Source organism: Rhipicephalus sanguineus, chromosome 1 (genome assembly GCF_013339695.2).
Source record: "Rhipicephalus sanguineus isolate Rsan-2018 chromosome 1, BIME_Rsan_1.4, whole genome shotgun sequence".
Lineage (NCBI taxonomy): Eukaryota > Metazoa > Arthropoda > Arachnida > Ixodida > Ixodidae > Rhipicephalus > Rhipicephalus sanguineus.
The window spans coordinates 177077825-177139221 of NC_051176.1; the positions used below are offsets into that span (position 1 = coordinate 177077825).

The following is a 61397-nucleotide window of genomic DNA, read 5'->3' on the forward strand; positions in this document are numbered from 1 at the left end:
AGAGCTTGTTCCTCGATGTGTTTCATTGTTATATTTGCTATGGCGACAGACATGGGCACAGGGTTCCAACTAGTGAAACGTTTATGAGAAAGTTTGCATATTTAGCAAAATTAATGCATTGTGATAAGGCAGAAAAAGAAGATTCGCACCATATGTCTCTGGAAGGGCCCAAGTGCTTCAAATGCTTTTCTCCTTTTTTTTTCGTTTTGGAGGATCGATAGTTACCTTGGTTCGGTCCTGCCAATTAGAATTACGTTAGAGCTCGTCTGCACGTAAAAAGTGGCGCTAATTGGTAACACCGTGAATATAAAGGGCATTTTAGCGGTGACACGTGGCTATATACTTTAGAGCTTGCCGTTGAATGAGTGCCTTCATTTTCATTTTGTGTTTTGTCACGGCCGCCAGATGAAAAAGCTTCATCCAGAGGGCGTGGTTTTGTAGAGCCCATCTATATGATGAAAAAAGAATGTTTGTCGGGAAGGAGAGCGTACATTATTGACTATTTAAAGGAAAACAAAGGTGCTCCGTGACGGACACAATTCGTGTTCACTATAATATCAAGCATTTAAGAAAAAGTAACGAGAATGCCACCGGCATCGCAACAGGAAATGTTCATCACGCTTAAGCGAGTTTCGTTTCCATAGCGAGTAAGGCATTGAATGTACATGAAAGCGCTTGTTATTTCTATAAAATGAGTTTTATGACGTAGAATTTGAAAGAAGTTGCACATTCAAGACAAAACCAGCATATATTCATTGCGCAATTTCGTCGTCGCGCCATTAGTGCCAATAAATCAAGCCATGTGACACCGACAATTTAATGGTATTTAGGCACTTGATATCTTAATCTCTAATTACATTAGAAGCGTCCCAGTGAACCAGGTATAATTTGCATGTGCGCAGGTAAGTGCATTAGATTTGCCCGTGTGAACCGGATAATAACGTTACAAACGGTAAACAACACTGCGAACTCTTGTTCTGGACAAACATGTATGTAGCACTGCGTACACAGCTGGATGAGCTGCTATACGTAATATTTTTCATGTCACATGCACTCTGCACCGACGTCTGTGGTCAAGTCACGCGGCGCATTGTCATTGTACACAGCCCCTTTTAGACTTCCCCCGAGAATCAAACAAATAAAAAAAAACAATAGCTTGTTTTGAAGATTCTGAAATATCTCCTTGCTCTATTGCAATAATCAGAGGGGGCAAGAAAAGAAGAGGGGTCAAACTGACGACCCGTGAAAGCATCTTTTCTTTCGTCCAAAGCCGCTTCACTGGAAGTGAACGCAGAGCCACAGAGCACGCGGTTTGTGCTCTTTCAGTTTAGGAGTAGATGGGTGAATACCACGTATTTCTGGAGTAAATGAGAGAAAATCGACCTCAGACCACCTCTTGAATTGAAATAACAACGTCTGAAAGGCCCGTGAACGTGTACGCTGGATTCTCGGCGACAATGACCGTGAAGCAGTTACGGGGGGGGGGGAGGTCAGGTCGGCCTCAGGGGGGGGGGGGGTTATAACCCCCAAACCCCCCCCCCCCCCCGTCGGTGCGCCACTGGTACTGTTCATCCGCCGCATTGTGTGTGTCGTCAAAACCTCTTTCTGACTTATCCATCCCTTGCGCAGCAGGAAATGTTTTGCTGTTCACAAGATTTCCGTGACGTTAAACTTTTGCAAACGGCATGCGGCCAGTCGCCGTCCCGCGGACGCGCTTCTAACCTGCTTCACGGCGACAGTTTCATATTCATACAAGTTTAATGAATCAGTGTGATCGAAGTCCTGTTTTGACAACAAAGTGTATACATTTGAAGTGTTGCTTGGACAAAAAAGAAGCGCGAAAAGCTTCCTTATTTTTTCCTCCCATAGGTTTTTTTTTTTTTCGTCTTCGTAGTCGCGGAGTGCTCTACGCAGTTTGGGAAAGTTATTTTCTGCATACTGCAACTTGTATCGCTCGCGTGCTGCCGTCAGCTAAAGAAGTTTTTTGCTCTCATGACGACAGGAACGTGATTTCTCGTTTTATTTATTACTAATATGTATTCAGCGAAGCGACGCAAGCGCATCAACATGCCGAGACGACGTGGCCACATGTAAGCACTGTCGACTGTTCTTTTTTTCTTATATGCAGTGCAACCTGAAATAAAATGGCAGGCGTTGGAGGTCCGTACACAGTTTTCCACCGCTTTCCATCGTCTTATGTGCCGAGCATTCGTGCCAAACGCCAATATACCTGAATCTTAGCAACGTAGCGTTTTGGGTGTGTTGGCATGTCATACTAAAGCTTATAGCGCACGAAAAAACACGGTGCACGAAAGAACACTTTTTCCGTGTTTTTTTCTTACGTTATAAACTTCAATACCTGAAGCACGCAGCAAGCAGCCGCACTAGCAGCGCTCAGAGTACTCCAACTAAGATGGCGGCAGCGCCGCCGTCGGAAACCCGCGCATGCGCAGATCATCTGGTGAGATCGGTCTATTGTGCTTATGCCCTAACAAGTGCATTACAAATGACGTCTCATCACTCATCTTGTGAGAGCATACTAGAGGCAAAGAAAGAAAGAAAGAAAGAAGAAAGAAGGAAGGAAGAAAGAAAGAGGAAGGAGAAAGGAAGGAAGGAAGAAAGGAAGAAGGAAGTAAGGAAGGAAGGAAGGAAGGAGGTAAGGAAGGAAGGAAGGAATGAAGTAAAGGAGGAAGGAAGAAGGAAGGAATGAAGGAAGGAAAGGAAAGGAATATAATAATAATATCTGGCGTTAGCGTCCCAGAACCACGATATGATACGAGAGACGCCGTATGGAGTCTCCGGAAATTTCGACAACCTGGGGTTCTTTAACGCGCACCTAAACCTAAGTACAAACATTTTCGCCTCCATCGAAAATGCAGCCGCCGCGGCCGGGATTCGATCCCACGACCTGTGGGAAAAGAAGAAAGAACGAAAGAAGAAAGAAGAAAGAAAGAAAGAAAGAAAGAAAGAAAGAAAGAAAGAAAGAAAGAAAGAAAGAAAGAAAGAAAGAAAGATGAGGTAAAGTAATGTGAAGTAAAGTGAAAGGAAAGTAAAGGAAGTAAGTAATTAAGTAGAGTAAGAAATGAAGAGACTATGTTCCATAGGAGACAATTATCCGAAGGTTTGATGGCGTATCGGTCCACGAAAGAGCAGGTATATTCTGCATTTACGTTAGCATTATCCAACAGAGTTGCTTTTACCCTTTACTCGCGCATATTTGAACAAAAGAGACCCGCCAATGTAATGCGCCACATTGTGATCTGTCATCCCCCCCCCCCCGTGAAAGGTGTCTAGGCTACGCCGCTCCAGCGCAGTCTGCCTGTGGTGAGCCTCGTATCGCGCAATCAATGAATTTCGGCGTTTATGACTAACCAGCTTCCGATGACGTTCACTTTTTTTCGCTGCTTCCGTGAACGAGGGCCGTGAGAGTGGAACGTGATCGTTGCACCCCATAGACTACAACTTTGTCTGTACGGAACCTTTCACACAGATCCGTTCGAAGCTCAGACAGGCCCTCCGAAACAATTAGCTCTAAAAGAATTAGGGAAATGTGCACAAGTACGAAACATTGCGCAGTACACAATACGATTCGTTACGTGTATATGGGCATCTTCGTAAACGTCTGTGTGTAAGTGGCTAAGTGAGCGAAGCAGGGCTAGGATGCCCAAAGGTTAATAACGTCACAGTATGGTCTCTTCGAGGCACTCCTCTTGCACCCCCACCTTTTGGCACCCTTTGGCAGTCACCTAATCTTAGAAACAAACTACAAAAACAAGATTAGGATGAAAGGAACCGCCTTGTTCATCTCGAGATATCAGCCATGATATTTAGCGGCTTCTCAAAACACAAAAGGGTGTTCGTTATCCACCTTGTCCGCTGCATACTTGATGCGGCATACCATGGCAATTGCTGCACACGGCTTAAACTGGTCTACGAAAACAACGCAACGTTCCGTTTGTCGAAGACAGAACAATGCTCACTAATTAAGCAAAGGGTCCGCCATGCAGACACGAAATTGGGAGAGGCTCATTCACGGCTACGGGCACCGATGACCCCAATAACGCAATTCGACGATGCGACTGATACGCGACGCGGCCGCCTGGCGTTCCAAGAGGCGCCGATGAACAGCATCGTAATCCTTCTCGGCGACATGATCAGAAAACCAAAGGACCCCGCCGCCAGCAAAAACATTCGTGGCGGGCTCTGTCGCAGAAACTAAGTATAGCACCGCCGCGCCTCCCTTTTCGGGATAATAGAAAGACAGCCGCGCATAATGCCGCATTCATTCGAAAGCGGCTTTCGGCCTGTCGGCACACTTTGCGCGGAATCGCTCGTAAACGCGCCGCGTTCATATCGATGAAATGCGGCGCTGGCGTTAAGCGACCGAATTTCGTCATTTGCTCGCGTAAACTTAAGGGAGTGTGGCGGCACGCAGTAAGTTTGGGCGATCAGCCTCTCTTTGAACAGCTTCTGTAGTGATTCCTGAGCTCTGAAAGCCGCAATTTCAATGCGCCATTCAAGGCACGCTAATTTGCACTGCGGGATATATTTTCACCGATGCTGCCTCCGTTCACGATTACCACACGCCTGACTGTGGAGTGAACGATCACTTATACTGACTTTTTAACACACCCGTTGAGAATGTAATGACCTTTAATTAAATGCTACGTTATATCTGCCCAAACGAGATGATCCATCCGTGTAATTCTGCACAGGAGTCCTGGGATGGGGAACCCACCCTTGACATTCCCTCAACTAAAGATAATTGAATTCTATAAACGTTCATCCATCCATCCATCCATACAAAACTATCACAACAGTATTTTTTTTTTTTTTGCTGATATAAATAGCATCAGGGAAAAATCGCGTCAGGTTCGCGTCAAGTATCTGCAGGGAAGCGAACTTCTTCTAGCATGTCTAATTAACCACGACAAATTTGCTTCTCTGCAATAAGTTCTCGTATGCAGCTCTCGCACACGCGCAATTCGTGTTTATTTCTATACATACGATTAGCTAGTTCTTTCACGAGCGTGCTGAAGTGGTGCCAGTTAGGCTTTCTCGTAGCGAGTGTACAGCTTGTCTTGATGCGAAAATAAAAAGAAAAAAGTGCTTGTAGCATCTGTTCGTCATCAGGTTGGGAAAGGCAACGAGAACGTTAGCAGTGGTTTAGAAGCATTCCGTCTGTGATGAAAAGATGAAATCAAATCTGTAGGTTTCACGTGCTAAAGCTTTAGATATGAAAATGAGGCACGCCGCACAAGGGAACTCCGAGTTAATTTTGACCACCTGGAGTTACTTAGCGGTCACCAAAGTGTAAGCACACGGATGTGTTGGCACGCCAGACGCCTTTCACCTCAACCGAAATGCGTCTGGCGTGGCAGGGAATCGAAACCACGGTTGAGCTTAGCAGCTCAACACGTTCCCCGCTAAGCTACCAAAGTTGGTTGCGTTCGATAAGCTAATCGGCATGCAAACGTGCAATTCACACAACAAACGACTTTGGCAGTAGATATTGCGTCATCGTTACAAGCGATTGTACGACAATTCCAAGCTTATCCGGGGACAGCTAAGCGCTCGTAATTTCCTGCTTAATTGCATTTTCTTGGCGTCCAAACAAAAATTATTTTCCATTCCATACTATAATACCATAAATAAAGTACTAATCTGAACTATTGTTCAAGAAATACGGCACATTCAGGAAACGGAGCAAAAATACAATGATATCATTTTGAAGTTTAGAGGAGTGAGGAGAAAGTCGCTCCACTAAATAAATCACGTTACGTTACACTACGTAGCCAACCGTTGCTGAATATAACTTCAGCTGCAATCAAATCATGAAATATGTCTGTTGCTACAGCGAGTCATTAGACTTGGGTCTCTGTGTCTGCCTCATTATGCTTAGGCTATAGCACTCACTCTCTCTCTCTTTCTCTTTCTCTTTCTGTCTCTCTCAATTGCGATCGCATTAATTCAGATAACAAAACATACATAACGTACCAATTTACACAGTAATAATGACAGTTCTAATGCCGAAATATTACCAAATCTACCAGGTTTTCCGCACGAGGAGACGTTGCGCAGAGACCCTCGAGAAGACAAAGCGAAAACATATGTTGACGTACATTTCGTTTGGCATATGCGGTATGCTATTTCAGTGCGGTGTATCGATGGAAAGGAAGAGAATGGGCACACATCATCAGTTTTGGTATGCCAGCCTGACCTGAACGGCGCGGATTGGATCCCGGCCGCGGCAGCCGCGTTTCCAACGGAGGAGAAAATGCTCGAGGCCCGTGTGCTTAGATTTAGGCGCACGTTAAAGAACCCCAGGTGGTCGAAATTTCCGGAGACCTCCACTACGGCGTGCCTCATAAACATATCGTAGTTTTGGCATGTAAAACCCCAGCAATTAGTATTATTAGGTCTACGAGCAATGGTCATATTCTGTTCATTCAGTTTTCTAGTATTTGATAAATCAGCGATAGTGCGAAATTCAATCAACACGTCTTGGTCAACACGTCAAAACATCGCAACTGATACCCGATGCAAGGACGATCAAAGAATGTGACACTCCGACATGGCAATGGGTGGACGAAATAACGGAGAGAGCTTCGAGGGAAATGGGGTCACGTAAAAAAAAGTTATATTTCATAAGAGTTAAAGATGCCTCAATAGGCTCTACAAATGGGGCACTGCATGATGGTTAGTGCGACAGCAAAAACGTTTTGAAAATGTTAATAAAAAGAAAAGTTGGTTGCGGGTAGGCTTACGCGCCTTGTAATAGCGTGTACACGAAGTGAACGACTTTGGGGAACCAATATTCTTCAAGACAATTTGTGCTTAATAACACTAGTTCCGCCTGCAGGGCAGCTTCTTCTTCGTTTGTTTTAACGGGAACTTTGTGATTCGGAAAACACGTTCTCCCAAGAAGTACGGATGCACCTCATGGCCAGAGTGGCACGTCGTGAGCGCGGTGAAATTGAATGCGAGACATCGTAGCCACGTGATGATATGACCTGTAGTTCTTCGTGCGTATGTGCATAGTCTGTGTGATTAAGCTTATAGATTAATCGTGCCGCTCGCTGGCGTTGCGGCGTGAGCACTGCTCCTCGGCAAGAGCAAACCCGGTGGGCGGACCTGATCTTCACCGCGGGCGTCTGTCAATCAAACTGATTGACGCGCGAACTCGGGCACAGACTCGTTGGCTCTGAAAAGGCCCCAGTTCAACTCGTGATTGCCATAGTGCCGGTGTGACTGTCAAGCGTTTAATGCGGTGGACGCTGAGCAGCAGCTTCTTTGCATATAAAATAATTTGGTCAGCTTGCTCTACTTGTGCAAGGCTGGGGCCATTGGAGGAGCTTGTGATCACCTAGCTTCTTCCAGCTTTTTACGTGGCTCGTCTACTCAGTCTGCTCGGTCTGCTTCGGAGTGAAGACCGCGCGTCAGTTCGGTCTCAATTTTTATGGCATTAATTCGCGAGCTCTTAATTGGTAATGTTTAACTAACACGACCTTAATTACCCAGGTGTTAGTTAGCACGTCCTTAATTATCATAACGCTAATTAGCATAATCATAACTAGCACGACCCTGATTAGCACGATCTTCGTGACTGAGGTCCTATTAGCCCGCCATTAATTTGCGCGCTCCTTATTAGTATCGTGTTAATTAGCATGGCTCGGTCTTGGCTTTACACGGCCTCATTAGCATGGTCTTAGTAAGATGTGGCTTAATTAGCCCGGCCTTAACATGACCTAGTTTAATTAGCTTGATCATAGCATGTCCTGACTTAGGTAAGTATACCGCCCAGCCAATCAGCTAATCAGCCGGGCGCACGTTCTCGGGGAGCGAGCAGACGATGATGAAGAGGACGCGCGCCGGCCGCGCAACGCGCTAGCGTATACAGGCCGACCATGATGATTTATACACATGACCTCGGCGATTAGCTCCGACCGCGGTGTTGTAAGGCGCTCGGCCAGAGCTAATCTCAGAGGCCACGGTGTTGAATATTCTAAATATTTAGTGCAGACATTAAACGCTTTAAAACGAATTCAAAAATATCGTTAGTAAAGGTTTCTGACACTTTTCTTACATGGGTGCACGTCTGTACTCGGTGGAACGACAAACAAATGAAAGAAGATGCTTCTGGTTAGAAGACATCACCCAACATTGTCGACAGCCCTTGACGTGCCTCCGCGTTCCATCCTAACCAATAGATAGCAGCGCGCGCTGAGGGATGGATTTGACCTTTTCGTACTGTTTAGCTCGTTCAAAGGGGGGTGTCGCCAGAGCTCGGAAAGATTCCGAGTTTCGCCAAACTCGGGCCGCCCTCCATAGCACCCTCTGTCTTGTATTGAAGGTTAGTGAATGTTGTTATCAAATGGGTGGCCCATTAATGGCAATCACGTAGTGGAAGAGCGTCACTGATCTGCTCTTTGACATGAAAAAGGAACGAATGGAAGCCGACTGGTGGTTTAGCGTCAGTAAAGTCACAGTACCATGCGAATGGCCAGCACTTTTAATGAATGCGCTTAAGTTGCATCAGTTAGAAACTAACATAAATAAAAGCTCCTGATTAACATTTCATAAATGACAATCTCTTCAACATGCAGATTTGCCTCGGCTTCGGTTTCCAACGAGCGACGGCTATCGCCTCCGGCGTGTAATGCGGGAGATGTAAATGACCCAGGCCGGTTCCTCTCTGCGTTTCTATCAGCACCATCGATAGGAAACCGGCAGCGCCTCGGACTAATGCCAAACGTCGTCGCCTTTACCAACAAGAGCCGCCGCTGCGCCTGTGCTGCTTATCGCACTAACGGCGCTGATTTGCCTCCGCTGTCCAAAATACGCGTACGACAGCAGCGAAACGCAGCGCAAGAGCGAACGAGACGGGCGAGCAGCGATAGAGCCGCCGATCAGTCCGGTCGTCGCGCAACCCCCTTGCTCAGATTAGAGCGTCTCGGGTTCTCGTCTCCGCTAGACAGCTTGGCACCGCGACACGATAAAGAACGAATAAATATTCCCGCGCAAGAAAAAGGCCGCCTCGGGTGTGCTCTCGCGTCGAAGGACGCGAAACAGCGGCGGCTCTGGCCGATGATCGCGGCGGAGATAAAGGCCCCGGCCAACGCGGCGACGAGCGCGATTGCCGCGGCCGTTCCTGGCCCGCGGTGAGATGGAACTTCGCTCGGCCGCCACCGCAACTTGTCGAGCAGCGGCGATTCGCTCGGGGCGAGCCGCTGTCGCCGCTGCCGCACGCTCCAGATCTGCGCTCCTCGCGAACGTGAGAGGGAAAAGGCGCTTGTGTATTGCGCGCGCTTTCGAACGCGGTTACGCGAAATTGTGGCTTTTGAATACACTGAAGCCAGCCTTCGGGGCGGAGCGTTGTTTCGCGCGGAAACGGTGTCTTATCGACGATTTCTATCGGTCGAAGGAGAAAAGTCAAGTGGTCTCCGCTGAAACCGAAAGTGCGCAACCGGAAGACATACACTTGCCGCGGAGCGGGAAAAAGAGAAATGGCGCACAGTTTTCGAAGGAAAGCGTATAAAACAGTAAAGCGCCCACCTTAAACAGTGAGCCAGCACAGTTCGCCTGCTGTGGCACAGCAAGTGACATCGAAACAATTATATAGTGCCTCGGGACAAGTCGATTTTACGAGGAAGTCCAGCTTTTCTGAAAAAGGTCAACAGATATCGAATCTTTCTTGGTTTTTTTTATTTGTGGGGGAAGAGCGCCCTGTGTCGACTTCCTTTCCCTACCAATCTACTATCTCGCATGCCCGCTACTTAGGGCTTATTCTCGTTCTTTCTTGTTTTTTTTTTCGGGTAAATTGACTACATTCTACCGCAAGGTGCCAAATCCAAGGTAGCCACTTGTCATCTTCCTTTTTGTATTCTGACTACAACTCGTGATCTATGCATATTGCCCATGTCTCCCGTTATTTGGCTATTTCCTTCCTCTTTATGTAATTCCCTTTTTCATATCTTCTGTTTCTATTCCCTTCACACTAAAAAGTGGGTAGGCGTTGCGCCCCTCTCGCTCGCAGTTGCCAGCTTGCTCCATCCCTAATTACTCTTTCTCCTTTGTTTCCGTGCATATGTTTCCATACTAAATAATAATGATAATCATACATTGAAATGCCTTTTGACAAATGTGCGATAGTGTTTAGAAATGACTGAAGCAAAATATGTGTGACGTACGGACATATTGGAGAATAAATTTCTGTTGAAAATCATCTGATAAGAACTGCTGTTTATCTTTGAAAACAAAGTTATACAGTCACCAGCGTTCTAAAGCTTCTAACTCCTAAGTTGGAAATTCGGACAATTTATGGAATCTTGGCAAGAAGCGGTGGGCATGTTGCTAAGAAAGTAATGAAACGGCGGCGTATTTTATAGAGCGCGAACGCATGTAGTTGATTTTGTAGCAGAAATCAAGAGAGAGGGGAGGAGTCAGCCCAGTCGTAATAACCGGACATCTGTAACCGCGACAAAGTACTTGCAGAGAAACGCGGTCGGAAGGTGGTATGAGGATTAAATAACGTGGGAAAAACGCATTTGAAAAAAATAAGATTGAGTCACCTGGCGCTTGGCTGGGAATCCCTTTAAGGGTCCTTCGTCGTGCAGGGGTCAAGAAATAGTACGCAGTATGGAAAGAAAGATCCCGGGAAATTGTGCTTGGCATAGGGAGGAGGCATTTCCGACTCGTTTATGCGGAAACCCCAACATATGTCGCATAAGTTGTGTGAGGTGCCTCTCCAACGCCATTTTTATTTCAAAAGCCATTCCCCGTGTCATTCGTATATACTTCACGTATTGCCTCAGGGGTAAAAGTACTGAAGTCATCGTATAGCAGCAACCAAACACCACGACCTTGTTGTTGCACGGTCCTGTTTCCTGTTACAGTTGTGCCCGAAACTTTCCGTCCCGCTCGACAAGGAAGTAACGAGATCACCGATCGAAATGACAATTTTCAAGTTTTCAAGTCTGTCTAGAGCGATTGAAAATTATCTTCTGGGCCCATTGAGGATACATTGACAATGAAGACAGGCGAATCCTCGCCGCTACAACTATAGCATCTTGCGTTGTTGTCCATTCTGATCCGAAGTGAGTATACGCATTCGTAACGGACACGCCAAGCCATAGGCGGCATAGAAGTGTCTCCTCAGCTCGACATATTCCAAGCGGAAGTAAGAGCTGAATACTACGATTCGCGCTATCAAGACGAGGGTCGTAGAATTCTGTCAAGTTCAATTGTGCAAGAGTAACCTCACTCGCTAGCGAACGGAGCCTTGTAGCCGAGTCGGTTCTGTGTGATGGTATAGCTACTTATTTATCTATTTTAAAATACCTTGCAAACCTCAGACGAGCCATTGAGCAAATGGGGCAGCACATAAAGTGAGTGTCTAATATACACTGAGTATACGGCATACATATGTGAAACAGTGTACATCATATACTGTAACGACAACTGAAATGCGAAAGAATTATTTAGTTCAGCAGCCCTAGTCAGGATTCAGCACTGGTAGAGATAAAACATATAATAGGGTATTAGTCACACCAAGTATATTGAGCTCGCGGAATCAAACAAGGCCGGAGTGTTATACAATATTAAGGTTTACAGAAGAAAAAAAAAAGACACGAAGATACGGTGCCAACACGACAATACAGTGCAAAGCATGGTGCAAATAACACGGAAAGCACGGCGTAGTAATGGTAAAACTTCACGGTTTATTAGCCAGATTATAGGCCAATGTGTCAGATAATGTAACATAGTTCGAAAGGTATGCGATGCTATCGGGGAGAGAATTCTGAAACCGGAGAACACGTGGAAGCGCCGAGTAATATAATGCATGCGTACGTACATCCGTAAATGTGGGCTCTAATCATTAAGCTGTAATCATTATGAAGCCTGCGAATGAGCAGATCGGGCGGCCTCAGCCAGGACGTTCCTGCAAAAACCACCACCGTAGAGATTAGGCTATTTCACCAGACGACATCGACAGCCGCGGAACTTGCTGCTCTGCGTAGCGCACTTCGCGTAGTGTAATATGAGCCGCCCAAGAAATGGAGCGTGTTCTTGTGCTTCAAGGTAGCCCTTCAGTGTTTCATGTTTGCCTTATGCCATGGACTCCTCGAAAAACTAGTCCTCTAAATTAGGGGGCTTCTCCATCACCTCGTCGAGCAAGGAAACGAAATCATGTGTCAGTGACTATCAAGCACTGCATTCCATCCCATACAACATTCCATCCCATACTCAAGAACAGATGCTGCAATGAAAATTCGCGAGCTTGCAAATGAAGACATAAAATCCTAACCAAGTTTACAGCGCACACGACTGCACCGACTGGACCCGTTTCGTCGACTTCGGCCCCCTTCCGGACACTCTCGACTCGAGACAACGGTAATGTGCAGACTGTGGCTCAATTGTCGCTTCCACAAAGTCTTTTTGCCTTCCGAATCGGTACGGATGGCAGTGCTGTTTGCAATCACTGCGGCAGCGAGCAAACTGTCGAACATGTTCTCTGCCGCTGCCCTCACAACCACGCGCACAGGCTGTTTCTAGCGGCCGTGTTGGCCCGCCTTGACGACAGACCCCTGTCGAAACAGACCGTCTTACAATGGCGACCCAAACCGGTCGTCGCACTGGAAGTCTACTGTTATGACTGGGGTAGGGCCCTTCGGGTGCGCGGCGTAGGATCCGAGGTCGTTGCATCCCACCGCTGCCACCACTGTTAGGAATGAGGTTGCGTGGCCCATCGCTATCGTGCTCGGAGTAGTCAGTAATGGCAAGGTGAAGAAGGAAAAGATTTTATGTACAACTATTTACATATTTTTGCTACCAGGCAACATGACTGCCAGCCCGACCACGTCGGCTGGTTCGACTCCGTTCGAGTCGTTCTCCTTCTCCGATCTCCCTCTCGTTCCACGGACCGGCACGGCCTTAAATCGTCTAGCCGTCCATTGTCCTGTTGACTGTCCACCGGTCGCAGGTGTTGGCTCCTATTCAAGTTCTCCAAATTGCGGCGCGCTGCTAGAAGTCTCAATTGCGACGCGCTGCCAGAAGCCGCACGCAGGTGTTGGCTCCTATTCAAGTTCTCTAAATTGCGGCGCGCTGCTAGAAGTCTCAATTGCGACGCGCTGCCAGAAGCCGCACGCAGGTGTTGGCTCCTATTCAAGTTCTCTAAATTGCGGCGCGCTGCTAGAAGTCTCAATTGCGACGCGCTGCCAGAAGCCGCACGCAGGTGTTGGCTCCTATTCAAGTTCTCTAAATTGCGGCGCGCTGCTAGAAGTCTCAATTGCGACGCGCTGCCAGAAGCCGCACGCAGGTGTTGGCTCCTATTCAAGTTCTCTAAATTGCGGCGCGCTGCTAGAAGTCTCAATTGCGACGCGCTGCCAGAAGCCGCACGCAGGTGTTGGCTCCTATTCAAGTTCTCTAAATTGCGGCGCGCTGCTAGAAGTCTCAATTGCGACGCGCTGCCAGAAGCCGCACGCAGGTGTTGGCTCCTATTCAAGTTCTCTAAATTGCGGCGCGCTGCTAGAAGTCTCAATTGCGACGCGCTGCCAGAAGCCGCACGCAGGTGTTGGCTCCTATTCAAGTTCTCCAAATTGCGGCGCGCTGCTAGAAGTCTCAATTGCGACGCGCTGCCAGAAGCCGCACGCAGGTGTTGGCTCCTATTCAAGTTCTCTAAATTGCGGCGCGCTGCTAGAAGTCTCAATTGCGACGCGCTGCCAGAAGCCGCACGCAGGTGTTGGCTCCTATTCAAGTTCTCTAAATTGCGGCGCGCTGCTAGAAGTCTCAATTGCGACGCGCTGCCAGAAGCCGCACGCAGGTGTTGGCGTCCTCTTCGTATTTTGACCGTCCGCCGGCCGCAGGTGTTGAACCTCCTTTACCCCGCAGGAGTTGAGCAGCCTTTCCATAGCTGGGCTGCTTTGAAGAACGACTGGCGTCAGTTGACGGGGCCGGCCGGGTGAAGACGCCGTTTTCCCCGGATTGCAGACAAAGCAAGCAGGGGTTGATCCCTGCTTCGACGTTCGGTCACCTGCTCTGGCACAACAGCACCCCCGCCGCCAAACAATGCATCAGGAGGACGAGCTGCTCCACGTAGCTCGGCTGAATTGATGCGGCCGGACACCAGGCTCATCCACGGCTCGAGGCGAAGCTCCCAAGATCACCGCTCTCGTGACATTCCACACGAACACTCGGCTGGCACGGACTCGATGCTCCTGTGGATAAGACGAACTCGACAGGGCAACCATTGTCAAACTACACCCAACGCTGCAAGTGCCCTCCGCACTCCCTCCAATTGCCAGACATGAATGAAACAAATCTTACTGACAACTAACGTTCCCGCTTTAAATAAAACGAGGAGAAGTGCGTATCGCATGACGACGAGTTCAACAACAGACCTCCATTTCAGGTGTTGTTAAAGAAACAACTCCGAGGAAATACAAGAATTGTAATTGTACTAAAGCTGCTTAGGCATGGAAGATAAACAACCAAGGAAGCCAACGGAAGCTCAAAGGCTTCGTTAAATTCTCACTAAACGCTCTCGGCGTAAGCGTAACAGAGTAAGAACACAACATGGTTCTACTCACTAGGATCTGAAATTGAAAATAAAGCTTACACGCTTCACATAAAACAATGTTTAACTACCTTTCGCTCCAAATGCTCATGCTAACTAGTACAAAACCAAACAAAAACTCAACCTACAGCTAGCTCTGTTGAAACAATTTTCAACTACAACGCTAGAAGATTACCCTCCAAAATATAGACACTACATAGGTCAAAATTACAGCCTCTACAGTAAACACAAACAAGTAAAATTCGGTTACGCTCGATCAACGCTACCACTCTTTCACAATTAGCGGTCACATAAATCTTTACTCACGGCTAACGTGCCTCTTTTTACGCCGTCAGCTCACTCCCATGCGGGTCACTGCTTCCGCATGTTATTCTTAATATTGTGCCACTAAAGCTAGACATGTTCCCGTGAGCACTCTGTCACGCTGCACGCACATCAGGAACTGAATTCGCAAACGACATCCGTAATTGCACGTACTAGTGCCACTGCGAGCTTCTACTCCGCGGATGTACCACTAACCTAGCTCTACTCTTGCGGTCACAATTTTTACAAACAACCGAGCGACTCGCTATAACCTCTACTCATTCGCTCCTACACAGAACGCACGCGAAATGAACAACAAACAAACAAAAATAAATTTTTGCGTGGCTCTACCAAAACTCGCACAAAGCCTAGCCTTGCCTATCCTTCTCGCAAGCTCTCAGCTTAACGCCTAAGGTTCCGCTAACAACTCGTGGGACACCTTGACTTACTAGGGAGCTCCCGAACGGCACACGCAAAGCCCTGCGCCGGCCTTTCGTGCAACTGCGCACGTGTCATACACCAACCGCTTGCGGGCTCCCGCTAAGTGACGGAAACAGCAGGCCTCAAACGCCAACGCTAACTCAGCGCACGCCACCCGAAAACTGCCCAATGTTTCCTTGCGTCCACGCATGACACGCAACGGAAACGCCACAAACTCTTTTCGTAGTCAGCTGTCGTAACACTATTCAAGGCGCTCATCTCTTAAAGCGCTCGACTCGCTCTGATGCGTGTCACTTAACCTTCCGACAGCTAACTACACAACGCATATCGGCTAACAAACAAAACCAAAGAGCGGCAAAGGAAACAAGGTTCAATAACAGCTAACTCAGCTATCAACACTTGCGCAAATAACAAGGAATACCAAATACTAACTAAAATTAACCGTCAAAATTCCTTTCAACAAATCCTGAATCGATATTCCGTAACAAGCTAACAGCCGTCTTCAACAACTTTTCAGGCGCACTCGCGGTGGTCGCGCCCAGAAGGCTTTTCTCGTCAAGCGGGGTGTACGATACGCATGAAAGTTAATCACCCCCTCGTCGAGCCTCACTACTTTCCCTGTAGCGGACTTTTCTTTGTCGCCTCCTCACTCTAAGAAAAAAAAGAGTATGCGTGACTCTTTTCGGAGAGTTCTGACTTGCCACGTATACGACTCTCTTTAAATAGTCACGGTGACTCTCTTCGTGGGTCAGGGTCGGCTCGCTCTAGGAGAGTCTCCTGACCCTCTAGGAAGAGTGCAAAGACTCTTATCGGGAGGATCACGTTACCACTTATAGGGAGTCAGACGACGCTTGCCGGTAACGCTTCTAGGGTGGTCAAGGGACCCACACCGAAGCATCAAGCGACTCCACAAGTATTTTAAGCTACTCATTTGATCCTTGCTCTACTTTTGCGCGACTACTATTGAAAATAGTGGAGTATTCATTTTAAGCAAGTCCAATAATACTTGCCGTTCTGCCCAGCGACTGTAAAAAAAGAATAGTTCAGTTTTAGCATTATTTTATTCAAACTCGTCAAAACAACACATATTTTCCAGCAAAGTTATATAGAAAGCGCGAAATGATGGTCTGTGATTTCCAATTAAGAAGTTTGGGTATTCCTCATTTACATGCTTCTATGAGTATAGCCAACCAAAATGTGTGACTGTGATGTGTACAGTGTCATATGGTGATAAATGAACAGCAGAAATCGCCATCATGTTTCCATATTTATTCCTTCTGATTAAAAATAAATCAAAAAGTGGTGGCGGCTTGAGGCATCAGACTTGTGGCTTGCTAGTTTGTCGCTCCTGTCCAGCGTGAGCACCATGAAAAACGGTATCTGAAAAGCAGAACGTGATATTATGATGAGAAAATGAAATTGCAGTAAAGGTTTGCAAAACCTACACAATAAGTGTTTAACACAGACATAATAAAGGCTAACAACAAAACAACAAATGCAAACAGGCATGCTCAGGAACCAAGTTTTTTGACGTCGAGATCAGATATGTCACATTTTAGAATTACCGCACATAGCTCCCACAATCACGCACACTCACTCGATTCTGTAATAACGCCCAACGTCATCGCAGTGTATGCAAATCACGAAAACAGCAAACAGAAACGAGGGAAGAGTGCACGGCCGCGGCTGCACCAACGCGCGCCGTCGAAAGTCTAGAGCTTTTTCACTTTACCGGTGAAGCGTGTCCAACTTGAATGACTACCGCGTACGTTCTGGAAGCACCGTACTATATCTGCACCTCAAACTACCGTCTTTAAGCCAACAAAAACCATTATATATAGTGCGTCTGAGCGTTCTGTACAGAGGCATTTTTTTTTCACGTTCCCACGCGCCGAAGCACGCTACACACTCAAGGTCGATGGAAATGTTATGAAGTAGACTAAAGTGCATCTCAAACGACATCTTGCACATTCAGTAGCGCAGACACAACGTGCGATCAGCAAAAAATGACCCTTGATAATTTTTTGCATCGCTCACTATAAGGGAGCTTGCACAGCAACGCGCATGCGGTGGCAACTCGTTAACTGACAGCTTTAGTTGGGCATCCGCAACAGCCCTGCGGACACAGGCTGCTGTTGGAAATGGCTGGCAGATAACTTCCGCAGAGCTGCTGCAGACGCCCAGCTAAAGCTGTATAATTAGTACCTACGAAGCAGTACACTCACCGTTAACTGGCGCCCGTTGTTCCTGTCCGCAGCTCCAGGAATATTCCGTCCTCCAAGCGTCACCGCGTCACTTCGTGCACGGAGCCGGCGTCAACACCAACACCACCGAAGACGCGCATGAACAGACACACAACCCGCGCAACCAACACGCAACGCATTCCAATAGACGAGGAGACAGAGAGGAAAACAGAAGCGGCACGCCGCCCCGGCGCCGTTGTGGCGCGTTGCCTCGCCTCCGTCGTCGAGCCAACGCGCCACAACGGCGCCAAAGGGCAAGCGCGCGATATGTATGGCGTATACGGCGCCGCCGCCAATCGAAACGCGCTTCAGGAGAGTCCCGTGACTCCAGCCGAATTGCGAACTCTCTTTCTCTGCCTGTACCTTCCAAAAGGGGTCAAATGGACACCCGAAGAGAGTCACGCGGCCGTGACCCTCTTTTGACTCTTTTTTTTCTTAGAGTGCTGCCACCTCGCGAAGGTCACCGACCTCGCGGTGTCGCACCTGTTTCAACGTTCCTCGAAAGGAACAACGGGGAGTTCTTTTACCCACTGACCCTTTCCGCGAATCATGCGCTTCTCTTTTCTTTTTCTTTCGGCTGCTTGGACGCCTGCGATCTCGCACCTGATCCGACGCTCTTCGAAAAGAACAACAGGAAGTTCCTTTGCCCGCCGACTCTTTCCGCGAATCATGCGCTTCTCTTTTCTTTTTCTTTCTGCGGTACGGGCACATGCGGTAGAAACCTGTCCCTGACGGCAATCGCACTTGTCTTGCAATTTCGCGCCGACTTTTGAACTTCTTTCTCAACCGCGTCGCGACCTTTGTCGCATTTCTATCTTTCGGACGCTTTCTCCCTTTCGCACGCTTCTTGGTGCAGACTTTGGAGCATTCCGTCCGCCTCCGATGCTCATCAGCATCAACATGCTCCTCAGCTGTCTCGCGCTTACTGTCTTGATGATTGCGCATCAATTCATCCTCTGACCGATTCCGCGAACCATGCGCTACTCTCCTGTTCTCTTGGTGGTTCAGACGCATGCTGTAGAAACCAGTCAATAATGACAATCGCGCCCCTCTCGCAATTTCGCGCCGACGTCCGAACTTCTTCCTCAAACGCGTCGCGACCTTTGCCGCATTTCTGTCTTGCGGACGCTTTCTTTTTGCACGACTCTTTGTGCATACTTTGGGGCCTTTGTCACGATACCTATGTGCGCGACACCTCATTGCGCTCCTGCCTCTACACGGCAGTGAAAAAGATGAGAACAGACGGAAACCTCGGCGCCTGAATCTCATCGACATTCGATTCCTCGCGATGCGCTTAGCGCACAATCTAGATACCCGCGGGACTCTCAACTTGGGGCGTTTCCTAGCACGCCTTTTTGGAAATTCTGGCCAAGACTTGGCGTCTCGAGAGATGCGGTCCTCGCGTTCTGCTAGCTCATTAGCACGCTTACCGCTACTAGTCTCTTTTGCGTTCCCCTTTTTCTTTCGCCGGCGCCTTTTCCTCACTGAACGGCTCGGAATGCTGGCAGCTTCGACGCACGCGCGCGCAAGTACGCTGCCTTCGATATTCATCGCCAAAACCTCAGGCGGCTCAACTAGCCTATCCTCGGTGTCGTCGCTAGGTGTCTGTACTTCTGACATAGCGACAGTCTCGACACTCTCTAACTCAGTTAGCTCGCCCTGAGATGTCTCTCTAGCTTCGGGTTTTCTATCACTATCCTGGATAGCCCCTTTTCTCAGGCCTTCGAAGTCGACCTCTGCGTCCTGCGCTTCGCGACGTATCTTGACCTCTTGGTCTCCGCGGCGCGCCTCGTCTTGCGCCTTACAAAGTGCTTCATCCTCACGCGCCTCAGCTTCTCGCGCTATGTGAAGTGCCTCTTGTTCTCGCGCCTCTTTCGCTTTTCGAAGCGCCTCGTCCGCTCTCGCCCATCGAAGCGCCTCAGCCTCTCGTTCTCTCTGATGCGCCTCCTCTTCTAGGGCCTTGTGACGCGCCTCTCCTTCCTGAAGCGCCTCGCGACGGGCCTCAGCCTCCTGTGCCTCGCGACGCTTCTCGACCTCTTGGTCTCTGCGGCGCGCCTCATCCTTTTGCGCCTCGGAGCGGCTCACAATACTAGACGCCTCGTCCCTCGTACTCGCATGTACGGAACTCTGTGGAGTCAAAGCTCCAAACGGCTGAACTGAGCTACTCTCGCGGTCTTCGTCAGTTATGTCCTGTGACTGAACGACAGCCGCGACGCTCTCTAAGCTAGTCAGCTTGCTCTGAGGAGTCTCTTCCATTACTGGGGCTTTATCACTGCCCTGCAAAGACCTCTCTCTTGGGCCTTTGCATTCGGCCGAACCTACATTACCCCACTGGCTGAACAACGTATCCTTAACCTCAGTTACTTCCTGCAGGCCGTCTGACACTAAGGCTAAAACTGAGCCTTTCCCACGTCCGAGGCACTCTGCGTGCCTGTTGGCCATCTTTCCTCTTCCCCCATGCGTGCCCTCGTCCGATGTCCTAGCTTTGCGCGCGTGACTCAAACGCTGTCTGAATGCTTTTGCTGACAAGCGACATTTTCGCAACAGCGCCTCTTTGACCTTGTCATACGTTACAGCGTCCTTCCTATTGAGTCTAGCTATAACATCGGCGGCCTCGCACGGAAGAAGAGTTAGCAACTCTTGCGGCCAACTTTCGAGGGAGAATCCTGCCTTCTCGCACGTTCGCTCAAAATTAACAAGAAAGAGTGCGATGTCCTGGCCCATTTTGAACGGCTGCAAAAGGTCTTCCATTTTTACCGCCTCCCTCACTATGGGAACCTGTCTTGCGGCGGATATACGAAGTTCTAGCTCCCTTAGGTTCAACTCATGTTCCTGCTCGGCAGCTTTCTCTTTATCCTTTTCCTCCTTTCTAGCTCGAATCTCCTCATGAGCTTCCTGGGCCTCCTCGACAGACACCTTCTCTGCCTCCATAATCGGGAGGATCTGTCGTTTCCGCTTGGCCGAGCAAACGGAAATGCCCAATTCCTTGCAGATTTCAAGGAGGTCCTGCACAGTGGACTTGTCCATACTGATACTTCACTCCGCCTCGTTTACCCTCGACTGAAACTAAGCGGTCAGACCATCCAATTCTTGGCTGACCAAACAAAGTTACAAGTCTACACAAAATGTCAAAACCTGCTAACAATGACTTAGGCTAGCTAGGTCTGGCTATAAGAGAGGTAAACTTCAGGCACTCACCACACCAGGGTAGCTGACGCTGGCCGATCCCACCGAGCTGCCATCCACTGTTATGATTGAGGTTGCGTGGCCCATCGCTATCGTGCTCGGAGTAGTCAGTAATGGCAAGGTGAAGAAGGAAAAGATTTTATGTACAACTATTTACATATTTTTGCTACCAGGCAACATGACTGCCAGCCCGACCACGTCGGCTGGTACCGTTGTCAGATGGGAGGAGACGCGGCACCCGGAGGCGCTTTGTCCCAGAGTTCTACGACACTCATCAACCCATCATCATCCGTACGTCTATCCCGGTACCGCCTCCCCCCCGGGTTGAGGAGGGGAAGATTTGTTTCGGAAAGACGGTCCCTGCCCGGACAAGGGGGCTACCGCTCGGCGCAAAGCGCCAAACAGACGTAGCCAGTCTCACGGCCCCACGCCAGAGAGACTCGGCCATGGGGCTACAGTTTGGTGCTGCAACTTCAGTCGCCGCACACAAAACAGACGTGCCCGAGAAATACCGCACGGCCGGACGGGGGGGCCGCAGTTCGGCTCGACGAGTCCAATCGTCGCGCACTGAACTGCGACCGCATAGGGGCTACCGTTTGGCGCGGCAACCTTAGTCGCCGCACACAGACTAGACATACCCAGGGAGTACCGCGTGGCCGAAAGCCAGCGGTGTCCTACTCGGACAAGGGGGCCGCCGTTCGTCGCAGCGAACAGAGTCGCCGAGCACAGAACGGAAACGACCGACATGGACCTCGTGGGCGGAGCCCAGCAAGGCGACTGGATTACCCAGGCGCATGCAGAGTCCGGGTAAGCAACAGCGGAAACCTCGACCGTCATCACCGCGGTGTAGCAACAGAAGCCGCATGCACCCAGACCGGCTCGTTCTCCTTCTCCGATCTCCCTCTCGTTCCACGGACCGGCACGGCCTTAAATCGTCTAGCCGTCCATTGTCCTGTTGACTGTCCGCTGGTCGCAGGTGTTGGCTCCTATTCAAGTTCTCCAAATTGCGGCGCGCTGCTAGAAGTCTCAATTGCGACGCGCTGCCAGAAGCCGCACGCAGGTGTTGGCTCCTATTCAAGTTCTCTAAATTGCGGCGCGCTGCTAGAAGTCTCACTTGCGACGCGCTGCCAGAAGCCGCACGCAGGTGTTGGCTCCTATTCAAGTTCTCTAAATTGCGGCGCGCTGCTAGAAGTCTCAATTGCGACGCGCTGCCAGAAGCCGCACGCAGGTGTTGGCGTCCTCTTCGTATTTTGACCGTCCGCCGGCCGCAGGTGTTGAACCTCCTTTACCCCGCAGGAGTTGAGCAGCCTTTCCATAGCTGGGCAGCTTTGAAGAACGACTGGCGTCAGTTGACGGGGCCGGCCGGGTGAAGACGCCGTTTTCCCCGGATTGCAGACAAAGCAAGCAGGGGTTGATCCCTGCTTCGACGTTCGGTCACCTGCTCTGGCACAACACTACCTAGGTTTTATTAAGCTTTTAAGAGTGGAGTTCTTTAAGCTTTTCGTTGCACGGGGTAGTGCGAACAGTAATTATCATCCTCATGAACCGGTACGCGCTCGCTTCGTGCTCTTCACCTTCTGCTTCGCGCCCAAAACACGTGCGCCGATTTCTTGTGCGTGACCTGTAATAACCCTGATGGATGAGAGGAGAGAACGAGTACAGAGAGAGAGAGATAGAAATAGAGATAGAGAGAAACAGAGAGACAAAAAGAAAGATATAAAGAAATAGAAAATCGTGGCGAAAAAAATGTCTGATGAGGCGGTGGGATTCAAACCTTCGTACCCACGATCTGAAGGCGAACGTCCTAAGCACTCGGCTATCCAGGCACGCTAGCAGAGCACAGCATAAACTTTAGCAATGCTTCAATTTGGTCTAGTTGGTACGGCATTGTAATGTAGATGCGCTGAGCGAACAGTTGAAAGTCTGTGCACCACTAATCCTGTGCTCTTGTTACGTTACTCGTTTGTGCATTTCGCTCAGCGCATCTACATTACAAGGCACAGACTTGTGTAGTGTAGTTGGTGGCGGGAAAGGAGAGTGATGGTGAGTAGGAGAAAAAGGAGGAGAGAGAGAGAGTAAAGCATGGCGTAGAGAGAAAGAGGGAAATAGAGAAAAAGAGGGGGAAAAAGACAGAAAGTAAGACAGGCACAGATATAAAGAGCGAGAAAGAAAAAGGAAGCAACAAATAGCGAGAGAGAGAGCAAGAAGGAGAAAGATAGAAAGAGCGAGAAAGACAAAGAAATACATAGAAAGAGAAAGAAATAGAAATAAACGGAGACAAAAGAGACATAGAATATACAGAGCGATGACAGAAAAAGAAAGAACGATAGGGAGAAAGAAATAGAAAAATAAAGAGAAACAAAAGAAGGCCGCCCAGCTCCGCACTCCCTTCAGGCTTGGCACCACTAGTGCGAAGTATCACGTAACAACTGGTCACGTGACGAAAATCACGTAACATCACGCAACATCCAGTCACGTGACTAAAAACCACGTAACACACACGTGACTAAAATTACGTAACGTGACGTAACTAGCCACGTGACTAAAATCATCTAACATCATGTAACTACTCGCGTGACTAAAACTCACGTAACATACTAGCAAAACTTAGCTAGGTCGAACACTAGCTCCGCTCATGGTTCCAGCCTTGCGCCAGTAGTGCAAGCTGCGCATTTGTTTTTTAAGCGGCAATAGCCTATTACTCCTCTTCCTCAACTTTTTCGTTTCTAGGCGCCAGCTTTTTCTCTCCCCTCTTCTTTCAAGCTTTGTTTACCTTTCACCTAGTGCATGGTGGAAAATCAGATGTTTCAATTCCCGTTAACCTCCTTGCTATTTCCCAATTGGTATATCTTCCTCTTTCTCAGAGTTTGGGCTTGGAGGACTGTAGAACATGGATGTTCATTTTATGGATCCTGCCAAGCACAGGCAAGATGTAGAGCAAGAATCCGAGGAGCAGTACTGTGCAAAGAAAGTTGAGAGAGAGAGAATGAGGCATGGAGGTTAACCAGAAGGTAGTATCCGGCATGCTATCCTGCACTGGAGTTGGGGAATAGGGGGTTGAAAGAGACAGAGATAAAAAATAAATAATAAGGAAAAAACCACACACGCACACACACACACACACACACACACACACACACACACACACACACACACACACACACACACACACACACACACACACACACACACACACACACACACCTCGTATACGAGGTTGATAAATAAACTTATGCTCTAAAACTAACACTCTTATCTTTACTTAATTGAACTTAATTGGCTATGTAATTGTACTGCAATAAAGTCTGACTTACTGAGGGCATTACCTTAGATTGCCTAAGATGTACTACTCTGTTTTCAAAGTCTCATTGAAGTCAGGTGACGATAATAGTTTCTGGGGGTTTACGTGCCAAAACTACGATATGATTATGAGGCACGTCGTTAGGGGAGGGGGGGGGGGGGCTCAGGGGGTTCTTTAACGTGAGCCTAAATCTAAGTACACGGGGTGTGTTTGCCCCCACCGAAATGTGGACGCCGTGGCCGGGAATCGAAGTTATAGAGTGAGCGCAGAGACACCCAGCGAGGTTATTTTTTATGACGTTATCTTTCAGGCGGTTATTTATTGTGGGCTTTGAAGAAAGTCCCCGAAATACAAAAAAAAAAAAATACGACGTCGCTGCATGATGATTGCGCGCCTTATTTTCTGCGCGCTCAAGTATGGTCCTAAATTAAGGCAACATGTTGTGCATGTACAAAGGCCCTGACGTCCAGGAAATCCCGTCAGCACGGTCCAAGAAGATAAGCGATATGGCTAGGATGGCGCTGAAATCAGATCAATCGTCGGTTGTTTTTACGACTACAGCACCCAGGTTTCGTTTTGAAGGCACAGTTAAGAGCGCTACAAAACCGCACACTCAGGCGCGCAGTGACGGTTTTTTTTTTCTTTTCGCATTTCCAGTTTTCCCTTTATGGCCCGGAGGAAACGCGCAGGACAAAATAACACAAACAACTTCATAGAGTTTTCTTCAGCACGCTCAGAAATTTAAAAATCATACGTGTAGCCCATTAATGTAGCCAGGGAAAAGGGGGGGGGGGGTTCAACCCCTTCCCCCCAGAAATATTTAAGTTTTTCATGTGCATATATACCCGCACACATACAAACCCAAGCACGAATACGTAAAGGGTGGTTGAACCCCCACCCACCCACCTCGAAAAAAATTTTGGCTACTCCTATACTTCTAGCTTTAATCTCAACTTAAAATTTTGCATGAATGAATTAAGACAATTTGCGAGCTGATCGCTCTTCAAACATTTTGTAAAATGAACTAAAAATTTTCGCGTTTTGCGTCCCAAAACCCCGATATGATCATCAGGCAAGCCATAGTAGGGGACTCTGGAATAATTTAGACCATCTGAGATTATAATAATATCTGGGGTTTAACGCCCCAAAACCACGATATGATTATGAGAGACGCCGTAATTTCGGCCACCTGGGGTTCTTTAACGTGCACCTAAATCTAAGTACACGGGCCTCAAACATTTTCGCCTCCATCGAAAATGCAGCCGCCGCGGCCGGGATTCGATCCCGCGACCTTCGGGTCAGCAGTCGAGTGTCATAACCACTTGACCACCGTGGCGGGGCGACCATCTGAGATTCTCTAACGTGAACTTAAATCTATGCACTCGGGTGTTTTCGAATTTTGCCCCTATCGAAATGCCGTCGCTGCGGTCAGGGATCGTACCCGCATATTCGAGCTTAGGAGCGTAGCCCTTTATAGCTGCTATTCTAGCACAGCTGGCGGAAGGGAAAAAAAAGGAAGTTTGAGCAGCTCAAATTGACTGTGGACGACACGCCGTGATCTGAATCGACTAATATGTATCACCTTGTTTTAAAGCTTGGTTGAAATTACGTGAAGCTCTTGGTATGTTGCATTTTTCTTGTTTTCTTCGTAAAGAAGATTTAATAGTCTGAAGTTCAACGTAAATAAACTTCATCCTTCGGTAACGGGGCTGCGTAAGTTTTCTAACAAAACGGTGAGAATTTTGTTCTAGAATGTTAAAACTTGACATGTTGTCACAAACATAGGCGTGCGCAAGGGGGGGGGGGAGCGCAAAGTCTGCCCCATGCATTGACTTAATAGGGGGGGGGGGGGGGCACTGCGATGACCTTCACCCCCTCCCCCCGCCCCCACTGATGAGGAACCCTGCGCACGCCTATGGTCATAAATGCGCCACAGGTATACTAAGAAGATATCATCTCACAAAGGTCACGCACTTCGACGGGCTTAAAATTTTCTACAAAGCGTTCACTTTCGTGGAAGTGGAGTTGATAACTCGAAATCAACGGGCAGCACGAGTCGCAAGACATACAAATTGACCTCGGCCACAATGATGCCCTTGGTATGCACCGTACGATCTCAGCAAACCAACTTCACGCCACTAGTTTCATGGAAATATGGCGCACGCAGCCTGTAGAAGTAGCTTAATATTTGTTTATTTATTTATTCATATTGCCCTACAGTCCCCAGAGGAGCATTCAGTATGTGCTGTCACAGTAAAGACTTGGAGGACGCCCGAGCTTCGCCTTCAAGAATAGAACGCAATATCGTAATCGGGCCCCGTGCGCATCGCCTACAACCATGCTGCAAGCAAAGGAACGTTTGTGCGCGTAACATTGGCCGTTTCAAACTACCATAGAATGCCTACTGCAAGTACAGTTGTGAATTGCCCACTACGTCATAATTCATCCTTTTGCAAATTGGCGATGTACCCACTACGCGTCCGTGAGGTGCCACGCGCACGTGCGCGCACCTGCACACTTTGTTATGGTGGATAGCTTTAAACCACTCACTCTTTGCGCATTTAACATGTTTTGACGCCTGGTGTGATTCTACAATTCTGCCACGCAATATTACATGCGTTAAGGAGACTCCTCACTACATGGCATACTTTTAGCGTCTTTTAACGAAACAGTTTCAGGCATTGGCGTTGCTGTGTGATAGAACACTTGCTTGCCACGCAGAATGCCTGGGTTCGATTTTCACTCGGACCGAGTATTATTTATTTAATTGCATCCATCTCGAATTTTCGCTCACGGACAACGCCGATTTTTCGCTCACAACCAACGACGCCGACGCCTGAATTTCTACGAAACGACCTCTTTAACGCTATTGCGTTAAAAATGTCAATCGATAAGTCACAAAGGGAACTACATAGAAGGCGAATATGAACAGGTTCAGTCGAAAAAGGTTGAAAAAAGGATTACAGGCATAAAAGCGTATGCCTAAGCATTATCTCAGTTTATTAGGGCGCGTTGCTATAACGTCCTACCGCAGGTTTTGCGGCTACAACGTTAGCATTCAGCAGCTCAGAGGAGCCGTTGGCGGAAAGCCGTATCAACCATGGCTGGTAGTCGCGGCATACCCCGTACAAATGCGGGGGCCCTTCACACTCAAACAGGGTCTCATTGAGCTGCGGCACATAAACCTGCGATACTCACAGCATTCGCTTCTCGTTGTCAAGGCAATCAAACGTGGAAAATGATTTGCAAAATAGAACAGCACGAAGGAGGAGAGGAAAGACACACTAACCACATGACGAGTGCAGCACTCGTCCTGTGATTATAATGTGTCTTTCGTCTCGTCCTTCGTGCTGTTCTATTCTGCAAATGTCGCACCAACTCGCCCAGACAAAGCCTCTGGAAAATGATATTTCGCATTTTGGTTTTGGTTTCTTTCTGCTATCATATACACCAAAGAAACGGCTCATGAAGGTAGTTAATTCTAAACTGTGTCAATAATGCGTGAGCTTAAGTATAGCCATCCTATTTTTAAATACGGTATAGTGAGCGTATTGCTGAGGAAGGAGACGTATGCGTCACGCCTGAAGAAACAAGCAACTTTCCTTCACGTACGGGGTCGTAGAGTATGGTCTACCCTTGGCCGGCCATCGGCTGACGCGCAGTGACCCCCGCCCCAGTTTACAGTGTTAGAAGAGCGCTCTACTCGAAACACAGTGGCGCCACCCACCGATCACTAGCGGAAGTATAAAAAAAAGTGGGGCATCTGCGACGGACGAGAGGTAAGCCGCAAGGGTCAAACGCTCGCCTTTTTTACAAGGCGGAGGCAGATATGTAGGGCACCACCGTTAGAATCTTCTGTGAAGTCGCAGCAACTTCACTAGAGGTCCTTTTTTTTCGCATACAGGCGAGTGCTCAGAAACATCATAAGTGGTTTCAGCAATGTTAAAGGAGTACTGACACGAATTTTAAATATTTTCGGATTGTTGCCCTAAATAAAAACACTGGTGTCGAGAACCCTAAAAAGGCTATTGTGGTGCCTGGGAATGTTTCGAATACGTTTTTAATACCGCTACCTTAGAAAAACGCTTTTGGTTTCGATATCGAGGGGGCAGCTTCTCAGTGACGTGTCATCGCAGTGTGATGTCACGGGGAGACAGCAACTCGCGACGTACAAGCTACAGATAGGTCATCTGCTCGTGGTGCACGTAAACGATGGATGAATTGTCGTCCAGCGACCGCGACAGCGATTTCGGCGATTTAGGCTTTATGCATGACGCAGAGTTCGCAAACTCGGGGGAACTGTCTTGACTCGTCGGGATAATGTCCATTGCGGCGGGGCTGGCTTGCAGTTCTTCAGTGACAAAAACTTTAAAATCAAAGTAATATATTTTATAGGTGTTGTCTGACTCCGGTGTGTGGAGAGGGTTGACACTGCATACGAAGGAAACAAAAAATGTCCCTGCTGCGATGTCTCAAAATCGTGTCAGTATACTCCTTTAAGCAAATATATCTAACAATGTCTATGCATTACCAGTCAGAGCACAAACAACATTACTGCCGTGCATTGGTCGCGGTCAACTGATCGATTTGTTTATTACGATACCGAAACATGTTGGCAACCAATGTCAGGGACGCGTCTCTCCGCAACGATGAATTTTTCAATTATTGGGTGCGAGCGTATGCCAAAGTATATAAACCTAAGGACAACACAGGCAATTTTGTTTTCTTACGACACGATGTCAGGCAATGATTTTTCGTATATGTTCTCCTGTCACATTTACGAATGGTCGGTTTGCTTAGAAACTCTGAAATTATATTAAATGAGAAAAACTAAGAAGCAAATACGTGAACACGAAGATCGTCACCACAGCGTCCTCCTTCAAGTGTATTCCGTAGTTTTACTTTGCGAGGCCAAAAACTTTTCTCGGTATGACAAAGCAAAAAATAAATAAGCAGTTTGACATCGCGTGCTATTTTATTAAAAGGTATACAGGTTGAAGAATGGCTCCTGGAAAAGGCAACCATTTGTATAGATCGGCTGCTTGGCAAAGACCCATGCATCGGTCACCATCGCCTGCTACCTTACGACAGCTTACGTATATCGCTGTCGCTTACGTCAGCAAACAGATTTAGGTGCACGTTAAAGAACCCCAGGTGGTCGAAATTTCCGGAGCCCTCCACTACGGCGTCTCTCATAACCATATCGTGGTTTTTGGGACGTTAAACCCCAGATATTATTATTATTACGTCAGCAAACAGAGGGTGGTCAGTAAATATGTATTCGTAGGGTTGTATATTCGTGGGGTCATATATTCGGTTGATTAAGGCTAGGATAGTCGGACGTAGATAGGTTTAGCATGTACACAGAGCACAGTTTCGAAGCTTGCACTCACATTTCTCCCTCTCCCCCTCCCTCCTCTCTCTATGTCTGTCTCTCTCGCTTTTTTTTTTTCCTACGGCGGAGATCGACAGTGTACTAAGGCTACTACGCTTTCGCTGTGTTATTGAGCCCCATGGTGCAACTGTGTGAAGAAATTTTTCGATAGCTGGCCTCATCGACATCTGCCAACTCTCCCCATCAAATTTGCTTGTAAACTGACTTGCAATTCGTTATAATCAAGCTCTTTCAGCATCATATGTGACGGGTAAGTACACGTATTTTGTCTTTGCCTTCTCTGGTACTGCGGCTCCAAGAGCCTGACGAACTTGTCTTAACTACTTAAACTTTGCTCCAACAGCAATAATATTTATTATTTTCGAAAAAGTTGCGCTTATTAAACAATTTAGTTGCCTGCAAAAGCTTGCTCGTTCCTTATTAACACATGACTTATGGGTCTTCTACGGAGATTGGCAAGGCCTGAAAAAAAAAGGGGGCGGGGGACCGAAGGGCTTTTGTTCGCTTATTTGTTTGTTTGTTTGTTCGTTCGTTCGTTCGTTCGTTCGTTCGTTCGTTCGTTCGTTCGTTCGTTCGTTCGTTCGTTCGTTCGTTCGTTCGTTTGTTTCGGAGTTCATACAATCAGACAAGCACATATCTATGATCCGTAGGAAAGTCTGACGTCTAGTAATTTTACAACATGAATTTCCGGCAGCTGTCAAAATATTTCCAATGGATACTCTTTAATTAAAAGCGACTGAACTATATCGGTCAAGTTCCTCTCGCGTTTTCTCGGCTACGAAATAATAATCAACACAGAAAGAAAAAAATCAGCATTAGAGTTCTACGGACGAGTTTCACCATTTCTTTGTTTATATATCCGTTTTCATAAGGAAGTATTTTTAGGAATTTATGTCAGCAAACGTAGACCGCAGGTAGAACGAGGGAACCACAAGGACTCCAACACAGACTCAGCACCCTATCCTGGAAATCAATGACTTCTCTCAAACCTTGCACGTAATTCATCGTGCGGTAGAAAGTAATACAGCTACCCCACATCAAACGCAAGAACTTCAAATGTTCTGCCGTAATACAAACTGCAAAAATGAAAGACCTTATCAGAATGTTCGGTTTTACGGGTGATAATCAGTTTGCAGTAAGTTCAATATGTCTGGATGAAATTGCATCAGAAATTTATTTCTGGTACCATGACCAGGTTTATGAATGGCCTGTCAGGTTTTTTTTTTTTTTTAACTATAACAATCTTTCAAAACTGCACGCTTTGATGTTGCTTTGTTGGACAGCCGTACCGCTGCTGTTGAAGTGTGGGCTTCCAAGTAATTCGACGCTGTGGTCTATGAGCGCAGGGGTTTCGCACCACACCTTCCCCTTGGACTTCAGAGAAAGACGCTCGTTCGCAATAGCACTAGCTCGCCTTGATCAATGGCCACTATCAGAGGAAACCACTTTAGGACGTCGCAATCATAAGTAACTGCAGCTGATGGCAATGAAAACACTGCTGCAGTTTTATGTTTCGGTTTGTTTGTTTGTTTGTTTGTTTGTTTGTTTTGTTTGTTTGTTTGTTTGTTTGTTTGTTTGTTTGTTTGTTTGTTTGCTTGTTTGTTTGTTTGTTTGTTTGTTTGTTTGTTTGTTTGTTTGTTTGTTTGTTTGTTTGTTTGTTTGTTTGTTTGTTTGTTTGTTTGTTTGTCTTTTAACGACGACAGACCTGCACATGCATTTGTAGCCTGAATTTGTGTTCTTTGTGATAGACTAATGAAATCGCGCAGTGGCAGTCAGCGGCAACAGTGATATTCTGCGAAACTGCTTCTGTGGTCCCTGTTTCTCTTTCTACCTACGCCTACGCCACCCCGGTTTCTCAGTGTAGGTTGGCGTACAGGGTTGTTTGTTTTTTTTTTTATTGTTAGCATCCCTGCATTTCTCCTCTCCTCGGTTTCTCTTTCTTTCTCTCTCTTGGATTTTTTCTTGAAGCTGCACTTCGGCTTACTCACTGTCCTTGTAGAGGCGAGCTGGCCTCTGTAATCTCAACCTTACAATATTGAGCTATCTTCGGCTGTGTGCGACAGAGGATTCGATCACCTTGAAGAGACATTGCCCGTCAGGCAACAATTGGCTGTTTCTTAGTTCCCCACTCCAAACAATCCCATATTACGCGGAGCATATCTCATTCCTCGACATCCATTAGGTTAGTATAACAATAAGACCGTCGATTATCTGCCGTGCTCACAGTACGGCTTACGAGAACATATCATCCACCTGCAGTTGTTTTCTAATCAATATGTGCCACTGTATTCTTTTGTCTTAACTTTACGCCACTATTATTCTTGTTTCTTCGCATGTTGCTCTCTTTCTATCACTTGCTATCTGCCAAGCGTGGCAGAAAGCGCTTATTATATAACTTTTCTTTTTCCGATTGTACCGGCAATGTATATAGAATAGCCTCTAACTGAAATGTCCGTCATACTACCGTACTCGTTCTTTACTTTTTGTGTGCCAGATTTTATCGTCGAAGGGGTCCCGAGGTGTTGGACCAACTGATTCGGCATCTTCGCAGCCACCTTCTCCGTTATTTCAAACATATCACGCTTTACTTGTAGATATTTCATTAGAGAATGTATGCTCATTGACTATGCCTGCAGTTGCTAATCGTAACGTAGAGATAAAATAAAAGGAGGTGAATGCATGCACGTGAACACAGATCATGTAGGGCAACGTTCACAACTGATTCACGAGCGTGCAAAAATATCCAACATTCGGGCTATAATTCATGTACACTCACGCACCAACTGAATGCTCCACGAAAATGCCTATGGAAATAGCAGTATTAGACATGAGGATTGCACTAGTCTGTGCTAATTACTGACTTGAGACATATATCTACATAGCGCAAAAAAAATGACAAGGCAAAAGAAACAGACAGGAAGCAGCGCTAATTGTTGCTGAGGGCAGAAGAGAGAACCCGCGCACGACACCTACTGAGGTTGACTAGAGTTACAGATGAATCAACATGCAAAGAAGGGGGCAGAACAGGGCCCAAAGTAGCAATGTTAAACATGAGAGTAGGGCTACTTGGTGCGAATAACTACTTTGAAACACATCTACATATCAACTATACGCATTGGCGCTGCGTCCTGTGCGTTTCTTTTGCCTTGCCCTTCGTCCTTTTTTGCGATGAGTAGATTCCCCTTTAGCAACTGCAAGCACGCCGCCTTTTAAGCGCCAGTCACGCAAGAAACAGAACCAAGAGTGGTCAGGGGCCTTTGTTTATGGCCTGCGAGCACCTGCCAACCAAGTCACGGCCTAGCGCTGCGGGCCGTCAGATCGGGCTCGGTAATTAGGCCTAATGCGTCCGCGCATCCGTTCGCAGACGGATATCACAAGAAGGGAAATCGTTGCGCCTACATCGCTCATTCAGCCGATCAGGCACAGGCTTAACGGAATCCGAACTGCAAATAAGGGTTAAGAGAACCGACAACGCTGCGAAAGATGTGGGATTTGCTCGCTCACATCATGGTCTCAACATTTAATGAAATCCGGACAAGTTTGCCCGCAGTGATTCGGGATAATCAACGGCAGCAACGTCTGTTTTAATATGTACGGCGCTCTGCTCACCGTTATAGGGTCAAAGGGTTGGCGTGTGTATGTCCTGTAACCCTGCGAGCACAATTACCACAAGAATGTAGTTTTTTTTACTTTAATAAGATGATGCGAAATGTGGTGTCTATACTAACTAAATCGACCGCCATTAAACACTTGTCTTACTACACTGCGGTTTCGTCGGATATTTGCGCCGGGGGCAGGGGCTAATATCGATTCGCGCCCCCTCGACTTTTGGCTCCCTGGCTATACTGGATAATATGGCAATGGAGCGTGATGGCTAGTAATCATTGTCCGATTCCCCCATTTCCCTCTTACCCACGATGAACAGAAATCTACGTGATTGTTACTAAGCCTCAGAGAACTGTGTTGCCAAGAAATGAGAAGCTCTGTGAAATATGCACCTAACCATATGCATACTTTCGCCCAACAACACTCTAGAAACGATGAGCTTGCAGCAAATTAAGAACGTTCTGCGTATATTGCTGGGCTGCATTACACTTTAAAAAATGTGGAGCTAGGTAGGCAGTTGAACTCGCAGTATATACGCTGCAGGAGGATGCTCTCGTGGCCCGTTCTCATCTATGTATTCGTGATTATTGTGAGCAAACACACCTAGTTCGTCGCTGCTATTTCGTATAGGCAACGTTTCAGCTTTCACGAAAAAGAAGCAGCAAAATAAGCAGAGGCAAAATGAAATTGAACATGACATAACGAAGCTGTAGCTCTCTTCCCTTTCGTAGGATGTAGTATGGGCTCATATACCATTTGGTGTTGGGCAAAAGATTGCGTCTAAGCCGATACAATAACTGCGCACTCTCTGAGACAACAGTTGGGACCAACTCACTCCTTTCCGTACTGCAACACGGCTGCTGAAAACATTCCTGCATGACGATAGCAAAAGCCGATTAGACTTCTTAAGCGTGCTTGGCTGCTTCAGTTCGCGACGAGTGTTAATGCAGAGTTACGTTCGCTCGGATTCGCTGCCACTTCGCCGCTCACGGCCGGCTGCGTGGTGGACGCGAGGGCCAGGCGCTGAGTTGAAAGCTCGACGTAGGCCCAACTTGGCCGCGCTCTGCAGTTAAAAGCCCGCGCCGCAGACCCGGGCTGCTCGCACTGTGCGCGCTTCAATGGCGTCTCTGCTCCCGCTCGCGGTAGGCCTAGCCCTACTGGCATTCGCGGAGTCCTGCGGCAAGACGCTGACTCGTAGCGGCCGGCTCACGTCACCCGGATACCCCATGTCGTACCCACCGAACGTCCGCTGTTCGTATACGCTGCGGCCACAGGTGGGTGACGACTGAACAGAGGCTGCTATCGCTTCGCGAACCGCGGGGCGCGCCGCTCCCTTCCTGTTTCACTCACTTCGAGCTAACGTGAGTGGAGAAATGAAACACGCACAGCGAAAATTAGAGTTATGCGAAGCACTTTTGAGGCAGCTGGCTGTCCGTTATCGTTTTCCCAGGTGGACCAACGTAGTTGTGTAAGGTTATAGCGGTCCTGTATGAAATATACTAACATGACACGGCGAGGTGAAATATCATTCAAAATATCATTCGCTTGATGATATAGCGTGGTTTCCTTGTGGCTCCGAGTGCTAGCGTTATGTGTTTGCTCAATCCTCACTGAAGAAGTGAACGTATGGCGTTAATCGCTGAGACCTGAATACTGCAAGCTGTGCAATTACGAGTCCGTTCAAGTTCACGATCCGTTTGTTTTCCGTATAGTCTGGCCAACCTTTCCATCAAGAGGTATAACAGCCGGCATCGGCCCCTAAATACTGTTTCTTGTGGCTGTCATTAGTTTGATCGTAATTACGTGGAGTGTTGTTATAACCTAGAAATATTGTCAATAGCGTGCTCCGAAAAGACTCATGACATTTATTTTCATATTAAGTTCAACCATAAAGTACTCTGCGCCGCTGAACTTAAGAGCCTAAAGAAAAATATTTCCCCTCTGGGCCCTTTTATCCGACCAGAAAAGCTCTACTTAATCATGGTCATGCAAAACCTTTCAGAACTACTCTTAAACACTTAGAAAGGAGAAAGATGTTCGTATCAGCGTGGCAGCTATGAGCTCAAAACAATCGTAGTTGGCTAGTTACTTGAAAGAACGTGAGTTTGGGCATACTGTCCGTGTCCGCGTCCTACCTCTGTGTCTTGTTCCTTTTGTGCGCTGTAGGCGTCCATATGACTAGTTACATTGTCGACTACCCGTTTTCTTTTTTCAGGTCGCTTCAGTGGCCCTGCAAATTTCGTGTAACGATAAGCATTAATGCAGACTAAGCCTGCTCCAATATAAAATTTAAGCTTGGCTGTTATTTTTACAGCCTGTTATTGCAGCTTGAATGCTTTCACCAATATTTCGTGGCGCCGGTGCACTAAAAAACGGCGTAGTCAAGAAACGTGAGAATGCACCACTAAAAGTAAAATATGACAAAGCTTTGTCAGTGTGAGCATCACAATAAATTTGTTCTATCTTTATATGCCGAAGTAACGCAGTGCAACTCGTTGAAATATTGTGACTGAATCAAATGCTTACTCGTAATTTATGAAGGCTTTATAGAGGGGCTGGTTATATTCCGCGTTGTTCTTTATCACCTAATCCATAAAAATATCGCACCTTGATAAAGACGATCCTTGTAATCAAAGTATAACGTCATTTATTGGCTTCTGCCGGAGGTGTGGCCAGTTACGTTCCTTTTATTCCATTTTACTTTCGTTTTCCTAGGTGAATTTGGCCTTAATTTATCACTCCTCAGGATATGACAGCTTCAACTTGGTGGAAGCCCGGAAGCTGTTGTGAACTTCTTAGACGACGGGTCTCGCATTATAGGTTCCATCGTCTGACTGTTTCTTTTAAAAAGTTAACTATAGCCTAAATTCGAAAGTTACTTGTCTGATTACTACCGTAGGTCACTCCAAAATGTATGCCGCGGTATATGAAGCAACATGGTGTTTACACCGCCGATGTGTGGCTTGGGCTCTGTCAAGCTGCAATTAGGCAGCTTTTTTCTCGGTCACCATTTTTCGCTGTTTTTGGTGAAAATCAGTTTTTTCAGCGAAAGCTGTTGTGAGATCACAAGAACAGCTGATTTTGGTGGCGTGTAGTTGTCCACCGCTGCCGCCGCCGGTATCCGTAACCGCTATCCCGCAAAATGAGAAAAAAGAAATAATCCGGGATCGGGCGGGATTTGAAGCCGGCCTCTCTGCGTGGCAGTCGAGTTTTCCGCCACGGAACCACGCCGGTGCTCGAAAATCCTTCGTAAAAAGACACAGGTATCATGTCGGGCAGGGAATCAAATTAAAAGATGTAATATAGCGTGGTAGGAGAGTAAAATAACACCAGGCGTCACACAATGCGAATTGCGGAATGAGTGAATGGTTTAAAGCTACCCATTCATTAGAAAGGGCTCAGCCATAATTCTTCATCGTTATCAGCCAGAGCATTAACAAAGAGCACATAATGCCTTAAGGACGCGTAGTGGGTACCTCGCTTCTCCGCAGAATGATCAGTAATGGCATAGTGCGTATCTCTTCCTACTTCGCAAAATTATAGCTGTTTGTGGCGCAGTGGGTACCTTGCAAATGTACTTGCCGTAGTCGCCCCAAGAGGTTTTACAAGGGGCTCTAGAAAGGACGCTCCACCAGCTTTCGTTGTGACTGTACTGCGTGTTCCGCGCCGGCCTGGCACTTTTTGATTGATTGATTGATTGATTGATTGATTGATTGATTGATTGATTGATTGATTGATTGATTGATTGATTGATTGATTGATTGATTGATTGATTGATTGATTGATTGATTTTTGCAGAGATCCTACGTTTAAGTAATTTTAAGCTGAATTTTCTGAAGCACCTGTATGTCAAAAGAGCAGGTAAAAAATTACCTGCTGAAATTAATTGCCATCAGTTATCGTTGTGAATGCGAATAGCATATCGGCGACTCGACGACACTCCCTCCGCATTGTGAAAACGCGCTAAGCGTCTCTGACTTTTACGAAGGAAATTTTCACGCGGGACATTCTCAAAGAATGTGTTAAGCCACAGGCACGAAGAGAACGAAAGAAAGGGAATTTTAAGGGCTCGTTTTTGTTTGCTAGACACAACATGAATTAGAACTAACTTGCCGCCGGCAGGGACTGAACTTGCGGCCTTCGAACTGCGACCTTCGAATTCGAAGGTTGCTGATTCGGTCCCTGGCAGCGGCAAGTTATCTTTTCGTTCACTTTACCATTTTCACATTTACATCAGAGTTACTACAAATAACATCCCCTACACTTTCCTTGGCTTTCTTGTCTGCTAGTTGTAATTAATGTTGTGTCAAGCGCTAAGAGAGAGTGAGGGAGAAAGAAAGACGAGGAAAGGCAGGGAGGTTTTTCAGACGATCGCGTCCGGTTCGCTACACAACATTGGGAATAAGAGAGTCGGAATCAGAAAGAGAGGCAGAGAGCAGTGCATGCCTACAGGAGTACAATCGGTCACTGAGACCGGAGTTTATCTCAGCTACACCACTTTCAGCGCTCTGGAATTTATTGGGGAATCGCGGCCTTTAAGAGGGCCGTGGGCAAGCCGTGGGGATTGCTGAAGCGCTGAAAAGACTGGATTGAGAACCTCCAGCAGTTGCAGGGGTGTTTGACCTGTCGGAGTATTTAACTTGTTCAAGAGCATGAGTATGGCGTCCATAAGAGACCGAAGCATCGCAACAGTGTCCCGGTCTTTCGCGGGCAAATCGTGGGACACTAGCACTATGGCTGACAAGGCCAATGTCTGCTGCGACCATTGTAGTAGCTGCGGATTTTGCCGTGGCTTTGGCTGTGGCACGATCAGGCAAAATGCATATACAGACCATCACTTTCATAATATTTTACTCTGAACAATCGCAGCGCCGGCTTTCCCTCAAGTAATTTTGGTATGAAACTCAATGGTCTTAAAAATGAACTAAAAAAAAGAGAAGGGGCCGGTGCTATTTCGTGGCGGATTACATTTTTCTAGTTTCCATTTCTTTCCATTATTCACCATTCCCCACCAGTTCATTGTCATGAAACATATAGGCGGTACGTCACTCGGACCAATAACGAAGCGCTAAAGGCAAGAGCATTGGCATATAGATCCGTTACATAAATTACCCCAGCGAAGAAAGCAGACTCGATACAGATAGAACAGACGCTCATACCTGTTTTGTCCGTCTTTACCTTCTTTGTGTTCGTCTCGCTCTCCGTAGCGTCAACGGCGATGCCCATCATCGCATTTGCTGTTTCGCGGAACCGCTTTCGGCAAGTAACCCCAATACCAAGTAAAGAGAAAATGCGGGATTCGTCGAGGAGGCTGGGAGGCACCGGCAACATAAAAGACGGCCGCTACAATCAGTGTACAGAGAGAGCTTAGCTCCCTGCTCATTTATCCTAATTGTAACGCGTGAACCCAGTCTCCCAATTCACAAATGCGCGCCCGCTTTGATACCACGTCATACTTGCAACTATATACGACAAAAAAAAAAAAAAAAAAAAACGCCAGGTCTGCGCTGAAACCGCAGCACAGTCACAGCGAAAGCTGGAAGAGCGGCGTTTCTAGAGCCCGTTGTAAGCTCTCTTGCGGCTACAATACAAGTACACTAGAAAGGCACCCACTACGCCATAAATCACAATTTTTGTGAAGTTGCGAAGCACTTTCTAAGCCATTATTTGTCATTCTGCGGAGAAGCGAGGCACCAGCTACACGTCTGTAAGGCATTATGTGAACTTTGTTGACGCGACGACTAATGACGATGAAGAATTATGGCTCAGCTCTTTGTAATGGGTTGGAAGCTTTAAACCGCCCACCAGTTATGTAATTTGCATTGGGTGACGCCCAGTCGCTATTTCCCTCTCCCGTCATGCTGTATAACATACGTTGACGTGGGAGAGAGACGGGGGGGGGGGGGGTGCAGAATTTTCTGAGTCCCCGGGGAAATGATCATGCGCTTATGGGCTTCCTTGGCAACCAATACAAGTGCACTTGCGAGGAACCGACTACGCTATAAATCATTGTAATTTTACTGAGACCCCGAGGAAATGGATCATGCGCTTATGGGCTTCCTTGGCAACCAATACAAGTGCACTTGCGAGGAACCCACTACGCTATAAATCATTGTAATTTTTTAGATGTAGGGTAGCAGGCACTGTGCCATTTTTCGTCATTCTACGGAGAGCGTTGGTACCTGCTAAACGCATTAAGGCATTATGCGCACTTTATTGATGCTGTGCCTGATGACGATGAAGAATTATGGCAGAGCCCTTTGTAATGGGTTGGAAGCATTCAACAACTTACTCGTTGCGCAATTCGCATTGTGTGACGCCTGGTTACAGAATTCACGTTGTGCGACGCTTGGTGCTTATTTTACTCTTCTACCACGCTATATTGCATTTGCTAATGTGGTTCCTTCCCGACATGAAGCCTGTATAGGACATTTTTGCAAAGCAGTTTCAAGCACCGGCGTGGCTCAGAGGTTGAATACTGGGCTCCCACGCAGAGGGCCCAGGTTCGAACCTCGTTCCATCCTGGAATTTTTTTCTTAGTTTTTTTTTTTTTCTTATTTCGAGCGATACTGGTTACGGACACCGGCGGCGGCGGCAGCGGCGGCGGCGGCGGCTGCGGCGGCGGACAACTACGGCGCCAAAAACGGCCGGTGAAATGATCTCATAACAGCTTTCGCTGTAAAAGACGCACGAACGTCGTCGAGGCTGCGATGGGTTTCTAAGGCTGGGTAACTTCCTTTATCTTTTTTGTGCAAGTTGATCATCGATATAATATGCAACGTAATTTATATATCTGTGTGGCACTCATACTGTGAGAAGCAGATTTTATTTTTGCAAGAGAAAACCGCTCATAGTGTAGACTTTCTGCACAGCAAGGGTGACATGTCATAAGCATTCCAAACAGCGCGCACTCACGCCTAAAGTTCGAAACCATTCTTGGACGTGCGCGGAATGACAGCGCCAGTAATATACCACGCTAAATTTGATTAATAAAGTACACTTTCGTGATCAATTATCAGAAATTCGTGAAGGGTAACAACTATTATACATATAACAGCTCGATCCTGCAGTTATGCATTTCAATTAATGAACAGCGGCTAAGTCAAAACTTGGCAAACATGACCAATGAATAAGAGAAAGATTATCCGGTGTTTACTGTTTCCGCTGAGTGAGCATTAGTAAGTATCTATACGGTCCGTATATCGCGCAGTGTTCGTTTCTATGCTTCTAAGTATGTTTTCTTTCTTTTTAAATACAATCAAAAAGAATGGTGTGAAAAACCACATAATGATCTTGTTATACCCAATGAAACAGGTTTAACTTTTTCGTGAAAAAAAAAAAAGCTTAAGGCAAGAACCATACTATCCGCTATTCGCAACTGCAAGAAATCAGTTTTAAAAATTTCCAGCAAACTCTCCGCTTCCTTTTAAAGAAGATACTGTACATGTTGTTATGGGCCATGCCATATTATTTTCGACTAAATAAATAAATCACGAAAACGACGCGTCATAAAAGGCATTACAGACTTTGTTCAGTCGCACTTGTAGAAACCTAAAATACAAAATACCGTCATTTCGGGAAAGTTGGTCAACACATAAAAACGCCCTGAGGTTGTTTTGCTTTCCTTTTTTACACATGCGGTAGCTTGTTTCGAGCCTATATAATATATGCGATCTTCATCTTTAAAAAGGTTCTCAGACTCGCGTTTGTTTGATAACTTGCAATGGCGCGAATAATCACTCTTTTTCGTGACACATTAAATTTTCTTTTAAAGTAGAAAAAATACATATACATATCGTCGCTGTGCTAAACTATATTTTCCAGAAACATTCCGAATAGCTTTACAGTCATTTAATTACCCAGATTAAAATACAAACCACACGTCTCAGTTACATATATAAAGAAATGGGAATTGAAAGATGGGACGTATACTATCGGGATGCACCTGTCACCTGAAAAGTTGGAAATATCAATGAGGTAGCAGAGTTAATCAATGAGCATTCAACGGCGGAGGAACGATCAGTATTGTAATCACAATCGCTCGTTTCGTCCCATCGTATTCAAGAAGCACACGAACGCTTCAGTGGTCTTGTGCATACAAGAGTATGCGTGCCTCGGCCAATGGCACAGAATCCCTTTTTCCGAGAGCGGTCTGCCATGCAAGCGGTGAGGACTAGCACGTAGAGATTCTCTGTGAACCTGCAAAGAACGTCCGTGGCACGAATTGTGCCTACAGTGTCGTCACAGCCACAAGAATTGCTCACGGCGCTATGGGCCATTTCGATAAGGAATTGGCCTGATGTAGCGCCAGCGAAGAGAAAGGACGACGCTTTTGCGTGAAAGCACCGAAACACGCGAGATAAAGGCGGCTTGCCAGGATCCAGCTCTGTGTAGTTCTATCGTTGACGTTAAAGTTTACCTAAAGCTTGGTTTTCTTCTATGCGCTCGGCTTCCCTGAGATCGTAAATAAATTTTGTGCGTATATGCCACTTCTCGGCTGGCCTGCAGATGACCCGAAACCTTTCAGAGTCTGAGCCGAAGTCATGGTTTCTGTAGACGTTGCAAAGGACCACGCAGGAGCTCGCACTGCATGCACAATCACGCCTTCAGAAATGCCAAGTTTACACATATCCTGAAAAGACTTTCTTGGGGGCCTGGTTAGTGCATTATTGACAATATTACTGAGCTCAACAAGACAGAATAAAAGAAAGTTCCGTCTCTAACCTTCTTTTGTGCCATGTTCTTTTTTGCGCTCAATAATAGTCACATGTCCTCCACGGAAAGCCGACATGGTTGCCAGGTGATCTGCTTAGAAAATCATTGTACATGTAAATACGGAATCTTTTTTTTTTTCGTTTGCCTTCCCCCCCCCCCTTCCCCACCTTTTTTTTCTCTCTCTCTCTCTTTCTGAACCAACACAATTTGTGTTCGAGGCACGAGTCTGGCAAGGTCAACCAGACTCGAGCCTCTACGATTTCTCATAAAGCTTTCCAAGCTAAACGATGAGCCTAATAGTCACTCATAGTAATCCAGAGGCTGCGAATCATTGAAAGTTTGCCTGCGGTCAACACGATTTCAAAGGGAATGTAAAGGCACCTGTTTACGTAAACTAACCATTCTGCGGAGACTGTCGTCGTGAGGATGCATTGCTTAGGGAACATCCGCAAGTTTCTTGCGTGCATTTACAATGACTCGATTACGTTCAGGACATTATGAAGAAAAGAATTAATCATAACCCGATAATAAAATCACGTTCGAGGAATAAAGCAAAAAATAAGAACGTGGAGCTTGTTGACAAAAATAAGGGCAGAAATCCGAAATTCCATGGCTGAGAACCTCTGGCGTTATTGGATGAAAGTGCACCTAGCTTGCCCTTGGAGTGGCCGCTGAGGTCGCGGATTGCAAGCCGCCAAGTTAGTGTTGGCCTACAGGTGTACTTAAGCTACGCAGTTCATAACTTACAGTTCACATTTAGCATAAGTTATTTGTGCATTATTCGGGAACGCTCAGCTAACGCTCGTCAGGCGTCAGCACAGTGACGCATTTGTAGGCAGAAGAATTGACATTTGGACAAGTTGAAATTGGTTATGCATTTTTGAAATGGACAGTGCGAAAACGAGGACACAACAGTTGTGTCGGTACGGGAGATAAGAAATTACTACTATCAAACTCACGAAAGAACACGACGGGATATTACAGTGGCTATCGGAACTTGCCGGTGTTACTGGTAATGACTTCGCTGACGGGGCGACCTGATCCGCCCATGAGGGAATCCGAGTGGTTCTAATCCCACTGTCAAGAACCGACACCTCAAAATAGGGGACTCGCATCTACATGCGAGTCCACTGAGCACGGTATGCGCATTTGTCCTCAATATGACATCCAGCGCCTCATTCTCTGTATAGTACTCTCCGGACAACATTAACCCTTTCCCTCCAATTTACGAGTATAGCCGTCATGAGAGTTTGTACGAAAATGACCGATGATGACTTTATACTCTTCATCAACGAAAATTGGTCGCACATGGAACCAATGACGACTATACTCGTCATAGTTGTGTTTCTTGACGCTAGATGGTCACCCATGTCCGTGTTGTGCCATATGTGTCTCGGCTTTCATTGTATTGCCATCTTCCATTGTACCACCACGCGGTGCTAGCTATCTATTTACGCAATTAGTGAAATAAAGGAACCACATTGAATTGAAATAATGGTGCCATTTTGTTCGAAAAAAAAAAAGCTCTTCAATTTCACCGGAAAAAGTATCCGATAAATTTGGCCCACACCGTAAGGAAAGGGTTACACCCGCTTAACGCAAGAACGTTTTCTGAAGCCAATATTCTTGAATCGTGGCCATCTGGGTCGATGGCGCAGAAAAAGAAAAAATGTGGTTGATCCCTCCGTCATAGGAATCGGTAAAACACGAAAGTGAACCATGTCTTCACATGAGTATAGTAGATATTGTACATTGCTGTATGAGAGCTTGCAGAATGTCTATTGGTGTTTGGCAGCTATAACACCGTTTGACGTGGATGCACCCACGTTGATGCCTAGTGGCACATTTCCATCCCGACGACTAACGCTGAATATCATGATTTAATCATTGTGGTAGCTGAAGTAGTTAACATACACCTGGACGCAGCATATACTGAGTCCCGCTCAAATATGACATCAACAAGCACATAGCACTAGTACTCGGTATTCACTCATTCAAAGTATCGTCATTTGAGGAGAGAAACGCCAATAGACGTAGTTTAGCGTTAGCGTGAGAGCGGGGGTTAAGGGAATAGCGTTACCGTCCCGCAAACGTTCGTTGCGGACAGCGCGTTTTAGTTTAACGGGATAGCGTTTATGTGCCCAAGCTGTGACGGTGGCGTCATCTAGCGGAGGGTGAATGCGTTAAAAAAAAGTGAAAAGAAAAAGGCTGAGAATGCTCGCCTGTATCCCCGCACGCAGCAATGTTACTACTTTTTTTAGTAACAATAAAAGTAAATAAATGTCAACCACGCACCAAAAGCGAAAATTTTTATGTTGCAGATTTGTTTACACCGATCTTCTAGTCAGGTCTAGGGACGTTCAAAAATAGAAGCGATCTCAAAAACTACGCTAAGTTATCCGTAATACTCAGGCGTCGAAGCTACCTGAAGGCAAGCGAAGCAAACGACTACGCAGTCGTTTGCTGCGAAAGAAGTGGATCCGTCCACATCAACGCTAAATTCAGTTCGAAGCGGGCGTCCAAAACCGCCGCCATGTTTTACGTGCACTATACGTTAATAGGGAGCGTTCGAATAGCGTACGCAAAGCTTTGCGTTGGCTTTTCGCGCAACTGCGCATGCGTCGTACACTAACCACTTGCGGGCTCCCGTTAAGTGACGGAAATAGCGGGCCGCAAACGCTAACGCTAACTTAGCGTACGCTATTCGAGCGTACGCTCCATAATCACGCAAACACGGCAACGCTAAATCTGGAAAATAGCGTGCGTACGGTAAACGCTACGGGTCACGTTGCGTACTGCGCATGCGCATTTCGGTGCCGCTATTCCACTAAGCCCGCTATTCCGCTAAACCCGCTAAACTATGACTGTCTAATGTGTGCGCTCCCCAGTAACAGGGTAACCTATGCGTATACTACCACGGCCGCTGGATGAAAAAGCGTTTTTCACCCAGCGGCCGTGATTCTACACAGCACTTCAGGAACGCGGGAGGCAGAGTTCGTGGCTTGAGCTGTGAACGCGGGAAGGCGTTCCGCTTCGCACGCTGGCGTGTCTTTCGCTGCACCGAAAGCTGAAAATGTCGAAGCGCTCCCTGTCGGCGCTCGTTATTGTCATGATGCTGTAGCAGTACTTCACCGATCCCAGACGGCGACACCGCCCCCCGCCAACCAAGGTCCCCGTGAAAGGAAGAAGGTGTCAGAGATATAAGGCGCGTTCGTGAAGCCTCATACGTGAGCGTCGGTAGCGCAGTGGGTAGAGCGTTCGGCGCGTATCGTCGCGGACCGAGAGGTCGTAGGTTCGACTCGCAGGTCATTCAAATTTTTCTTTGTCATCTATCTGTTCGTGTGCATTTTAACGACGTCACGTTCGTGACAGAAATGTTGTCAGTGAGGTCTTGGTGGACCCCGGCATAAAAAACTTTCGTGTTCATAGTGTACCTGAAGTCGACAAGTCTCTACGACCCCTTGTAAACTTCATGTGCGCCCTCAAGAGCGCATGTGACTAGTGCTCCCTCTATTCCCTTATTTTTCTTTTATCACCCATTTATCTCTTTCCCCAGTGCAGGGTAACAAATAGAACGTGCGTCTAATTAACTTTCCTTTCTTTGCTTCTTTATCTCTCTCTCTTCGAATTAAAGAGCAAGAATCAGACCGCAGCTGTTCCAGTACGGTCATTTCCCTTTCAATGCTTCTTTACTGACTTGTAATATGGTTTGTGCATATATTTCATGCGCTAAATGTACTGTACTTGCGAAGGACCAGCCGCCGCGGTGGTGCGGTTATAGGTGCTCCGCTCCTGACCCGAAAGTCGCGGGTTCAATTCCGGCCGCGGCGGTTGTATTTTCGATGGAGGCGAGAATGCTAGAGGTCGAATACTTAGATTTGGGTTCAGCGTCGTTAAGGAACCCCAGGTGGTCCATATTTTCGGAGCCCTCCACTACGACGTCCTTCATAATCATATCGTGGTTTTGGCTCGTAAAACCCCCAAAATTATTAAATGCGAAGCATTTCTTAGCGAACCTCTACCACTTTGAGCGTTTCTATCTACGTATCTATCTATCTATCTATCTATCTATCTATCTATCTAGCCGCCTACATCTGAGTGCTCTCATGATCGCCTCCTTAACTTGGTGTAGACCAAAATTTGCATGGGAGGGTAAGAGGATTTGACGAATATGACTGCCGCGTCATGACATAAATAACGTTAAAATCCTGTCGCGTACGTTGTCAAACCCTTTCCACTAGACTCGTGTGGCCCATACCCGTTTACCACGGGCCGCGGTGTACGGGCATGCGCCACAGGTGATTGACAGTTTATGTCTACCCAGGAACGGCGAGAACAGACATTGGTAACTTAAATGCTAGAGAGTTAAGTAAAACCAACATCGGCAGCGTTGACTCAACGAATGGAAATAATATTAAATTAGGATCCCAGCAGGAATCGAACACAAGCATTATGCGTGGCAATCAGGTATTCTACCACTGAGCCACGCCAGGTCTATAAATTGGTTTGGAAAAACAACCTACGCAGGCGTAATATCGGTGCAACGTCAATTGTGGTTGTGGTTCTGGCTATCTAATTTTACAAGAAAGCAACAATAAACACTACATGATACTCCTACGATGTGTACTCCTACGATACGGGCGTCATATCAGATTGACATCTGTAGTTCCAGTGTTGGCTCCGATTTTATAGCAGTCTAATAAACAATACGTTTGTATTCCTATGATTCAGCAAGCTATATTGAAGAATTGCTCGACCCCGGAGGAATACATTAACGAAAGTTACATATGCTATCCACATCACCGCATCGTAAAGTGCACTTCGTCCACCAGAACGATGAAGTGTCCTCTTCATTTCTTAAGAGGCTGGGCGATGGCCTCATGCTGACCGAAGATGATGTCAGATTGATTGACAGCCATTTGTAGACTAGGCTACGTAGGCCACATATGCCCAGGTAGTCTACGAATAGGACAAACACCATCCACTGATGTTGGTCTACGTAGCACTATCCAGGCCTACCAGCCTCGACGGCCTATGCCTCACCAACGCGAAAGGTGGCTTCAGGTTCTGACATGTCGCCGGCTCTGTCGACAGACAATTTGTCGACGAAATGACCGAGGCATCCACGAATTCCAACAGCTCTACTATACTAAACACTTCAATACACATGGACCCCTCTTCACCACGATCACGACCGGATCCTATAACAAGTCATGACGAGCTGCTGGTACTCACTGATCACAGTGATGATGCCCTTGTTCAAGAACTGTCAAGAACTTCTTGCACACATGCACGCGGGTTCGTGAAACGCGCGTGCGTTCTCGGGACACGTATAAACACTACATATCAGCTTACCGCTTCTGGTGTTGGTAATACCCACGTTGTCATTGGCAGCGTTACCCAACCGTAAACAACTGCTTATATAACACATATGCAGCTCTTCAACATATATATGTGTGCGTATAAATATATGCAAATCTTTAGCGTCATTTTGTAACGTGTCGCTCAGTAAAAAAAGTTACGCCACAGTCACCTACCCGCCGCATGCTTCGCATAACATCGACTCCCACGGTACGTGGGGTCTTCCGAATTTTTATTGCTTGCGATGACCAGGTGCTCGTGTAGGGCGGACTGTGTCGTGGCTTCTGAACTGGTGTCCGCACACTGCAGGGTCCCGATGTATGCGCCGTCGAGCTGAAGTTCGACGATCTGGACGTCGACGGTCACATGCCTCGGTGCGAGGCCGGCGATGCTGTGCAGCTCAGCTCGATGGGAGAGCGTTTCTGCGGAGTCGAGCCGCCGCCACCCATCGGTTCGTGAGGAAAATCTTACGGAAACGCTCAAGTGTCGTACTTGTAACCTTAACAGTCACGGTGCAATGTTGCGGCCAATCTTCAACCAGCACCGTACTACACACAGTGTTTCGTAATTTCATTACGTCGTTGTTGACTAAAGTTTTCAGCGACCAAACTTGCATATTTTGGCAACCAACGAAGAAGATTAGTTTCTCAGCGCGTTTACTTAAGGTTACTCTGAGCATATCTTTGACAATATGATGATTTTTTACGAACGACTTACTTAATTGATCTCATGCAAACAAAATGACCACATATTCAGAGTGTCCCAGCTAAAATAGATTTAATTTAAAGATCGGTGCTTTCGCCCTAAGCAAAGCTAAGTGCCTATTGTTCATTGTCGAGGTTAGAAGCCAGCGGTTATTCAATGAAGCTCATTTAGGTGAATATGATGATTTTATATACCTTTTAATTTATGCTTGCCAGGATATTTATGAAGAAGTTGTACACATCTGTAAACGAAACAGGGGTGGGATCTTTTAGCAAGATGCAATTAGCGTACTTAACTCTCGCCGCTGAAAAAGAACCACGCGCTAACCAACATTGCAAATGCAGCGCTGACGTAGCTGTGAGATGTTCTTTTTTTTTATACTATAAGGTATGTTCGAAGACTTGATAGGTAGGTCTATAACGGACACCAGAACACTCAAGATGCAATATATGTCAACAAGAGATTCGAATATCAAGAAAAGCATCACACCCCGTTCGAAAAATGAGCATGTGCACTACTATTCGTGCTATTTTAAGCGTTTGTCAAAAAAGAAATAGAGAATATGTTACTATTTGTTGTTCTTGCTTTTGTATAGTCTATACACAAGAAGTGCAAATTGTGCCTGCCGACGAGGATTTGTACAGACATGTTCATCACATGACTTGCGAGCAGCTCGCCTTGTCATGATATACTCCCGTGAACAGGGGCGTAGCCAGAAATTTTTTTCGGGGGGGTTCAAACATACTTTATGTATGTTCGTGCGTGCGTTTGTATGTGCGCGTGTATATATAGGCAAGCAAAACTGAAAAATTTCGGGGGGGGGGGGGGGTTAGAACCCCCTTAACCCCCCCCCCCCCACCTGGCTACGTCCCTGCCCGTGAATGATTTTGCTTGTTTAAACACCTCTATGACTCTTATCTTTTCCAGTGAACATCGAGTTCGTCAGCGTCCGCCTAAAGTGGTGGAGTTTTACAATCAAACTATTATAGTCTGTACCTTTTTGCCGCTCAACTGAAACTGCGCTTTGTGCGTCTGCAAATGGCCACAGCTGCAGCTACAGAAACTATGGACGTAAAAATGCAACTTTGAAGTTAGTATGCAGTGTTTTATTGTTTCTGCATGTCGCCAACAATGGGTTAGCTTCGTCCCGTTTGCTCTAACCGCACGAACAAAAAAAAAACAATGGTAGAAGGGAAAGATGAGCTTATTGAAGTGACAACTTGTCGAAGCACTAATGTTGTGATTTCTAAAAGTTCTATCGTACGTGAGTGCTTCCTTCACCACTGCTTGCCTTGTGTCGTACAACAGTGATCCCGATCACCGCTGAGGGTCTTCGGATGGAATTCTACTCCAACGGTCAGAGAAGCGGTACAGGTTTCGCATTGCAACTGACCCAGATCGAAAACTCTTGTCCGAAAAAGGGTACGTATGAAGTGCACGTTTTAATAATGTGTGGTCCTAATAATAACACCAGTCAAAACAATGGTCGCCGGAGATACTTGATACGCTTGCAGGCACGTGGTCTGTTAATCCACATGCAATGAGTGTGTTTATTTGTTGTTCTAAAGGCCTAATTTACGTTAATGTCGAACGAGTAACAAGGGCGGGAAGCGTTCAAAGAACGCTAAAGAGCAAAGCAACGTGACCTTAGACAGGTAAAGTATTCCGTTAAAGCTCTCGCTTTATCATTCACCCTAATTTTTTTTTTTCATTCCCTATAATGCAGGATAGAAAAGCGAATGTTCGTTGATCTCCCTGCATTTACCTTTCTACTCTTTTTTAAAGAAGCTCGATAATAGCAGGTAAAACGAAGACCGAACTTTTAAATGCGAAGCATTTCTTAGCGAACTTCTGCGACTTTGAGCGTATCTATCTATCTATCTATCTATCTATCTATCTATCTATCTATCTATCTATCTATCTATCTATCTATCTATCTATCTATCTATCTATCTATCTATCTATCTATCTATCTAGCCGCCTACGACTTTGTGCTCTCCTGGCCGTTTCGTTAATCGGATGTATACCAAAATTGGTGTGTCATAACATGGCCTTATTACGAACATAAATGACAGGTCATATCATGAAAATCATGACACGCTTGTCATGAACAGCATGATTTACATTCCACGGCCTTTGGGCACCCTGGCCGTTCCGTTAATCGGATGTGTACCAAAATTGGTGTGTCATAACATGGCCTCATCACGAACATAAATGACAGGTCATATCATGAAAATCATGACACGCATGTCATGAACAGCATGATTTACATTCCACGGCCTTTCGGTTCTTGCGGCCGTTCCGTTAATTTCATATATACCAAAATTGGTACGGCGTGACAAGAGTTCATGACGAACATAATGACAGGTCCTAACATGCAAATCATGACGCGTATGTCATGTGCAGCATGATTTACATGACATGGTCTCGGGGCGCTCGCGGCCGTTTAAATTAAGGGATACATATGAAAACTGGTATGACGAGACATTTCTGTATGACGAACATAACTGACACGTGGTAACATGAAAATCATGATATGCATGTCATGTACGACATGATTTACATGCCACGCTCATGGCGCACTCGCGGCCGTTTCGCTAGATCGATATACACCAAAATTGGTACTGTGCGATGTGACTTTATGAAGAACATGAATAACAGGTGGTAGCATGAAAACCATGACATCCATGACATGTATGTCATGATTTACATGCCACGCTCATGGTGCATTCGCGTCCGTTTCGCTTGCGTGATGTACACCAAAATTGGTGTTACGCGACACGACAGTGTGACGAACGTAAGTGAGACGTGGTAGCATGAAAATCATGACATGCAAGTCATGTACGACCTGATTTACATGCCACGCTCATGATGCGCTAGCGGCAGTTTCAGTAGATTGATATACACCAAAATTGGTATTGCGCGATGTGACTGTATGAAGAACATGAATGACAGTTGGTAAGATGAAAACCATGACATGCATGTCATGTATGTCATGGCTTAATTGCCACGCTCATGATGCATTCGCGGCGGCTTCGCTAGCTCGATGTACACCAAAATTGGTATTGCGCGAAGCGACTGTATGACGAAGGTAAATGAGACGTGGTAACATGAAAATCATGACATGCATGACATGCACGACATTAGTTACATGACATGCTCATGACGCATTCGTGCCGTTCCGCTTGCTTGACATACACCAAAATTGGTATTGCGTGACGCGACTGCATGACGAACGTAAATGAGAGGTGGTAACATGGAAATCATGACACGCAGGTTATGTATGTCATGAGTTACATGCCGCGCTCATTGTGCATTCCCGGCCGTTTCGCTAGCTTGGTATACACCAAAATTGGTATTGCGCGACGCCACTGTATGACGAACGTAAATGAAAGGTGGTAACATGATAATCATGACATGCATGAAATGTACGACATGATTTACATGCCAAGCTCATGGCGCACTCGTGGCCGTTTCGCTAGATTGATATGCACCAAAATTGGTATTGCGCAATGTGACTGTATGAAGAACATGAACAGGTGGTAACATGAAAACAATGACATGCATGCCATGTGTGTCATGACTTACATGCCACGCTCATGGTGCATTCGCGGCAGTTTTGAAAGCTTGATATACACCAAAACTGGTATTGCGCGATGTGACTGTATGATGAACATTAGTGACAGGTGGTAACATGAAAAACCATAATATGCATGTCATGTATGGCATGATTTACATGCTCTACTCATGGTGCACTCGCGGCCATTTCGCTCCTTTGATATACACCAAAATTGGTATTGCGCGATGTGACTGTATGGCGAACATAAATGAGAGGTCTTAACATGCGAATCATGTTATGCATGTCATGTACGGTATGATTTACATGCCACTGTCATGGTGCGCTTCCGGCCGTTTTGTTAACGTGATATACACCAAAATTGGTATGGCATGACACGAGTGCGTGATGAACATAAGCGACAGGTCATGCATTGTATATACCAGAATATGCGTTTCATTGGCATGGTGTACACTAGATTGTGCATGCATGCGTGCATGGCAAACATGCGATATATGGTGGACTAGATGCCATGGCATGAATGATTTCATTTGGCTCAAAGACAAACAAGGCGATGTATGCAGCTCTTTGCTGGCTGCTTCGCATTACATCGATTCCCACAATGCGTGGGATCTGCCGAATTTTTTTAACTTGCGCACAACCCGCAATGCCGGCAACGTCAAGGGACATCGGGAGTCACGTATTTTCGCGCATTTTAGCTGTTTTTTGTCTCAGAACCATTAGCAAAAGGCAGATGAAGTAAACGCAGTCAAAATGCAAAATTGTTGTATGTATCTGGTTCGGAGATTTCAAAAAGGTGTTGCCACGTCAGCTGTCTTTCTTGTGTCTTATTCTTCTTGTGTTTGTTTGTTTTTTTCTTTTGGGGGAGGGGGGGGGGTAGGATTGGGTGTTGTGCGACTAGCGTACCTCCAACCACACTGAGACTCATTTATTTGACATTTCTCGAAGTGTAATCTACCAATTTGGCTGAGCTTAGAACATTCTTCTCGCCAATTCCTGGCACCCACAACCTCTGTCGTGGCGCAGCGTGGATTGGATTGTAAAATTCTTTGCTCTCCGGTTTAGCTGTAGGTGCGTCATGGCCCGTGACGATTCAGTGGCCTGCTCTGTTCCTGCGACTGGTGCAGATGCTGCACGCGAGAGAGGCAAGACATATGCATTGAGAAGTCCCTGTTGGGTTCGAAACGGGAACGGAGGTGCGCTGAGGCTAGTCCCGTAAAGCTCCCCTTCAGATGCAGGCCAGGCCTTCAACCGTTGTGGCGTCCTCCGCCAGCCGGACAGCCCAGTTGGTGTAAACAAGAGTCCCTTAGTGCAATCAGCTGAGGCTGCTTTGGAGCCGGCGACGATGCATAACAAGGCTGCCGTAGGGTGGATTTGAAAAGGAGCCAGAATTCAAGCCAAAAGTAGCCAAAGTAGCCATGGCATTTCACATTATCGCCAAATTTGTTGCCAAATAGAACAAAAGCAGTATTATGCGTTGAGTTTTCATTTTTGAATAATAAGTACCATTTTGGATATGCAAGACCATGCAAATGAAAGTACAGGTTTTTACATCTTGCTCGGGCTTCAAGTTACAGTGTAGATTAAGGGGTTTTGTGTCCGTGTCGTCTCTCTTGTGGGTGTGTGTTCGCGCTGTTACCCCCTTAAACTACAATATGAACCAACACGCCCAAGAAGAAGTATTAATAAAATTCAAGTCACAGATAAGTTGAAAATTGGGAGTTTTCGAATAGGGGCCCCAATCGTTTTGGGGCCCCAAAGAAATGGCGTCTAAGCATTCGCGAGACCCAAACAGCGATTGGGTTTTGCGTTGGGGACGCTTTTTCTTGAATTTAGCGGGAGCCCGAAAGCCTACCCAAAAGCTTTGCGTCAAACAAACATGACGGCACCTACTGAAGCGACGGCTCTTGGCCAAGACTAGAGTGACCTAGAATAGGGGGAGTGTCCAAAGCGCCCAAAGCGAGCACACGGAAAGCGCTTTGGGGCCCCAAACCTTTGGGGCCCCGATTGAAAAAGTCCCTAATAAATGAATGAATTGCAATAAGCTCAGCGCACCTGCATATTGTTTATACAGAATATATCTAGTTCTTGCCAGATACAGAGTAGCATCGGAAAATTCCAGCCAACAAGTCAGTAGGAACATCAAACGTTGAAGCAGTTTTCCTTGAAGCCGCAGACCAGATGTTATTAGTAGAGTTTACGTAATACCAGTCCAGTTTCAGATATTGAAATCTGGTATATGATGAACAGTCAAGCTTCAATTTGTTGAGGATCTTTGTTTTTGTCAAAGTCACACGAGAACACGCGCTGCGCATCAGAATCAGAAGCTTGCGCGCAGCATCTGCGTGAGCAGCGTGCTATTCACGCGTTTGCCAACATGCACGCAACTTCGCCACTCCGTATTTGAAGGCGTGCCGCGCGTTGCGCGCGCTGGGGTGCCTTAATGAGCTCTAGCCGGCTGCTGGTGGCGCGAGGATGCGCGCCCGCATTGGCTATCATGACAGAAAAGCCTGGGAGATGTGTATTTTATCTGCAAGAATTAAGAAAAATCACTATTTAACGCGCTAGAACAGAAGTTCAAAAGTAGCCAAAAGTAGCCATGGAGTCAACCTGAAATTTCCTTCTCCAGACGGGGTCAAAGTAATTTGGCGCAAAGTAGCCACCAACAGCAACCCTGATGCATGACGTGATACGTATCCTAAGCTATTGTAGCCTTTTCTGCTTCTTCTGGATACGTATGGAGCTAGTTGTTATGTCATCCATTTTTGTACTCGTAACAACTGCCATGGTCATGGCTGGTTGGGTCGGATACTTTGCAGCATCAGTATAGGTCACATGTTCGGTGTTTTAATTTGAGCACTTCGTTGAGTCTTTGCGCTCTTGGTTTCCGTCGCTCTGCATTGTGGTTTCGGTGGATGTTCCTTTGGGTGGGGGGTATTACGAAGGTGTTTCTGATGTTCGGTAGAATAGCTCGCTTTTCTTCAATTCGCGTCAGGTATCGTATTGTCAGCTTGTTTAGTATTGTCCGTCCTGTCTTCGTGTGTGTAACGCGTCCGTAGTGTGATGTTCTCTGTACCTCTATAATTTCGTCCATTGTAGTGTTTCATAGACCTGGTAGCTTTCTGTTTGCTGTGCTTGGACGATGGTGCAATGTTTGTTTGAATGTTTTGTTTTATGTCAACTCTGTGCTCTTTCCGACCCCTATTTACTTACCCCTGTGCAGGGTAGCAAACCGGTTACTACTAGTACCAGGTTGAGCTCCGTGTCTTTTCTTTTAGATGCGAAGCAGCTTTTGCGCTGGGCTTTGTCCGTAGTTCCATTGGGGACCGTCCGCTTTCTAAAACCTACCATAGCCATCTGTAACATATTGAGCGCGCGCGCGCGCCAAGAAGAAGTCTTCTTCGTCTTGTTCTTCGACCGCCTTGATGATGATACGTGCAGAGCACTTTAGGCGCCCGGGATGCCGTATGCTGTCCTAGCTTGGCGTAACGCAGACAAAACCACGTGTGCTGGCACGCGCTAGCGCGTTGGGGCCTGTGTCGGGTAAGACGTAGTGATGCAGAACTATCGATGGTACTATCGATACTATCGATAGCTGAGTCACTATCAAACCATCGATGGTGAAAAATACTATCGATAGCGCTATCGATAGTAAAAAATTCAATGGTACTATCGATAGTATAAAATCAACAGCGCGGACTCACTGCAGAATAAACTTGGTTTTCCGCGCGCGTGGTACATAGTGGAGCCAGAGGAGCAGGCTGAAGGGCAAGAAAGTTGACATCATTGCGTTCTACACCAGAGTGCTTTGCTGACACATGATCATAAAGTCAAACTGTTCAGCTGTAACGGAAAGGAAGGCGTAACATGTGGTGGAACTGCGCGGCTTCAAATTGATATTGCATTTTATGATTTCAAAATAAAAAAAAAATACCAAGTTAATTGTAAAGTGTAACTGGTTGCTTTTGGATACGAATTTATTTATGGACATATTCCGCCATTTTGACAGCGGAAATAATTAATTTCTCTGCCAAAAATTGCTCATAAATTAAGCGAAGCTGGTAGTAGGCTATCGCAAATATTTTGGCAATATGGCCTGCCAGCAACCGCATCATTATTCACACCACTATCGATAGTATTGTCACGTGGTTGTGACTGTGAAGAATGCTGCAGCAAGACTAGGAAATACAGAGCTCTTTATTTGGGCGAACTTGTGTCCAGAAAATCACAACTCAAAAATACAAGCGATACATGCTGCGCATTGATAGCAGCGGGAGCAGCCGTCAGCTGTTGAGTAATCTGATCATCGGTGGAACGCGTCGTCCGTTATACATCAGTCATCGAACCTTCCAGCGTTATCGCTGGTGCTCGCGTAAGCTGTCGAATAAACTTGACTATTCGCGTCTGGTTCGTAATCTTAACAGAATGATCTCAAACAATTGTGAAGCTTCTCACACATTAAGGCGCGGTCTGTGTCAAACGTTGCTAACAGTCTTTGTGGGTGAAACCCGAATACGTCAAAACAAAGCAATAAACACGCGTGGCAGTAATATAGTAATATCGCTATAGTAATATTAACGATGGTACTACCGATTGCACTATCGATAGTTTGTCGATAGTAGCACTATCGATAGTTTGTTTACACTATCGATAGTTTCAAAAAAACTATCGATAGTATCGATAGTCAATTTACCGATAGTTCTGCATCGCTCGTAAGACGCCGTGGCCTCTCCCCCTTACACACTCTCAGCAATCGCGTGATGGCGTCGGGGAACGAGATTCTGCAGACGCGCGATGAACCCGCGTGGCGGGCTGCAACAAGAGTTCGGGACGAGTAACAGCAACAGTAGCGAGTTTTAGTATAGCGGGAAACGCTTACGTTAGCGTTAGCGTGCGTCTCAACGCTAACGCTAAAACAGAACGCACTGCGTGCCAACTGGTGGTCTTTTAGTACATCGGAAGGCATTCCTGCTAACGCTAACGCAAGCACATACGGCGCCATCTAGACATAAAGACACTAAATGCACTGTAGAATCCACAAAAGCGCCACCAAGTCGAGCTGATCCAAAGTCACCACTGTTGCGTCTCCATGTCGCGTTTGCAGAAGTGTTGAGTTCTGACACACTGGTTTCTGTCGACATGCCGCGTTCGAGAATTCTTCAAGACCCCTATTACTTGGCCTTTTTAAGCTGGGACGCACCACGCGTCACATTCATGCACTGCCGCGAAAGGCATGAAGGGAAACGACGCCTGACATGTATCTGCTTGACTTGTGGCCGTATCTTAGAAAGAGGCGACTAAAGACAGCGTCGCCATCTCTGCGCTGCTACAGAAAACATGAGCGAACCTTGCAAACAACTCTTGCTAAGCCTTCTGCAGCGCAAATCCACTTTGTATCTCAAAAACGGAGCTATTTTATCGGCGGTACACGGTTGGCGAAGCCTCATTACTCAAATCTAAATCAAACACGAACATTATTAGGGAATGAATAAGTTTAATAATGCAGGACGACGGCTACAAAGATTCGAAGTGGACGGCTCTCGCTTCAACAGGCACCGCCATCATTCCTTACGTACGGGATCTCTTGCGTGCGTTAGCGTTGAACGCTATATTCCAGAAATAGCGTTCGTACGTAAGAGCTTGGGCTACGTTTACGTTCTGCTCATGCGCAGTTAGGAGCACGCAATGCTAACGCTAACGCTAAATCCTTGCGTTTGCTGTTTTCCGCTATACTAAAACTCCCTAGTAACTACAGTGAATTCACGGTGTGCTCCGCATGCAAGGACGCGTTAACATCGGGCAAGGCGCCCGCGATGAACGGAACTTTTATGTCGACCCATGCGCTTCTTCGCATCCCCACATGGTTCCCTTTAGTGGGAGATGGTGAAATTTTTTGTCTCTCTCTCTTCCTTATCATGATGTCAATCGTGTATTTCGTGAGAGTTAAGAATGGCGCACAAGACGCTATACAGGATATGATAATGGCTTGTAGCAGCCGAGCCGAATGATATTGATCTCTTTCATGCCAGTGTGTCTGGTAGCAGATCTGAAAATAAGGCGGCACACCTGCACAACCAAATAAGCCGTCTTGTCTACGTGTCTCTTTCTCTTGTGTTTGTTCGGCTGCGCTTGCTAAGATGCGCAAGTTCGGCACACCTGTGCCGTGTATGCCTTTAAGCGTTGGACTGTTGTTGTTTTGTTTTCTTTTTTTGTCACTTGGTATGTCCTATCCGAATACCCTCGGGCATGAGACCTTGGGTACGGGACACACGCAAGCGACGCCAAACGCACGTCGCAGTCTTATGTGCGTTCTTAGTGAGCAGTATACCAGCGGATGCCTAACCTTATTGCTAATCGAAGCTGAATATATAACGCGATAGAGTTAGAAAGCTCGTTTCGCAGAAGTTTTTGAGTCGGCGTCGGTGTCGTTGGTTGTGAGCGAAAAATCAGCGTTGTCCGTGAGCGAAAACCCGAGATAGATGCAAATAAATAATTAATAAAAAAACTTCGGTTCGAGTGGGAATCGAGCCCACGCCTTCTGCGCGGCAAGGAGGTGTCCTGCCACAGACCCACGCCAATGCTCGCAACTGCTTCCGAAAAAACCCTAAACGAATATCGCGTAGTGCGAGGAGTCTCCTTAACGCACGTAATGCGTGGCAGAAGCGTAGAATCGTGCCAGGCGTCAAGACATGTGAATTGCACAACGAGTGAGGGGTTTATAAGCCCACCCATTATAATAGCTCAGACATATTTAATTATCAGCAGCAGCAAACGCATCACAAATTCAGCAGCTGCGTAGGTTCGCATGTTGCCCTACGAGCGCGTAGTGGGTGCTTCGGTGATTCGCAAAAGGAAGAATTATGGCGTAGTGGGCACTTCCCAACTGTTTGGTAGGCATCGTAGGATAGATTGAAACGTCTAATGTTACGCGTACAGACGTTCCTTTCCTTGCGGCACGGTTGAGGTGTCCACCTAGAAGCGAGGCGAGGCTACCAATTGAGAAGGCGATGCGAACGGGGCCCGATTACGCTATCGCGTTCTACTCTTAAGTCGAAGCTCGAGCGTTCTCCAACATTTTTTCAACCGACATACTTGTAAAGCGTGGTCTAAGATGTGCAATAAGCACGTCAGAGTTTGTACGGAGGTCGCAAGTATATGTTACTACTGATACCACCCACGACCGAGCAAGCAAACTGGCTCGAAGCTGTCTGACAGAGTCGATTCAATTCGCTCTGTCACTGGGACCTTCAAAATCTTAAATATGGCCTTTTGCATACAAAAAAGACAACCATTTGATTGTTCCGATGAAAAGAGCATCAAACAGTGGCCGCTGTCCTTTGTCTACGATGTGGATGGCCGACCCTTCAATGTGGCGTTGGTGGCAGCTCTTGCTCCAACGTTTTCAAGGCGATAGTCTTTCTTGGGGAACTTAAACGCAGAAATTTTGGTCTGTCTTTCTGTTTGTCGGCACGTCACTCGATTCAGCGGCGACGTGTAAATAAGAGAGTTTGTGTAGAGTACTCGTTGAGTGCGGACGTTTCTTCTCCTTCGGCGCATCGCGCCAAACCGCGTGTTCGGGCTGGCCGGCGTCCCCGCCGGTCGCGTTGGTCACCGCCGGTCTTCACCTGCCGCTGCGCCGGGACTACCAGCCAGCAACACAGCACTCATGTTTCCCGACGTATTGCCAGATGGCGTCCATATCTCACGCATCGCCTCTTCTATCGTCTTTAGACGACATTTGCAGCGAAGCACGCAGATACGCGGCCAATTTTTTCTAAAGTGGCTCGATCAGCTCAGAAGTGGGAGTGGAGAAGTCATCTCGTGGTTGATGCAATTTGCTTGGAAAGCGAGCTGCACGATAGCGTTGCTCCCGCTTTTCCTGTCTAATTTCGGGTCGATCATATAACAGTAATGCATTAAGTACACGTCATTCACTGTCGACAGGCTCCGCTTGCGGTGGCACCATCAGCCAAGAGCGGTCCCGGCTGGAAGGACCGACAGCGGCAGGCGGTGCCTGCCTCTACCTGCTGCGAAAGTTTGACGAGGCCGTGTGCCAGGTGCAGGTGCGCTTTCAACGCTTCTCTGTGGGCCGCGATGGTGCGTGCAACAAGGGGCGCCTGCTGATCGCAGGACGCAGCCTTTGCGGAACCCGTGATCCCGATTCCGTAGGTACGGTGCACTCCGCATAACTCCTCTCTGAAAACAAGCCGGCATCTCGCGAAAGTGACGCCACGTGGTCGTACAAAATCTACACTTGTTATAAAGTAAAGGCCGTGTGAAGCGGGGTATACTTTTTTTTTAGTCAGCTGGATATAATCATATTTTTTTTAAATTATTGCTGCCCGTACAGTCATTTTAAGCGCAATGAGACTTTCCAGCTGCATTCTTTCCTCCCGTCAAAACTACATTGTACTTGTCGAATGAAGAAACTCCTTCGTCAAGATGGAGACAAAGACGTACTTTCAAGGACAAGTATTCTTGCACAGCGTAGATACACTTGACACGCGCCTTTCTCTCGATTTATCTTACTTTCCACATCTAGCGGAAACAAGATGGTTGTGTATCACTCGTGGCGTTTAAAAGCAGCGTCAACAACTGCCTTCACACCGGAAGCTGCAAAGATAAAAATGCTTATATTTGGTGCTCAACTCTCAGCACGGTAGCTCATAGTGCGACCTCATAATTATTTCCTATCTCTCTTCCTTTACTTTCAGAAACATTTGACTTTCCGTCACAGACGTTGGCATTTCTCTACCAACCAGGGGATAAAGCGCAACAAGACAAGTTTGTACTGGACATTTTTCAAGAAAAGTGCGACAAATAGAGCGCCTTTTCATAACTTATTAAATAAACGATGACTGGTGCTCGCGGTGATGTGTCGTTTATAACGGCGATAAATAGCGTTATAGGGCGCCCTGGAAGGAGCGCGTTCAAGAACATCGTTTTCGGGATCAAACAGCGCAAAATACGTGGCAAGATGTGCTTAAACGAGAAGGTATGGCACCCGCGAATAATCATTCTTTATGACATTGTGTCAACTGCAACATATGGAAGAAACAATCTTCTCAGAACACATAAAAACACCAATTCATCACATCCCGCTTCTCGCGAGAGGTTATCACGCATGCGATAAGTAGCGTATTTCACTACAATGTAGCGGTATAGATGAGAATAATTATCCTGTTAAATATATCTAAAATTATTCAATAACCACACAGTGAGAAGAGTGCGCGAGTTACCGGACTTTCTGTACGAACGAGTGATAGATCTAATTAATCACGCAGTTTTCATCTTAAAGCAACAAGCAGACCAAATACTGGTCATAATACTACGCGTTAACAATTGCCCATCGACCATAATTAACAGGGGCGTAGCCAGAAATATTTTTCGGGGAGGGGGTTCAACCATACTTTATGTATGTTTGTGTGTGCGTTTGTATGTATGTGTGTATATATACGCAAGCAAAACTGAAAAATTTCGGGGGGTTTGAACCCCCTCACCCCCCCCCCCTGGCTACGCCCCTGATAATTAAGGCACTTACTTGGCCATCACTGGCCCTTGTCAGTGGCGCATCAACTTTAGTTCGTATCGACAATTTTAGTTTAGTGTACGCAAGGCTGTACGTGCTTAACGTGCTGTGCGCTGCGTTCGTTACGTTTGAGGCTGTCTCCGACAGCATTGATTTACCGTGCGCAACATCCGAAACGTGGACTGCACCTGAGCGTCAACAGACTTGGCTTTGTGTGTTGCTTCGCGCCATCTAGTGGCGAAGCAATAAGCCGTAATAACCGATATTAGTCGACGCAACACACAAGTCAAGGCATGAGACAAGCCGAGCTTTTCCGACGACGAGTAGTGGTTTGGGGTTTTGAGCTAATTTAAATTTCATTTTTGTTAAAGCGCTGCAGCGCGAAGCAGCACGAGGGACACAGAGACGACGAAGACGGGCGCTTACCGCCAACAAAAAGTTTATTGTTTCCTACATACAT

At 46.7% G+C, this 61397-nt stretch overlaps 1 protein-coding gene across 1 annotated transcript; it reads left to right on the forward strand.

Annotated features, from left to right (window-relative positions):
- Positions 1 to 34002: 34002 nt before the first annotated feature.
- On the forward strand, positions 34003 to 60264 carry LOC119387245 (cubilin). The gene is made up of 5 exons (XM_037654582.2): positions 34003 to 34324; positions 47436 to 47577; positions 49140 to 49253; positions 59353 to 59577; positions 60123 to 60264. Exons 1-5 carry the CDS (start codon positions 34169 to 34171, stop codon positions 60230 to 60232), a joined length of 747 nt encoding a protein of 248 aa, XP_037510510.1. The 5' UTR covers positions 34003 to 34168; the 3' UTR covers positions 60233 to 60264.
- The last annotated feature ends 1133 nt before the right edge of the window (positions 60265 to 61397 follow it).

What these genes read in the sequence shown, in the direction of transcription:
- LOC119387245 (XM_037654582.2), top strand. Translation starts at nt 34,169, where the DNA reads ATGGCGTCTCTGCTCCCGCTCGCGGTAGGCCTAGCCCTACTGGCATTC. An exon ending in CGAGCCGCCGCCACCCATCG is followed by an intron (nt 47,578 to 49,139) that starts GTTCGTGAGGAA and finishes GTCGTACAACAG; the next exon opens with TGATCCCGATCACCGCTGAG. An exon ending in AAACTCTTGTCCGAAAAAGG is followed by an intron (nt 49,254 to 59,352) that starts GTACGTATGAAG and finishes CACTGTCGACAG; the next exon opens with GCTCCGCTTGCGGTGGCACC.